Source organism: Lissotriton helveticus, chromosome 10, assembly GCF_964261635.1.
Source record: "Lissotriton helveticus chromosome 10, aLisHel1.1, whole genome shotgun sequence".
Classification (NCBI taxonomy): Eukaryota; Metazoa; Chordata; class Amphibia; order Caudata; family Salamandridae; genus Lissotriton; species Lissotriton helveticus.
The window spans coordinates 299,522,366-299,594,454 of NC_136071.1; positions in this window are offsets into that span (position 1 = coordinate 299,522,366).

The window sequence follows — 72,089 nt, forward strand, 5'->3', positions numbered from 1 at the left end:
TCAGAAAGACACACATTCACTGGATGATGTCATCAGTGATGTCATCAGTGATGTCATTTGAGATGTCATCAGTGATGTCATGAGTGACGTCACTGACCATGTCATGAGTGATGTAAGATGTGACGTCATCAGCAGTGCATTGCGGGGGCGTGAGTTATAGTTAGCTGAACTAACTATAACGGGGGAATTTCAATTGTTTTGTATGAGTGAAATGTCTAGCTAACTAGAACATGTGTGAAACCTATGGTTTTTTCAGTGAATATATATTTATTCTTCTTTCATTTCAAAGCATGTTTTTACGGTGCTTGTACTACACTTGTCTCAGTTTCGTGTGTTATGTGTGCAAGCTACACTTTCAGTTTTTCCTTTCTTAAATAAGTAAATGTGGTGTGTTTTATGATTTTTGAAATCTTGGGTCATCACATTTCTCACGATCTGGAACTCTAGTGCCCTCCAGCGGAGAACTATTGCAAGTTACATATATGACTAAAGCATGAAATTCCACATTTAAGAATCCTGAACCCATATGTCAGGGATTGACCTCTTTAATGCGAATGTGCAGGGAATCCATTATAGAGAATCCAGGATAAGCTTCTCGACGACCATCTTGCTTCGTAAACTGGGACCAGTAACACAACTAGGGCCTAGTAACGTTACTTTACTCTTCACAATCAAGCGATTGACAACCCATTCTTGTATCGCATTTGAATGCTGTTCAGGCATTCCCCACTCACCAGCCATACTATTTTAGGAAGAATGGTTTTGCCATAATTGGGTATGAATGTGGGATATACATATTGTCTTGTTTGAGACAAAAAGACGGCTGTTTTGTTTGGATTAAGCCCTTTGTGATGAAATAGTAGTAGAGTGTGTTTATATGTGTTACTAACATCATAATGTGTGCATTTGTATTCCATATGCCCTGTTAATTTCGAAATCACTAAAGCATTTCTGAGAATCAAAAGGTTTATTTATAACGTGTGGTTTTCTTAAAGTGTTTGTAACTTTCTTTCCAATCATACATTTGGAGATCGTAAAATTGTTGTGAATAATTACGTGTTAAGAAAGTGACTTAACTTATTTCAAGCTACTGAAGTGTGGCCATGTGCTGAAATCTATACATTCGCAGTCTGGTTTTTATCACAGATGAAGCCCTTTAGTCGGCGGATGTTTAAATTAAAGTCATCAACTATAGGATCCCTTTCATGGGTATGTTTTATGAGTCCCATTGTAATTTCTGAAGGATTACAGTTCCCATCTGCTTGCCAGCCCATGTTTAACACCAGGTTTGAAGACTCCCGAATTGTGCACGCGTTTTTAAGGCGTTGTTGCTTAGTAGCAATTTCGCTGTTGTCACATTGCATCCATGTTTGTCTCTTCTCCTGCTCGCCTCACTTCCCTCTTTTGGTCATGGTTTTATTTTTCTAAGCCCATCTCATCTCACCAAGACAGTTATTCCACAGACAGGGTAATACCTTTATGCGCTGTCTCCAACGTGCACTAATACTTCCCCATGACTTTATCGCCACCATTGAAAATAAAATCACAAGATGACAGTACCCATACATCACACAGAGCAACTCACAACAGCAGGCAGCATTCCGACAAAAATAAATTGATAAAATAACACGAAGGTCTTCAGAAGCCTATTTACATGCCTAGCACATATAGGGAGGAGGTTGTTTGAAAAAGTGCCATCTCTATGCAGAACCCCACCTAGAAACATCCTCAGTGCCCCATACACCACCAGAAAACCTCAATCTCTTTTCCTTTTCCCATCGAGTTCCTGCTCTTACTCCACCACACCGACTATGCCATGATCCAAAGCCCACAACTGAACCACTCACAGGCCCGACAGAGACTGACCTCATACCACCACCCACCATCCACAGGATGCCTTCAGACCTGCTCAGGCACCTTCTCAAGCATGGTTACATGGAAGAGGCACTAGCATCAACATCTGCACCAGTATGATGTACACTAGTGCCGCCACATTTCTGATCACCAGTGACCTCATGCACACATACAAGCATGGGAGATATTGTTGGGAAACCCAACACAAGACACACATACTGACAAGATAACAGACACCCAATCTTAGGAGCAACAGCTCATAATGCATTTGCAGCAATAAAACTTTGATGGATAAGACATCCTCTCCAGCATCTGCAGAATCACCTTTTTGGTGTTTGCATTATTTGCCGTACATACTCTCTCAAGTTGCTATGATCATGAGGTTACAGCTGCCTTCGAGTGCAGTCTAAACTCCTCGATATTTTCCTCTATATATCTCACAGCCACTATTTTTGCGACCATCCCTTGACATGAGCAGCTGTTCTTCTTAAAGCAGTGGTCTAGTGGTGGTGTAGCGGTAGCCTTTCACAGGATAGACTGTTCTCCCGAATCTAAATTTTATCAAAAGTATCTAATACAGCACTTTCTCACATGGAAATAACATTGACTCTTTCCACCATGTTGCGCATCGGGATTGCATGCAATCTCAAAAAAGCTTCCACTGTATTCTCATGAAAGTTACCTTGACTAAAAACTTTCAACTGTTGCCTCCTCTTTATTTCAAATGAAGCTCTATTTTTCCATCCTCTGCACGCCTCCTCCCTCTGAGCACAACCTACTCTAAGTCTCATGCAAGTTTGCCTTAATCCCTATTGTTATATTTCTGCTAATCGCCACATCTCATTTAAAAGATCTTAACCTCTACCTTAAAAGTCATACCACTGATACCAAACCATACATTATCTTGAGTAGCTCAATAATTAAATCTGCCAGCCATTTGTATGAATGCACATACTCCCTTCACACACACAAGCACACACAAGCGCATACACACACACACACGCGCACACACACACACACACACACACACACACACACACACACATACACACACACACCCACACACACACACACACCCACACACACACACTCTCTCTCTCTTTACATCAGTCCAGTCTACCTAAACAGCTGTGTGCAGTTCCACCAACCCTCCAGATACTTCAGTTCAGCTGGACTCTTACTAGCACACATCCCACGCATGCACAAAAGCAGATCAGTAAGCCGTGCCTTCTCTTACATCGCTCCAAAAGCACGGAACGATCTCCGACACCACATTAGAGCCTCCTCTTCTTGAGTTTCGAGAGAAGTTGAAGACCTGGTTCTTTGAGTAAATCTCCACGAGACTAGCCTCTTACCTGCAAAGCATCTGTATATCCTCATAGGTGATAGTGCTTTATAAAAATACACACAGCATATAACATATAGCAAGACGTAGAGACACAAACAAAGAAATAAGGGGCACATGCATTAACCTATTTAGGAAGTGCAAACGGTGCGAATCGGTAAATTCGGCCGTTTGCACTTCCTAAATACGTTTTTGGGATGCATCAAACACTTTTTCAGAATTCGCATTTTTTTGCATTTCTTAAAAATGCGAATGCATTTAAGGAATCGCATTTGTGCGATTCCTTAAATGCAATGCATCATTTAAAAAAAAAAAATGCGAATTATGAAATAGGAAGTGCAAATTAACACGAGGTTGACCCTCGTGTTAATTTGCGAAAATCTGTCAAAAAGCAAAAAAATGCATTTTTTAAACTGTCATGTTACAGACACACATGTCCTTAGGACATGTGAGTGTGAAACATGCACTTTCAAATGCATTTCAGGGGTGCAAGGGGGGGGTCCTTTGGACCCCCCCCTGCACCCTTGGAATGCATCAACAAATTGCGAATTTGTAAATGCCTTCCTATTGACTCCTATGGGCCTTTTGGCCCATAGGAATCAATGGGATTTGCGAAAATGCACTTAGGAATTCGCTATTGATTTGGGATTCGGTAAAAATTGCGATTTTTACCGAATCCCAAATCAATAGCCAAAAAAATGATGCATAGCATTTTGCAATTCTTAATTTGCGATTCGGTAATTTTCGCAAATTAAGAATCGCAAAATCTATGAATGATGCATGTGCCCCTAAAAGTGTGGGTAGGTAAAGGGTGGCAAAGATAAGATAACTTATACGGGTAATGTTAATTCACATGAGGTAATGCATGCACATGTGGGGAGACACAACAGCATACACAGACAACTGGACACATAAATAAGCATAAACAAGGAACCATCTGCACTGCTAAAGAGACAGCTGGAGATGCAAGCACACTGCGAGGCACAAAGAAAGATACAGATGAGGAAATGCGAATTTGTGGAAATAATGAAGAGGAGACTACACACACAGACACATCTGGACAAAAACCTTGTCATTCACAGCCATGTCCAAATGATTTCCTTCCTGGATAGATTTATTATGGAAACACACAATGGCTAAATCTTCTTCCAAGATGCCTAGATATACAGAATCTCACTTTTTAGGAAAAGACATCACTAAAGTGGAAAAGAGAGGTGAAGAGTCTTCCCTTGCTGCTCCACTAAAACAATTTGGAATCTGAGGAAACATCAAAATCGGAGTGCTTTGCGGCCTCATCAGGGATCTTACAATACATTCCGAAGATGATTTTGCGGAATAAGCAGGAGACCTGTAAACCACATTTGGTGAAGTTAGGTGAGGCACCAGAAGAGAGCACTTGTAAACTAATCACTAGAGATTCAGAAGGTAAAAGAAGCTAAGCTGGCAAGTGCAGATGGACAGAATCAGATTTTTTTGGGTAGCGGTTGGGGGAGGTACAAGAGTTATTAGAGTTTAGGAAAGACGATGCAGGCAATAAGATCCTAGCATTAACCAGGAAAGAGAAAAGGCTGAGTCCAACTGGCCCCTTGAAGAACCACTTATGAGGCCCATTTGAACATATCCTATACCCTTATTCTATCCTCTATCCTCCACCTATTATCCATCAGAATTTTACTGTGTGTACCACACAATTACATGCAGAAACAGCTGCATTGGCTGTGTCTCTCCTAATGAGAGTGAAAGCAGCATGTCACCCTGACTCACGAAAAATACCCAGAGTCAAAGAGAAAGTTACCAGAAACTGTGGTAAAAAGGAAGTAGATGATCCAGTTACTTATCTCCTGTAAAGCACTTTCTAACTGCAGATTCCTCACCTTGTGAATATTAACCAAATGTCAGGCTAAATCTGGAAACTTTAATGTAGTACTCCAGTACGATGGCAGATTAAGTCGTGCAGCTCTGCAGTGACGTAGTTCTGCTCCAGAAGTGACAAACCGAGCCAACTGTAAGAGTCAACAAAGGCAAAAGGCAGCAGGGTAAATACCAACTGCACCACCTAGGCTAGTCACAAAAAGTACATTTAGCTCGTATTGCCCACCTCAAATGGTCAGCTGCCACATGACCACAAATAGATTCAAGAGAAAAGGCTGTGAGAGGCAACACACAATCAACACATTACAGTGCACACAAAGCAAAGTTAATTCTGAAGGCATTGTGTTTTTGTTGCAAGACTATTTTTCAAAAGTCTTTTTGTAGACATGTGGAAAACAGCCAACGCTTTTCACCCTTCACAAGGGCGTCTTCAGGGCAAAACAAGGTAGCCAGATTCGTGGATCAGTGTATTGACTCCAGCAAAGAGTAATATTGCAAAACGTCCATGTGGCTGGATGTTGACTCCACATGTGAGGCCTAAAGCCTCACTTGTGAAGCGGTACCACCGCTGCTGCTGCAGGACACAGGGTCGTTAAGAACGCCGAAACAGGATTGCTCAAGTACTATTCCTACTTCCCTGGAGGCTTATTAATGCCTTAAGAGTTATTTCTTCGCCGTTTGGAGGCAACGTACGTTTTAATTGGACTGAAGATACAAGGGGACTCATCACAGGCTTTAGGCCTCACTCGCAATAACAGTGTTTCATATTTTATATTACAGATTAGTGTGCAGCAAACTATTTCACTTCATATACCTTATTTATTTATTTATTTAACAGACTTCCTTAGCGCATGGTGATCAAAGGTATCGATGCACTTTACATGTTAACAACAAATATGCCACAAGGTCTTACATAGAACCAATGATTTGTAGCAGTAATAAATGCACCAGTGATTAATATTGATAAGAGGTGGGTAGGAGGAAGGGTAGCGGGGGTGGTACCGTAGACGGGGAGGGAGAAGAGGTGGTTGGCAGTGGTAGTGATCGAAGGTAGGGAAAGGAGGTGATAACGAGGGGGCAGATGAAGGATTTTGTGAATTTCATGTCCAGCAGGTCAGACAGTGAAGTGAGGATCAGATTAATCCTGAAAGGAAGCAGGGACTATTGGGACAGGTACAGTTTGAATGGGTGAACCTTTAGCAAACGTAGAAACAAGGACAGTTGGCAAAGTTCTGATATCTGTACGCAGGTAGTTCCAGAGAGTGGAGGTTGCTCCCCAGAACAAAGAGAGGTGTTTCCAGGAGAAGGTTTTCTCCACTTCCTACAGCTCTTGAGCTGCCAGATGTCTTGAGAAGGTTAGTCATGTACGATGGGGCTTTAGCATGGATTGCGTCATAAGCTAAGCATCACCGCTTGAATTTTATTCTGGTTTCTATAGAGCGTCACTGCAGATCCACGAATATTGGGGAGATGTGGTTGAATTTCTTAGTCGAAGAGAGTAGTTGAGCAGCTGCATGTAAGACTGCTTTTAGAGGAATAAGGCCAGATTAAGATCCTCCTGCTAGGACTGCATTACCAAAGTCTTATCTAGATAATATCAGAGCATGAGCAGACTCTTTTAAGTTGTCTCGCTGTTGTAGTGGTTTTAAATGTTTTGCATTTGAAGTAGGAAAATCGAGATTTTAGCAATTTTATTTATGTTTTGGACTATGGTTAAGGAGGAGTCAATTGTTATGCCGAATGATAGACAGATGGAGCCAAAGTGGGTGTGAAGTCCGGCAGATCAAGGTGCTTGTAGGAAAGTAGGATTGGCTTCTATGGTTACCCCCACTTTTTGCCTTATGCTAAGCTGTATGACTAGTCTGACTGGGTTCCTGCTAATCAGGACCCCAGTCTATCTGCTTTCTCCCTAAACTGTTGTGTTCAGTACTTAGATACATCCCAGAATGGATACTGGGATACCTGTATAAGGCCCTAGTATATGGCATTAAGGTACTCAGGGCATCGGTACCCCAGAGGTCTCCCATGGGCTGAAGCCTCCCATGAGAGATAATTCAAAATGGAACTACAGGCCTGCCATTGCAGCCTGTGTAAGTTAGTGCTATCACCACTTTAGAAAGATGTAGGTTTCCTGTATATAGGATCACTGCACTTAAAACCTATAATTCACCCCTACAGCAGGCCTTTGCAATCCTGAAGGTAGAGTGCTTGGTTCTAAGTTAAAGGGTGCCCCTGCATGAGCAGGACACCCCTGCAGCCTACAAGGTCCATTCTCCCAGGTTGTCAGTTAGTAGCCATATACTCTAGAGGGGCACAGTGTAATTACATAATGACCATCAAACATGGTTGGACCATCAAACATGTTGGAATCATACCCCCACACTGTAAATGATGTGGGAGGTATGATTCCAAGCACTGGAAGAGTCCTCAGTTAGGCTCTCAGTGTTCCTGGTACCAGCCTTCTTGACCCGGACAGCACAAAATGGTTGCTGCTGACCAGAAACACGATTCTGCCCACCTGCTGCTGAGCCAAGCTCGAGCAGGGGAAGGCAGAACAATAGGTATCCTGTCACAGGTAGGTGTGACCACTGCCCAGACAGGATTTAGTGTACTGGGGTGGGGTGGGTGCACTTGTCAGTGCCACTCAGTCTCCATGAGGGGCACATTTGGTGTCCCTGTGCATAGTCCAGTTCAAACCAGTCCTGGGAGCCGTTGGCTCCCACTCTTGTATGAAACTGGACAAAGGACATGGGAGTAACCTCCCCCCTGTATAGACCCTCCCCTGGGAGAGTCCCCTGAAGCTTTCCAACCCTTTACCTAGGGTACTTAAGGGCTTACCTGGGTGTAGGTCCCTAGATTAGTTGTCAGATAAGATTTGGATAAAACACCACTGCTCTTCTACCGTCTGGGCACTCTGGACTTTGCTTGGGCCTGACTTTGTCTCTCTTCCAGTCTGCTGCTGCATCTGTGCATGTGCATCATACAGGAACCTTCCAAGGCCTGTGAAGCATCAAAGATACTTGAAGAAATCTCCCTTGGAGGGAAGGAGTCACTCCCCTGCATTTGCAGGCACTGAAACTAAGTCTACTGGTCTACTGATCCTGAGCTCCTCCAGACTCCGAAAGCTTCTGCAACACAGGTGGTGGTTTTCCACAGCTCCTGAGGCCTGCCCTGCCCTCTCACCAACTTTGAGGCCAGTATCCCTCGTGGGGGTTGCAATACCAAACCCCTGGCACCGCGTCAACTTGCAGTTGCAAAGGCTTGTTGACTTCTTTCCAAGAAGATCTTCAGGCTCCAAGTAGTCCAAACCTCGAGCATCTCCAGTGACATGAATCTTCAGCCACACCACATCATGTGCTTCGTGGCCAGCATCTTTTGGTGAGCTGCTTGAGGTCCTCTCACGACCCCAGTGCCTCCGGCCCGTGGGTCCCCTTGAGGGTAACCATTGTTTCGTTTGGACTCCCTTGATTGCTCGGGCCTGGCCCGACTCTCCTGCTTTTGGTGAGTCCCCTGGACCTTGCTGGTCCCGACGTTGCTCCTTCTTCCATTCCTGCATTGGGTGCGTTTGCCAAGGCTTGTTGGTGTTCCCGCAGGACACCGATTGCTCAGCACTCGATATCCTTCATGGGACAGCTCGTGTGGGGCTCCTGGTCTTCCTCAGCATAGCCTGGTCCTCACAGCTACAGAGTCAAGGTCATTGTCATCCATCCTGCAACACCTGATATCGGAGGGATTCGTCTTCCAAGTCTCCTGGTCACCCCTGAGTGACATAGGATCTGTCCCCTCTGCTTGCTGATAACTCTCATCTAGAATCCATCCTTGGATTCCACTGGACACTTTCTCCTTCTTCAGCAGCAGCACTTTCCTGAAGTCCTCCAATGGGTTCGATGGCTGTTTCCGACACCACTTCACACGCATGCACCCGGCTTCCCTGCTGTAGGTAACCTGGGTACTAGGGTATCGTAAAAAAAAAATTCCCCTTTGGGCAATTATATCACAAAGTACACAATCACAAACACTACATTCACTTCAAAGAGGAGCAAAGAGGGAATTATAAAAATGATAATGACTTCATAAAAAGTATGCAAATTTATTCAGTTATACATTAAAAACACATTACAGAGTACATTTTGATAAAACTCATAATCATACAATAATACACAAAAATATACATCAGTGGGAAACAAAAAGAAAGGAAAATATAGTTCCTATTCGACTGAGGTAGATACAATAATCCAAAAACGCAATCTCGCTCTATCACATGTGATACTATCTTGGTTAGAGTTGTTGCTTCACGGACTTAGCGTATAGCTACTCAAAAATTGCATCAATGCATTTCGGTGGGCATATAATTAAGAAGCCAACACCTTCTTCAGGATAAAATGTATGTATCCCACAATTACACAGAATATCTTTTTACACCAGTGGTTGCTCCCATAGGATGCCTCAGAGAGAACGAGCTGCTCACACATGCGCCGCTCAATAGAGTCCCACAATTTTCTTTCGTGTAAATCTGGCTATAAAATCGATAAGCACAACCAGTGTCCTCCAAACGCCCAAGTATGAGAGCTCTAAGCGCCTCAGTGTAATGACGGGTTACTTTGATGAACCCGTTCACCAAGCTAATGCAAGACCGCCAGCAGCCTGCTAATAAGCCAAATAACGGGTGGTTCGGTCAGACGCCTCGTTCGATCTGCATTAGCTTGGTGAACGGGTTCATCAAAGTAACCCGTCATTACACTGAGGCGCTTAGAGCTCACGGACTCGGGCGTTTGGAGGACACTGGTTGTGCTTATCGATTTTATAGCCAGATTTACACTAAAGAAAATTGTACGTGTGAGCAGCTTGTTCTCTCTGAGGCATCCTATGGGAGTAACCACTGGTGTAAAAAGATATTCTGTGTAATTGTGGGATACATACATTGTATCTACCTCAGTCGAATAGAAACTATATTTTCCTTTCTTTTTGTTTCCCACTGATGTATATTTTTGTGTATTATTGTATGATTATGAGTTTTATCAACATGTACTATGTAATGTGTTTTAATGTATATCTGAATAAATTTGCATACTTTTTATGAAGTCATTATACGTTTTATAATTCCCTCTTTGCTCCTCTTTGAAGTGAATGTAGTGTTTGTGAATGTGTACTTTGTGATATAATTGCCCAAAGGGGAAATTTTGTTTTGACATTTGTTGTTCGGTACCCTACTCCTTTGGGTCTTTGGGTCCCTCTCTTTTACTAGAGGTACTAGGGTATCCACAGGTGAGGTGGCTCTTCAACCTTCTGTCTTCCACGGGGTTTCTTCAGTGTCCAATGGGAAGGGTCCTTAATCTTTAAAAATCCAACCTTGACTAACACGTACAGTTCTATGGAGCAAGGGGTCGTGTTCCCACACTGCACATGCTCTCTGTGGGGTCCCTATCTACTCACCTTGGGTGGTTCCTTGGGTCCCCAGCACTTCTACATCCTCTTGACCTTGTCTTGACCCGAGTCGTGGCTCCTATACCACTTTCTTAGTATATGGTTTGGTCAACCCCCCGAGGCCACTGTGTATTTCGTGCTATTTACTGCGTTTCTTTGCTAAAGTATTGTGTGCATTGTGCATATCTCCGGGTAGGAGATATTTCTATGTGTTAGAGAGTATTATATAACAAATAGATATAATACTTTGTGTAGTTCTTTTTCACTTAATCTAAACTATAAGATTGCATTCTGGCAAAACAAGCTGCTTTACACTCCTTTCAGACTAACCATGAAGGCTGCTCTCTACAGCTACCACTTCGAGAGCTTTTGAAGGTTGTCTAAGACCTCTTAAATCACCATAAGGGTTGTGCGTACTCGTGCAAGGTATCTACTTACATAAGTGTACATTATATACCAGGCCAGCTTCTCACATTGGTGTGCAGCGGTTGGGATTCAAGCCTGCATTGTTTTACCAGATACATCTCTGTGTTGATTATTTGACAAACTATCACTAATACTAGGCACATATAATACAAGCTTAGAATAAGTAAGATCTACTGAACTTAGGGTTGGGTAGTTAAGGGTATAGCACACCCTTTTTCCAACCTCCGAGAGTTTAGTTCCCACTAGGTTAGGTAGGTGCCACACCACACTTAGTATGTCTTCCAAAGGAGATCCCAGTGGCTCTCTGAATACTAGATACTGTGAACATTCATTCCAAGAACTGAAAGCACTGTGTGCCTCTAGTAAGTTGAAGACAGTGAAAGGAGCCAACGCTCAAAGCCTCCTAGAGGGGTTACTGTTAGATGACCTTTGGAAAACCACTGGGTCAGATGAGCAGGAAAGAGTGGATGTGGCAGGGAATGAGGATAGGCCAGGAGAAGAACCCCTCTTTGACCTAGAATCTAACCCTGACCAGGTGGAGCCTGATGACTCCCACCTGGAAACTTCAGACCTTCCAGAGGAGAAAACAGGTGGCTTAGAGGATGCCCCCTTTGATCCTCCTGGGAAGGTGCAGAGTAGACCAAGGAGGCCTAGATCCTCCTCTGTAGACTCCAATGCCTCAGTACAGTCAGCAGGGACCTCCATTTCTAGTAAGAGGGGGAACTCTTTTGATAGGGTATACCAACTTCTTGAGCTTGAGAACGGTAGGCTTAGGCTCAGACAAGAGCAGTTGGCCCTTGACAAAGAGTCCATAGAAGTCCAGAGGGCAAGAACAAAGTTGGGACTAGAGTCCCATAGTGGCAGCAACAGTGTCCCCAAAGCTAAGGAACATTACTTTGATAATAGCAACCTGACCAAGATTGTCCCTCCCTACCATGTTGGGGATGACATCCATAAATGGATAACTGATTTAGGGTGGGCCTGTAGAGTTCAGAGGGTCCCTCAAGAGCAGTGGGCAGCTATCTTGTGGCTCTCCTTTGCTGACAAAGGTAGAGATAAGCTCCTCACTGTTAGAGAAGAGGATGCGGACATTTACTCAGTTTTGAAGAATGCTCTCATTGATCGGTTTGGCTTAACCACTGAACAATACAGGATTAAGTTCAGAGAAACCCAGAAAGCAGAAACCCAGGACTGGGTAGATTTTGTGGCTAGTGCTATTAAGGCTCTTGAAGGTTGGTTGCTTGGCAGCAAAGTGCATGGCTACCAAGGATTGAATAATTTGATTATGAGGGAGCAGATACTTAATAATTGTCAGAACCAGGTTTTGCATCAGTACCTGGAGGACTCAGATCTGACTTCTCACCAGGAATTGGGAAAGAAGGCAGATAAGTGGGTCAGAACCAGGGTTAAGCAGACAAGTCAGTGCAATAGTGGTGACCAGAAGAAACAGGATTCTCCAAAATCCCAGGATAAGGGTGAGGACAAGAGCAAAGACAAGAAAGCGTCTTATCAAGGGCCCCAAAAACTTGATTTGGGAGGGGGGGTCGGGGGGAGGGGGTGTCACAACCATCCAAGAAAGGCAAAAAGAAACCTTGGTGCTATCTCTGTTAACAGAAGACCCATTGGACAAGGGAACTACTACTACCACCGCTCCTAAGGTAACTGCACTCCTAGCTCCAGTACAAGTGGTAGTGCAGCAACCAAGGGATTAGTAATTTAACCTTGGCCTCTGAGGGGGGTTCTGACTTAGTCAGAGCTCCAGCTCAGGCTGTTTTGGTCTGTGATGGAGGGATTGATCTTGCCACCTTACTGGTAAATCCCACTAACTTGGGCAAGTACAGGCAGCAGCATTTGACAAATGAAAAAGATGCCATGGCCTACAGGGACACAGTTGCCAGTGTCCCTATGGTAAAGGGAATCTTGTGTCTCCTGACCAAATCATACTTTTACAAATGTACCAAGTGGCCAAGGCTAACAATGTCAGGACTGACCATTCCTTGGCAGTTGTTAATTGCAGCTGGGGACGGGTAACTGCTTTCAAGCCGGAGGGGGAAGGACTCCAAACCCCAGCATCACTCACTCATAACATCGAGTTGGCGTCACGTATGCGCCCCGAGGTGCCTTTATCAGTGGTTGAGGGCTCCCGTAGCGCAGGCGCGCCCGAGCTAGGGGCGGGCCTGTCTGCGTCCGTCCAAGACCGAGCGAGGCCGGACTGGGTTCACTCCTTTGGTTCTCTGACTTGTTGGCCTTTGCTCTTTGGTCCGTTTGGTGGATACAGACACCCCCGCCGGGGTTAGTTGCCTGTTCACATGCCAGTAGTGCTTGGTGGAGACACTCACCGTGAACACTGGGAATTTGAATACTGCAGGAGTTTTAGCCCTTTTAGCCCCCTTTGTGCCTTTTTTTTTCTTTGAGGGGTTTGCGAAGCAGGGCACAATGGGTAAGAGGAAAGCAGTGCAGGCGTGTCCTCCAACGGGAAGGAAGCATGGGACCATTGACACATTTCTGGCGAAAGCAGTGGGGGCCATTTCAAAAGAAATTGACAGGGGGAGAGGAGACTTCCTTGGACTCGGTTGGCTCTATTGTCCTCCCGTGAGGTGAACCTGCAGGAGGGATTATCTAAAAAATCACCAGAGAGAGGCCCAGTGGCAGCCCTGATGGGTACAGAGACCACTGGCACTAGCTCCAGTAACCCTACTCCTGGATCTAACAGAATGAGCAAGAGGACTTCTGTCTTTGTTCAGAGAGTGGGCCCGGGGAGCCCCAGCACCTAAAAGGTTGCAGCAAATAATTAAGAAGACAGAGACTATCAAGAAAGGTGAAGGAACTTCAAATATTGATCTATGGGGTTTAGAAGAGCTCTGGGCTTTTGTAATGATCTTTTTAAAATCATGATGGAGTCCAGAGATACACTAGTCAGAGTTAAAAATGGCTTGGTTTCTTTTAATTCAATGCCCCCCACTGTTACCTCGCAGCAAGAGATAGTGCAAATGGGAATCCCCGCTTCAGATTACCGGAGTGCCAACCAGCCCCTCGCCTCTAACCGTAGGTCAGTAGGAGCCACAAATAGCGAAACGAGAGTTTGGGTACCCGGCCCAGATCTCTTATCTGCCAGCCACATAGTTTGGCCTCGATCCCGGTGGCTTCATGGATGGTTGAGAACTATCTAAGACTCAATGGGGATAAAACTGAGGTATTTTTCGGAGACAAAAAGGACATCTGGGCGCAGGCTTGGTGGCCTGACACGTTTGGATCTTGCCCTGGCCCTGGCTCCAGTGCCAAAAATCTAAGCATCATAGTGGATTCCTCCCTTTCCCTGGGCCCCCAAATAAATAGAACAGTCTCTTCCTGATTCGGGATTATATGGATCCTTAGGAAGATCTTCCGATTTCTCTCCCTCCCTTTGCGGAAACAGGCAGTGTGGCCCTTGTGCTGTCTAGATTAGACTACTGCAATGCCCTTTACGTAGGGATAAATAAGGGACTCCTACACCGACTTCAACTTGTGCAGAATGCCGGCGCCAGGCAGGTGATGGGACTTTCTAAATTCCACTCTGTTTCGGCTGCCATCAGAAGTCTGCACTGGCTCCCATTGGGGCGAAGAATTGTGTTTAAAGCCCTATGCCTGGTGCACAAGGTCTTTTACAATATGGGGTCAGAAATCATTAAAAAACTGTTTCAGAGATATATCCCCGGCAAGGAGCTAAGATCTGCCAGCAAGAACAGGGTAACAGTTCCTAGGATTAGGAAATCCAGATGGGGGGGGGGCTTTTCGCTGGCTGGAGCCAACCTGTGGAACTCCCTTCCTCCCTCAATTTCGAATGCATTCCTCGTTCCATAAGGCCTTGAGAACATGGCACTTTACCTGTCCGAATCTGTAAGCCCTGCTATCTATGGAAATCTCTGATCTTGATCCCTCTCCGCAGGGCTGTGATGCCCCTGGGCTAAGTTTGTGCTTTATAAAGCTTATATTCATTCATTAATTTATTCATTCATTCGCACAGGGAAGGAGTCATAGAAAGTTTACCTGCCATTAATAGCCGGGATCTGCCAGTAATTTATCTCCCCCAGCGTGCTGTCCATATACTGTGGTTCTGGCAGGGGTCCCAGTTCTTGGTATTCACAGGGACGAATCATCTGTCCAATTGACCAACACTGGCTGTGTAAATATGCAAGTTTTAAAACAGTTGATCATAGGCATATCCTGATGGCCAGGAGGGTAGCGTGGGTGGGACGATCGAGGAAAACATTTGAGGGTGATTGTGTGATAGTTCCACTCAGATTCCCCAATTTAGCACACAATATCTTACGACAGACATCCCAGCCCTTCCATTTTGATTCTGGACTCAAGGCATTACCTCTGGGCTTTTTTTTATAGGCCCTCATACAACACCATAATCAGTAACCATCCTTTAACACAGATGGGAGTTCCCTCATCCGTTGGGGGAATACAGTCAATGCCCAATCCCTATGCGCCCCTGAGGGACCTTAACGACCCAGATTGACTGCATGAATATGAGGGTAATAGTTATGTTACTGTTGTGCCTGGAGAATCATTGTCACAGAGATCGGTAACCAGAGAGCCGCAAGTGGGTGCACATGTAGGCTAGCATGGTACTTTCACGATTAGGTAGGAAATGAGTAGTATGGGGGTTAGTGGTCAAATGTCAGGACCTAATATGCAACTTTCTAAATTTCACCAGTTTGAGGGGGAACATTTAAGCATTTCCTGGAATGGGGCAGGTTTAGCTGTCAAATTTGTGGATGACATATGGCTCCAATTCATTAGTTCTTATAACATTATTTTCCTGCAGGAAACATGGGAGACCGAAAATAATTTTTTTCTTGATGGTTACAAAACATTTTTTGGTCCGACAGAGGGCTCAGGAATGGGAAGTGCAAGGGGTCGCCTAATTATTTTAATTGATCTCAGGATCTGTGGAACTGTGAAGTATTTGAATTGGGACACTTACATTGGACAAGGGCTGATATTAGCGGTTGGCAAATCACTATGTTTCACTTTAATTAATTTTTATAATGCGAAACGAAAGATTAATGGGCCCTCAAGCCTGGCAGAGTTAAGCAGTTGCCTTGAGTCGTCGCAAGTTGAAGGTTTCCCGCAGGGAGATTTAATTTTAGTGGGTGATTTCAATTGTCATCTATGTACAAATTTAGTACTAAATACGAGCAATTGATCACATGTACGATTAGGGGCGGCTTGCACATGGAGCACTCTTTAGAAGGTCAGGAACTGAATACTCTTCTAGATACTTATGGTCTAATATATACCCTAGATTTGGGTGAGATTTGCCCTGATTCCGCTCTGTGTCTGACCTATAAAGGCAGGGCTCCACAACAATTATTGATTGTGTCTTGGGTTCTCTTTCATTGAAGCGGTTGATATTCTCTTTTAATATCCAGCACAGTCCTTTTATTGACAGTGCTCCATAGGGTGAATGTGGGCCCACTTGTGGCAACTAACTTCACTGGGAGTAGGGTACTCTACCGGTTTGTTGTAAACGTATCTAGGACCCGAATTAAATATTCCCGATTCTTGCCCTTATGTGGTTATAACATATAATATCCTTATAAAGGCATAAGAATCACATCCATATTTATTCATAGCCAATGCAGTCCAAATACGGCAAGGCTACTCCCATAGACTCCTAGAAAGTACAACGCGTTCGTTAAACAAACCAAGCCTCCAGCAGCCCGGGAATTCCCCCTGCTTTTGTTTTGATTTGTGCAAGAACTCCTGGAGTCCTGAAAGAACTGTCAGTTCTTAGTGACGTCTAATGTCCAACCTTACGTCAAACTCGGCACCTTCCAGGTATAAATATACCAGCATTTGCCTTAAGCAAACACACGGTGGTTTGGGGCAGAGCGGCTATCTACTTGCCCGAAGCCCAGCTGAGGCAAGTGCTGAAGGAAGCCGACCCTCCCATTTGACGCACTGAGAGAGACGCTGTCTTTTCTCCTGCCGAGAAATCCAGCTCCAGTGTTTCCAGTCACCCTTGCGGGTTTCTGGGAGATCGAGTCCTGAGAATGAGATACAAGACCTCCTTCATTCTATAACCAAGGTACGGAGCTGATTAGATCCTCAGAGAATTCTTGATTCAGATTCTTGGCAAAACTATCTTAACTCACTTACTCCTTCCCACGTATTAGGCTTAGGTCAGGTACACCGGGGTAGTCGTATTTTAGAATCACCAGTTGAGCACGTTTAGTCAACTTTTATCATTGTATGTATTTTATCCGTTTTAAGTATCAAATGGCTCAGAAACCATATAAATGCTTTTACAGTATTATTTCATAATACTCTTTTTACTGTACGCACTTTACTTTATGACAAGTATTGCAATTGTGGCAATTCACTTCGCTTGCACGAGAAAGAGGACTGCCAATAAATAACAACTTTTATTGAAAACGCCTGTCTCTCTATTTCTCTGCACTCTGGTGAAACTAAGCATGCACGATTGACTGAGTGAAATAGCTGTCTATTGTTTTCACATAACTCTGGAGATATACTCCTTGTTCTGGAGGGAGCAAAGTTGTCATGTTAATGTGGTTGTCAGAAGCTAATCCCTTCTTGTATATTCAGGGAAGTTAACTCCTTCCTGTTTACTCGAGAAAGTTTCTTGTGACCTCTGAGCTAGCTGGCATTCATAATTAAGTCTAACATATTCAATAGAGACCTAGTCGACCTCAGTTCTACGTCTAAACTATCGTTTATGTTATTCCAATGCGCAGAGCCTATTGGGAATATAGGAACTACACTACATGGCGCCCAGCGTTTGGTAAAGAGATAATCTAACGCTAGATACTAGAGTAACTCAGTCGTGCTTTTCACACAGACCCCTTTTTCCCGTAAAAACTCCAATAGACGTCTGGAGTGGGTGAAAGGTTAATATCCGCCGAAACTTAGTAGGATGAGAATCCTATGTATTAGTTTTTAGGTCTCGCGCAGCGAGAGACCTATTGTCAGCGTGATGCCTCCCTAGGGAGACAGACCGCGGCACGTGCCGATTGGGGTCTGTGGACGTGCTTCTGAGATGCGTTTGCGCAGACGCACACACAGCCCCTGCTTTCGCTTGGCCCGCATGCACTAACGGCGCACACACACACAGCCAGCCCCCCACCCCCATGCGCGCGTGCGCACACACACACACGCACAAGCGCGCACACACACGCTGCCACCCCCTGCGCACAGACACACACACACACCCACACACACACACACACACACACCGCCTGCGCACCCCCCCAGCCCCACTCACCGCATCACCGCCACTCCTATCTTCTGCAGCGCCACTGCTGCTCTCTGGCACTCCGTGGATGCGGGCTTCACGCAGAAGGCGGAAGTCCCGCCCCACGACCGGCTTCCCGCTCCCGAACTTCCGGTTGCTAGGCTAGGTTACATCCCTTGTGCACGGAATGCCATGATCGTCTTGTTTGTTGACTGTGATGAACTAAGGATGCATCTGACTGAGATGAGAATTGTAATCTTGGGATGGGTAGTAGTCGATACCCCTTATATATGCCTTATATAGTATCAAAAATAATACTGTGTAAATTCGAAGCGCTTTTCCAAATCTGCTACTCAGAAGAGGTTTTCCAAATGTCTTAATTATTTTTTGTGTTGTGAAGATTTTACGAGAAAATGTCGAGTGTTGTGTGTATGTCTTAGCGAGGCAATTCTGAACTAAGCTTTTGAGAAATAATTATTACAGTAGTGCTAAGTTAAAAAAACCGAATCCTTTTACCGTCTTTTTTTGTAAATACCATTCTTATCACTTCACTTTCTATCAGTTGTCAGGAAATATCGAAAGGAAAGGTCAGTTTTTAGTTTTAAAAAAAAGCACGTTTTCAAGTGAAAAAACACGCGTCTTTATCGGTGACTGCATGTGTTCCATAGTTTAGTTCATGGAAATTTTAGTAAGTGGCAACAGTTGTTGCAAACTCAGCCTTGGGCAGCGACTTTGCCCTTGGAATCACTGTACAGAGGCTAATACAATGGCAAGTCCTGAAAACGTTTGCTCAAGCACCGCTGCTCGTGGATTTCAAGGAAACAGCAGCACCTGTGCCTGTACTTTGTGCCAGTAGCTAGACACAATACATATATCAAATCGAATTTGTCCAGAAATAACATCTCTGATTTAGAAACAATACAACTTAAGGAGAATATGAGATAGCTGATCTTATGTTTGAGGAATTTACAGAAGCGCTTGATTATTTTTATGGCCTGTGCTTTGGAAGAACAATACTGACAGCACAGAATTATGCCAACAATATTATTTTTCCGGCTTCTGCTTTTGCCATTTATTTTTCCTGCCACAATTAATCCAGCCTTCATAACATGTTTCGACTCAGGGACATGTGATATGTATGACCTTCTGTTTGAATAATGCATTACTGGTTTGTTCAGTTGTTTTAATTTTGGACAGCTCTCTTAATACAAAGTTTTGCTAGCGACAGATAGCACTAATATCATGGATGAATATGGATATCCCACAATAGTTTCTTCTGGACTGCTTTTTCCTACCTAGTGAGTCTTTCTTCTCATTACAGCATATTGGATTGCTGTTTGCAAGTTTGCCAACCAATCTCGTAAGAACTGTGCATCAAGCCGTAAATATGGCATATAGAGTACTTGCATTCGATATTTCCTTATGTTAATAAGGTAACTAACTTCGAAATCCCTAGCATAGAATTTACTATGCGTTTATGATCCTTCAGTCCCTTTCCATGTTCACTAATCCTATAGTTGCAAGATTTCGTTTTTTTCTTAACTAACTGATAACTGACGGCTGTCTCCCTGTTGTCATTCCACTCTGTTGTGCAGGATTGGTCCCAGTCTTTTTCCTCAATTTTTCAACTGTAATTTCTAGGAAGGGAATAGAAATGTTTATCTTCTGGAAATTTGCAGCTTCTATCTTCAGTCTTTGGTCCACTATTCTCTCTGTCTATGTAGAGAAGTCTTTTTTCTAGTTCCTTGTTTTTCTTTAACACTTCATGCCCAACAGTCGGCTTATTTGAGGAAAATTCATATTTCCGTTCCAGGTTGTTTCTTGTCCTTCTGAATTTCCCCCTAAAATTAAACAAGATTTTCCACACACTTAACACTTAAAAATTCAGCAATTTTTCATCTTGTTATTCCTCCTGGACGTTGGCGTTTGATTTGTCTGACAGCTAACGTCATTTTGTTTCCTCATCTGATATCGAATGTACTTTGGCTAACATCCCTCTCCTATATTCTAATGATCAGCTAAATGGACCCTTTTTTCGACTCTCTTAAAAAGACAAATTTTAAAGAAATTTTCAAGGTATTTGCCAGAATCGAGTTAACATTTTAAAGGTCTTTTCTATTATCCTATCTGTAGGCTGTCTTGGTCTTAATTGGATCTCATTCTAATTCTTTATTTTCTTTGTCATAAATATCAATCACAAAAAAAAGTAACCCACACATTAGCTTGTTATAACTTTTTATATCTTCTCCTTTTACTTAATATTTTTTTCTCCCCAAAACCCCACTCCCCCATTTACAATCATCACTCATCTCTTTAGATGACTTTTCAATGCATTGCGTTTGAAACAGATTTGAATATGGCTCAGTGAGTTAAAAATTTGCCCTAACATGTGCTGTAACCTGCTACGATTCTCCAATTATCCTGTTTGGTGCTTCTGTACTAATTTGTATACATCAAGGGCCAGATGTACGGCCCTTACATTTTGCGACTCGCAAATTGTGTTGCTTTGCGACTTGCAAAATGCAATTTACAACAGTATCTCAGACACTGTTAGCGATTCCTAATGGGGTCAGAAATTGCCTGCCTTATTAATATTTATGAGGCAGGTGCTATTTGCGACCCCATTAGGAATGGCCAGCACTCCCTGGGATGGTGGCATGCTGGGGTCAGCCTACCACCATGTCTGTGACTGCTTTTTTAATAAAACTGTTTTTTAGGTCGAGCTGGTGTAGCAATGCGAAGCATTGCGTCCAGCGAAGTATCTATTGTTGGCCACTTCCTGGGAATCTGAGACAGGGGATGTGCACGCGCAGATTGTTGGCCACTTCCTCGGAAGCTGAGACAGGGGATGTGCACGCGCAGGGGATTCTCCGATGTGAGTGCGCACGTTCACCCACACGCCGTGCACATCTCCTGTCCCACATTGCCAGGAAGTGCATAACACATACACACAAACACACGCGCGCACACACACACAAACAGACACACGCGTGCACTCACACACACACACACAGACACACTCACACACACACACAGACACACACGCACCCACACACAGGCTCAAACACAGACACACGCGCGCGCACACACGTGCACACATCCCCCCACCCACACGCGCACGCACACATCCCCCCCTCTCACTCACCGGGCTCAGCCAGCGGGTCAGGGTCAGTCTCAGCACTCGGTAGCCCCGTGTTGCCTCTGGTGATTTCGGCATTCAGCGTACAGGGTTCTGGACGTTCTCCCGGTGGTTCCTTCCTGTTTCTTTTGCAGGCCCCGCGCACGTCCCAACGAAGGCTGCCTGACTTCCGCTATGTCACCTCAGTTCTTCAGGAACACCATGCTTTCAATGCTCTTGCAGCGCCCGCTTTATGAGCACTGCTCTTTTTATTTTCACTACAAGCCGTTTCAAAAACAACCTCGTCTTCCATTTCAGAGGAGGACTTGTCATATTTTCTCGGTGGCTGTGTCCTGGCGCTGTTCTGGGGACATGAAGACATTGAAGCCGCTTGCACGGCAACAGTTGTCGGAATCCCCTTTACATTAAGGCTCCCGCCCATCCCTACCATCGTCGCATTTTTCAAACGACGGGGCATAAAGACATTGAGGCCACTTGCCTTGCACGGGAAGAGTTGCCGAAATCCCCCATTAGAAAGCCTCCATTCTTTTTTGTCCGAGCTCTGTAGAAACTTATGATAGGTCGAGCAGCGGGTGTTTAAGGTAGTTGGCTGGAATACGAAGCTCAGTGTGGTGATGCTGATGTGTGGCGGTATGAAAGCGATTTCTCCCCCACTCCCTTCCTTATAGTCCATATTGGAGTAGGGATTGGAACATTGTGATTCTAAACTGCATTGCCATGTGAACATGTCTGGGGAAGAGTCTGCTGGGTAGCTTCTTGTTCCTTTATATGTGCTTCTCCCCCACGCCCCGCTGTAGGTAATGTTCCGTGGCTGGTTGTGGTACAAGTTGATTGCAGTAACGTTTCGAGTTTGAGGCGTGACTTTTCTTGAATGAGGGGGGGAAAGTCCTGGAATACAATATAGGTATATATGCCCGGCTGTTGGCTTCCGCATCCCGCGCCCTTCTAGGTGCAGTCATGTCAGACATTGGTATCAGCCAATGTTAAACACCAAAGACAGAAGCTGATGGCGGTGTCTCGTGGCAGTCGCTTCCAGCTCAGTCTGTTTAAAGAGGTTCTTTTCATTTCTGTACAGCGCCCTTCCTGAGGCACTGTAAAGCCAGAAGTCCTAGCCCGAAGGGTTTTTACCAGATGGGGTAACTAGTAGAAAGTGCAAGAACAATAAATAAAAATGTGTTTAATAATCTATTCATACAAAAAACTCTTGGATATTAAATAAAATAAATTATAAAGCAATCTACAAGTGAGCGACGTAGCCTTTCCTGCTGGGTGCCAAGCCCTGTCGCATTTGCTGCACGTGTATGAGCTTACTTGCAAAAATTGTAGTGCCTCTTTTTGATGGGCCTTTCGTATTTGCCACCCGGTAGCCTTTGATGAAGCTGTGAGTTGTGCAAACAATATCTCCTTTCATAGTGTGCTTGTGAACCGGCGCCAAGATTCAAACCAGGCTCCCCACCTCCAAGATCGACAGGTCATGCCGTTACGCGACATCCTCTGTCCTGTCGCTTTACTGTATTTTTTTATCATTTAATCTGAAGCACTCCGAACAAGTGCATGTTTTTGCAGACTGATCCCCCAACATTGCTGCACCCGCCATCCTCTGCCCTGGTCATTACTTTCACCTGCCACCCCACCCTGTTATTGCTTGTTTGTATGTTCTTTTTCATTTTGTACTTTACCACTATGCCACTGTTTCCCCTCCATCCTTGTTTTTTTAGGGGACTTGTTTGCATGTTTGGACGTGGCTGAGTGGGAAACAAATCGTTTCTCTTTTATTGTAGATGCAACCTTTCAAATATCTGTTCCTGCTATCCACGTGAGTTGGCAATTACGTAAAACATGCTATTTCTGTGAGAAGGGCGGTGGTTAGGCTTCGACTCTAGATTTCTTCTCCCTCACTATACCACTCTGCCGCCCTCACTCTACCGCCCTCACTCTACCGCTCTACCATCCTCACTCTGCCACTCTACCGCCCTCACTCTACCGCCCTCACTCTACCACTCTACCGCCCTCACTCTACCACTCTACTACCCTCACTCTACCGCCCTCACTCTACCATTCTACCGCCCTCACGCCCTCACTCTACCACTCTACCGCCCTCACTCTACCGCCCTAACTCTAGCGCCCTCACTCAACCACTCTACAGCCCTCACACCCTCACTCTACCGCCCTCACGCCCTCAGTCTACCTCCCTCACTCTACCACTCTACCGCCCTCAAGCTCTCACTCTACCGCCCTCACTCTACTGCCCTCACGCCCTCACTCTACCGCCCTTACTCGAAAACTCTACTGCCCTCACTCTACCACTCTACCGACCTCACTCTACCACTCTACCGACCTCACTTTACCACTTTACAGCCCTCACTCTACCACTTTACAGCCCTCACTCTACCACTCTACCGCCCTCACTCTACCGCCCTCACGCCCTCACTCTACCGCCCTCACTCTACCACCCTCACACCCTCACTCTACTGCACTCACTCTACCGCCCTCACTCTACTGCCCTCCCTCTATCTATCTATCGCCCTCCCTCTATCTATCGCACCACCACAGCATCACTCAGGGGCACAACAACATCACTATGCGCTAACACAGCATCACTGAACGCCACAGCATCACTCCTCGCCACCACAACATCACTCAGCGCCACCACAGCATCAATCTGTGCAACCATTCAACAACAACTGGTTCAAATATGTTCTCTCAATGTTTCAAGCTTTATTACAAATGTCACAAAAAGATTTTAATATTTCACTTCCGTTTCTTGGATTTTCGTCACAATAAAATACACTGAACATAATCTTCACAACATTTATTTACAAAAGTTTAAGCTATTGCCATTATAAATTACAATAACTTTTATTTAGGTATTAATTATTTTAAAAAAATAAAAGCCATTGTTATTTGTAATATCAATACATCTAAGTCACGTAAATACAACACATATTGCATTACAAATGCTATAGGTGTCACATTTGTGAAAGTTAAAACTATTGGAATTGTAAATGACAAAGCTATTAATTTAGCTATTTTCAAAACCAACACATAAATATAAAGTTTGTCATTTACAATACCAATAGCTCAAACTTTCCTAATGCGAGACCTATTGCATTGCAAATGCTGGTTGGTTTAGTCAACTTTGAAGGATACAGTGTTCCAAAATATTGTGCACCTAATCTTTCTTTCCTTGAAACTTGCTCTGCAAACAAAAACTTTCTTTCAATAAAAATGGGGGAAAGTGAGGATGAAAGGGAGAGAGCTAGAATAGCAGCTCAACTTCTAGCGGATGACACAAGTCTCCAAAATGAAGACCCGAATGCTATAATCATTCCGGTAAACGTAAGAAAAACGATAACTATTAAACTTATAGAAAATGGACTATCATCAAGAGGTGGTACAGTCATATTTATGGTAGAGGCCCATGAATATCGGCAGACAGAGGTATTCTATTCATGGATACATTTTCCTGAAGCAAATCCAATAACACATGATTTCCACTATTACAAAATAGAGGAATCTCCAACGGAATACGCCCCTTTCGAGGACGTTGAAATTCCACTAACATACCAAGAGCACCTGCTCTGGTTTAATGGCGCCCTAAAACATCAAAATCACATCACCAGGCTCGGTCCACTTGGTAGACCAGGAGCCACATGGCCGGTTCTAGCCAGCTATACACCACATCCTGACATTGAAAAAATGTCAGACCGAGAACTTTTAGCTCAGCTAAAACAACTCATTAAAATACATAGACAATTGGTCCAATATGTCATGCGGACTTCAACAGTCCAACCAGCAATAAGAATTCCACAACACACCCCTCAACAGGGGAACACAAATAAAATCACACCACAGAATATACAATCAGCCATTGGCAAAATACCTGCAAAACGGGAACAAATTCCATTCTGGTTAGCTCAAAAAATAACTCAAACAGAGGCAGTATTTCCTGATACTACACCTCATGACAAACACAGAATTCTGACTGTCTTCCAATGGGGATCGCACCACATGTGGAGGACTGTGTCACTTGGGGCACAGTCTTTGCTTCGATTTACACAAAAACACATGGTGTTCCGTCCATGGCGGTTATACCAGACGTACTAAGACAGATTCAAAATGAATACGGTCCAGAACCTGCTTTAACTCTAGGTATGAAATTACTGAAAGACTTTAAGCAGGTCTCAGCTATATTACTAGCCAATATAAAAGGAGAAGCAGCATCTGTGGCGATCCGCCAAAAATTGAAAGAAACAGATATAGCAGAACAACCTTTTGAACTTGCCAGAATCATAGAAAACTCCTATGAAGAATTAGGTAGAGATAGTTTGGGTGGGAAACCACTAAAACCCCAACTAACTGAAAATCCTGAAAAAACATTTATCAAAAATAATCTCAATACTTCAAAAAAGAAGTGGGAAGGTAATAAACAAACCACTCCCAGAGAAAAACAGTTTCAGTCCAGAGGAAGGTCTCCTCAACGGAGAGATAGATCTCCAGTACGAGGAGGTAAGTCTCCCCACAGGGAGCCCTCTGAGAAAAGATACAACCTTAGAGATAGGGATAAATTAAGAAAACCTGACAGATATTAAGATAATGATACTCGTCCCTCTCGATCAAAGTAAAAAATTACAATTTCCAAAAAAGAAGGTAGCTAGTATTAAAATAACACATGCCGAGGATTCTGAGGACACAACTGAAAAACGGAGAATAGTCCCAGACAATGCTAGACAGCACAGCAGAAGTAACTATAGCTCGCAAGATCCTGATGAATCTTCTGGAGATAGTGGACACGAATGAATACATTCAAGTGGAAACTGCAGACACCAGAGTTAGCATACCCCATAAATTATATGAAATAACATTACGTATAGAGGGGGACAAAACTAGGAAAATAAAGGGTCTCTTTTGGGATAACCTTTCAAAAGGCTATGATATCCTTCTAGCAGAGAAAGACTGGCCACCAGAGTTTGTCAGGGAGTGCCCACATGGCGAAGAAATGATTATGCCTGCCTTCTCAAATCAAATTCCAAATCATAAAAAATACACATTTGCAAGAAAATGGGCAGTTGCCCAAGCCCCAGCATTATATAAAAATCATGTAGGATGGGATGAGGATTCTCCTCACGATAAAATTCAGTTAAAAAAATCAACCTACTGCACAAAGGCAGTATCCTGTTAAGCAAGAAGCTAAAAAACAAGTCAGGGAGATCTTAGATCAACTTGAATATCAGGGGGTGATTGGAACATGCACCTCACAAATGAACAATCCTTTGTTTCCTGTCTCCAAGCCAGACGATACATATCATCTAGTTTTGGACTACAGACACCTAAACTCATGTTGCAAAACATTTGCAGTACAAAACTCACACAGTGCAGCACTAATGAATAACAGCGTGCGCAGAAAATATAAAACGGCATTAGATATCTCAAATGGTTTCTTTTGTCAAAACATTGCACCTGAAAGTAGGTATTTGACCACTTTCTCAACAATGGGGGCACAAAAACAATTCTGTCGACTATCACAGGGATTCAAGAACAGCCCAGGATTATTTTCAGCAAGGGTAACAGAGTTACTACAAATGTATGATGATGAGGCATTATCTTATGTCGATAACATCTATCTTACAGACGACGACCTGGAGACACACTTGAAATGAGTGAACACCATCATACTTGGGTTCACATCTGAAGGGTATTAATTCAACTTTAAAAAGTCACGAATTGCCCACCTAACTGTCCTGTTTTTAGGCTATGAATTATCAAGTGAAGGCAAAAGCCTAGCAGACAACTTCTTTGAGAAGTGTGCAGTACTCCAAGCTCCAAAAACGCTGAAAACTTACAATCAATTCTAGGTTTCCTGAATTTCGGCAGAACATACATTCTAAATTATGCAGAGAGGGTTAAACCTCTCCACGAATTAATAAAACCTGATTTCGAACCAATCAATTGGACTTAGAAACACACAGAAATTTTACGAACATTACAAACAGACATGTTAACTAAAACAAAACTTCAAACACGCGCAAACAAACGCAACCTTGTAATCCGAGTCATCCCAGGAAGATGCGAATTCACGTACCTGACCTCTAATGAGGGAGAAACGGTACCAATAGCTTATAAATCACACTTGTACTCACAAGCTGAAATGAAATTCAGTTCTACTGAAAAAATTCTGACTGCGGTTCAAACTGCTGTAGCAAAAGAAAGAGCCCTAGCCCAAGGCAAGAGCATATCTGTTTTAACAGCATTATCAGCCCTTGAGGCAGTAACAAGACCACGCATTCCAAATGCTGTGGCATTAGATCCGAAATGGATAAAATGGGAAAATTCTCTTGCTGCAGAAGACGTGAAACACGCATTTGATCCGAAAATGAAAAAACTAGAAGATCTAGAATACGAACATGAATATCCTCTGCCGATCGAGATTCTGCCTCTAGAACAATACACCTGTGTAATCTACACAGACAGATTTGCACAACACTACGTTGTGGGAAAACAAACTTACAATGCAGCGTGCGCAATTGTTAAAGGTCGCTGGCGCTTAGGTAAATTCAGACCGATGGTCACTAAAACTGAATCACTCAGAAACTGTACAGCTCAGCGAGCTGAAATAAGATCTTTAAAGATGGCGCTTGAAAATGCCGATCGGGAATTCCCCACACTAATAGTGTGCGATTCGCATTATTGCGTCCAGTCTTACAATAATGACATACAGACTTGGGTCAAAAACGGTTACAAAGATGAGGCAGGTGCCACAATAAAGCATAAAAAACTTTGGGAACAAGTAGTTCTTTTGCAGAAAGAACTACAAAAGACTCACGTGATACATACACTGAGTCATCAACGTGATGGCGTTCACGTTGCAGGGAATTCATTGGCTAACAGAGCCACAGCGGCAGCTGTCAAACCAGCTTCCGTATTCACGAAAAAGCGTTCTAAAAAACAGATAGACGGCGAAACGCTTCTAGCAGTAAAAGCCTCAATGGAAGGCAACTATGCGGCGTTACCTCTAAATTATCCACTCGGAAATGCATACATAATTGATGCAAACTCCGTTCCGTTTGCTCGAATCCCTGAAGTGGGGGATAGAGTAATTCCAAACACGAACCGGAGGGCTTACTTGATTCAAGAAGCACACATGGGAATGGGTCTGAGGCACCAAGAGATCTTGAAATCTCTAATAGAATTACAATCGCAATACTGGTGGCCGGGGATGAACGTGCAAATTTACAACTTTGCAATGAATTGTCAGGACTGCAATAGAGATCGCAGTTGTGAACCGGACCAGACACCAGCTCGGACACCTCTATTAGAAAGCATTAGGCTATCTATACGCTAAAATCCAGATGGAAAAAGGCGATCCCATAATTATTAAGACGAGCTTCATTTAGATGTGGCCCCAGCGCTCGGCTGACGCCAGAACTGTTATAAAAGATTTGCGAGTCTTTATCGGCACATACACAATTGGCATGCTACATTCTGTACAGGGTCCTGCGTTTAGCTCTCGGGCTTACAAGGAGGCCATGGCCAGCATGGGCATTGCATTGCGGTACTCTAGTCCATTCCATCCCGAGGGAAATGCGGTAGTGGAGATAGAAAAACGGGACATAAAGCAATCTATAACAGCGAGGGTATTAGGTTTGGGTGACGGGTGGGTCAAACATCTAACAAGTGTCCAACGTAGTCTTAATAATCTGCCAAGAAATTCTCTAGGAGGTATCACTCCATACAAACTTTTGTTTGGTACCAGAACGATCATTCATGACCTTGATCGTCACACTTCAGTGGTGGAACAAAAAACATTTGATATCAAAGATCCTTTGGCTGTTTTACAGGACTTAAATGAAACGAGAAGAAGTCTAAGTAACACAAAGCTAAAGCCAAAAGCCACTGAAGAACAACCACCTGTCCCCGCAAGACCTGTCTGGATTTCAAAGATTGGGGATCTGGTCAGAGAAAAGATCGCGGTGAAGAAGGAATTTGGGCCTTCTTACAGAAAAGCAGTACCTGTCTTAGCTGTCAGCGGAACAAGATCAGTAGTACTACCGCCGCTTGCTGGTAAAAAGGAGAACAGAGTTGTATCAATCGACCTGGTAAAACCACAATCATGTGGCCAATAATAAGTAGTAGGCCCAGTGGACTCCCAAGAAGTAGCAGAAGACCAAACCTTGCTACAATCCAAGAGGTTCAAACTGAGAGACTAATCACTTTTGATAAACCTGCAGTGAATAAAAAAGGACTATGCAACAAAGCCATGGAACTTGTGCCTCTTGAAACCCAAATTGCAACAGTTCGTCAAGAAACACCAGTCTACAATGATGTAGCCTCTGAACATACATATCAAAAGATAAATGAAAATCCGGAAGCAATTCCAACACCTGACAGAACTGCATCTGGCTACTTCGTCAATTTCGATGACTTTTCTAATGATCCAAGTATACATGAAGAAACGCCAGCAACAAAAACTTTTAAACAAAAAATGACTGAACTCTTTCATCAACTCAAAGAAACATATCTAATTTCACCATGGATTGAATTATGGATTGTGTTAGGTGTACTTTTCCTCCTTCTGTGGCTCATCTTAATTTTAAGTTTGGGTAGATTCATTGATGGAAAATATAGTACAATGGACACAGCAAGTCAGAACATCAACTTGGTCCTAAAGCCTCACAGATCTTCTCACATTGAAAAAAGAGAACTATCAGCAGTAAACATCACAGCCATTCCTATACCTGGTGGTGTAGCATGGGACACAACTGATTACGAAATCTATGGCCCGGTTGAACTCTTGAAATATCAACATCAGTTCAAGGTTTCATTGAGTGACTTTTTATCACCAAGTACTTTCTCTGATGATTGGGACTTTGAAAATATTAATAATATGATGTCAGATTTAGAAATGTCAGCAAAATTCACAGAACATGACTATTTGCAGGGTTCATCGAACTATGAAGAAATGTACTGTTTTAACCACTATGGTCATCACTATTTGCATAAATCTGCTAATCCTAGAAATGTTTTTACTGATAATCAATGGGAACATTGTCCAACACCGCCAAAAGGCAGCTCGAAAACATTTTATGAGAAATTCCAATACCTCTCAGGGTTTAATACAACGGATCCAGAAACGTTTTATTTCAAAATGTTAAATAAGACAGGAATGAAAACCATGTTGACAAATACTAAATTGATTTATTCTGAAAAATTTTATGAAAAAATGTCTATATTTGGTTTTGAATTTTGGAAAAACAACATTGAAACAAAAACCATTTGGGGTACAAAAGATTGGCAGGTACAAGGTCTAGAATCATTATTTAGAGCCTGCATGATCCCAGAACAGATAATGTTCCTGAATGACACCATTCAACAAACAACCTGTCTTGGCTTAGCCAAGATAAAAGACTTAAACAAACCGTCTATTCCAAAACCCATACCTAATAGTAATAGCACTACAGATGTGGAGATAGACGTATCCCTTATTTTACACCAAAACAGAACAAATCCTGATTGGAAAAAATGGTTGATCTGGCCCACAGACACTAATAACTGTCAAGATAGATTCCTGAACAAAACACAGGGGTTCAAACAGACCAGGCCAGACCCAAGATATTCCAAGAGACAACATCCAGGGATAGTTACAACATACAGTGTAGGAAAGCTATGCCTCGAATGGCTACAGAGATCCACACTGCAGGAAATGAAGCAACACTTAACTTTACTTAAAGAAGGTGCTGACTTGCGATATTTCATATTGGGACCTCGCAAACAGCGCCAAAAATGTTTCATATACGCCGGTATATACGCAGCTTACAACGAGGCTTGGAAAGTAATACAAATTGAAACTGCTGAAAAAATATGAGAAATTGATCGTATTATTTTGGAAAAATCACTGTCGGTAGTGGACAATGGGTTAACGACTCTGTCCTCCAGAATGTATTCACTGGACAGCATTGTATCATCTGCTATTGATATAATAGAGCAGGATTTGCTAATGTTACAACATGGACAGTCCCAATTATGTTCTATTGTACAGTTAGGCTGGACGTTACAAAATCTGCGTTCAGGTCACGTGCCATGGCGTCTAATCAACATAATGTCATTATTTTCTATCTTTAACCTTACAGATAAACAAATCAGTTTGGCACAAAAAGGAGCAGACTATACGATTCTGAGCATTGAAAAAGTTTGAGAGATTACCATTGACAATGTCAGAGAGACCTGTCATTGAATGGATAATACATGGTACAATTACAATTCCGATAACAACTTTTCAGTTTCAATATTGCCAAAAGTATATACCAGCAGGCCTGTATGAAAGGTTGGGTAAAGGATACATCAAGTCAACCTGGAAATTACCTTACACTCATAGATGTTATAGTGAAAGAAAAAAAGAGGTATTTCTTAGTGGTAACAACTGTAAAAATTCACTAAGCAGTACACTTCTGTGTCAAGGTATTAACTTGCATGGAGCCTGCGAAGGTTCATCAAATAACCTTTCATGTCACCTGCACGGCAACCCTGCAACACAGATAGAGCCTTTTTTCAGACAGCTTTCCAACGGCAGCTACGTTGTAATAAATGAGCGCAGCTGTTGTGGCATGGTGCCAGGATTAGCCTATCTCGTGAGCGTTACTTCCAGGGTCATTTGCTGTATGCAAGTATTGTATCCAAACAGCAAACCAGACATGGAGGAAGCAATATGGCCTTTTCTGAATATCTCTTCTATTCGAATTGATACTTTAAGCAGAATGAAGTCTATTCATTTACAGACAACTGTGCCTTTAACCTCGTCCAAAGAGACGTATGATCTGCAAGTTGCAAGGACAGCGGCAGAGCTACATACACTATTATCGACAAATTACCCCGTGCATTTCGTAGAAATGTTAGGTCAAATCTTAAACATGTCTGATACCAGTGGCATCGCACATGTATTTAAGACAATTTTTTCGGGACTATTAGCACCCTTTGAAGCAGTCCTGAAGATCTTCCCGAATTTAGTGCACTCTGTGTTCGGCGGCCTGCCTCTTCTTTTGGGACTCGTAGCAGGAATTTTATTTTTGTTCCTTCTGCTCCGATATGGCAAGTCAAGTCACAGACAAAACACAGGCAACAATGGAAGAAACGATCCTAGCGATGAGATACCGAGAAAGGATTACTAAGGTCCTCGGCTTGGCGAAGCTAGGAGATCTGAATACTACCTGGTTTCTTTCATTCAGACCAATCTGGCAAGATTGCATCTTACCTGTGCTTCGATGCCTGCTATGCGGAGAAGAATGCGCGTTGGATGTCTGTCTTACACTACCATCAGCAGTACCTATGGATATCGATACTTTGCTTGGTTCGGTAACGGCTCATGCTACGTGTTGTCCCCAGCGGCTACCTATTCTGATGACGGCATTCGTTGAGACTTCACCATTACGATTAGGTGGCGGTGAAGTACGAGATGAAAGCGGCGCACAGGTACAACCTTCAGTGAGCATTGCTGATCCAGACATCGATGATAGCGATGATTCTCACATATGCACTGTTTCAGCTTTTTCGAACTTGGTCGAACTTTCACCTACTGTTGTAGACCAATTCTTTGCAAGCCTGTCTGATTTAATGTTCTCTCCTAGCAACGAGAATAACTTTTGAATAACTTTTGAAAACACCAGCACACAGCGTTCCCTGAACTCTGAATTCGGCCTTCAATTTTGATAAACAGAACTCCTAAAAAACTATTGGAACTATTTTTTGCCCTGAAAGCGAAATTCTTTTCCCGTTCCCAAAATATTTACTTTTTTGGCACATGGTACTCTGTTTAAAGTAGAACTATTCTTAGAGAACAAGATTTCTATTTTGAAACTCTAGAGACAATATTTTGATTCAGCCTCTAGCACATGTACAGTATTGTATAAATATGTGATGAAATGGTCTCGACCTTCTCTTCTGTGATAAGAGCCATTTCATAAATGTAAATTTCGCACTTCATTCAGCCGATATTTATATATGCATTATCTGAATGATACAACTGCTTAAGAAACGTACAGTATTATTACTAATTTTTCATGAATATACCATACACCATTTCAAATGCATTTTATGTGTTTTGGGGTGGGTTGGAAAACACATGCATCACTATATGTTTAGTATTGCTTAGTATTTTAGTAATGATTGACATAATACGTGGAGTGGGTGTGGTAAACGTATCTAGGACCCTAATTAAATATTCCCGATTCATGCCCTTCTGTGGTTATAAAATATAATATCCTTATAAAGGCATAAGAATCACATCCATATTTAGTCATAGCCAATGCTGTCCAAATACAGCAAGGCTACTCCCATAGACTCCTAGAAAGTACAACGCATTCTTTAAACAAACCAAGCCTCCAGCAGCCCGGGAATTCCCCTGCTTTTGTTTTGATTTGTGCAAGAACTCCTGGAGTCCTGAAAGAACTGTCAGTACTTAGTGACGTCTTATGTCCAACCTTACGTCAAACTCGGCACCTTCCAGGTATAAATATACGAGCATTTGCCTTAAGCAAACACACGGTGGTTTGGAGCAGAGCGGCTATCTACTTGCCCGAAGCCCAGCTGATGCGAGTGCTGAAGGAAACCGACCGTCCCATTTGACGCACTGAGAGAGACGCTGTCTTTTCTCCTGCCGAGAAATCCAGCTCCAGTGTTTCCAGTCACCCTTGCAGGTTTCTGGGAGATCGAGTCCTGAGAACGAGCTACAAGACCTCCTTCATTCTATAACCAAGGTACGGAGCTGATTAGATCCTCAGAGAATTCTTGATTCAGATTCTTGGCAAAACTATCTTAACTCACTTACTCCTTCCCACGTATTAGGCTTAGGTCAGGTACACCGGGGTAGGCGTATTTTAGAAACACCAGTTGAGCACGTTTAGTCAACTTTTATCATTGTATGTATTTTATCCGTTTTAAGTATCATATGGCTCAGAAACCATATAAATGCTTTTACAGTATTATTTCATAATACCCCTTTTACTGTACACACTTTACTTTATGACCAGTATTGCAATTGTGGCAATTCACTTCTCTTGCACGAGAAAGAGGACTGCTCAATAAATAACAACTTTTATTGAAAACGCCCGTCTCTCTATTTCTCTGCACTCTGGTGAAACTAAGCATGCACGATTGACTGAGTGAAATAGCTGTCTATTGTTTTCACACGACTCTGGAGATATACTCCTTTTCCTGGAGGGAGCAAAGTTGTCATGTTAATGCGGTTGTCAGAAGCTAATCCCTTCTTGTCTTATCAGGGAAGTTAACTCCTTCCTGTTTACTCGAGAAAGTTTCTAGTGACCTCTGAGCTAGCTGGCATTCATAATTAAGTCTAACATATTCAATAGAGACCTAGTCGACCTCAGTCCTACGTCTAAACTATTGTTTATGTTATTCCAATGCGCAGAGCCTATTGGAAATATAGGAACTACACTACAGGTTCAGCGGGGAAGCACGCATCACATATCTTCACAACAATACAAATAAGGTTGAATTCACTTTCACTTAATTTAAACAGGTGTGCAGACCCTCTCTCACATTGTCAACTAACCAAAGGAGGCATCTGAGGTTGTCACAGCTGGATATCACTGTTTTTAATCGTGCACTTTTTAGTTTGAGGCAACAGGAGATTTTAAAGTGTTTAGACTTAGAAGAAATTATATATGCATTCATTGCAATTGCACAAGCAGTCGCTAGTTTATTAACAATTCCGGTAGGCACTGTTTGAGCTGACTCACCAAGATGGTTTGACAGTGAGTGCTTCCAGGCTTTGCGTCAACTTAAGAAGGCCATGAAACGGATACCACACAACAGAGCCTGGTTGACAACTTGTTGCAGTAATTATAAGGGGACCATCAAGGACCGCAAATGCTTGCTACAGAAACATGCAAAAAGAAGGCCTGTACCCTTTTTTGGAGGATTAACAGTCCCTGTTTTTCAGATCCAGATAAGCAAGGACTAGCTCATGACATTACCACAGATCAGTGGAAGGACCACTTCAAGGGTGTGTATAATTATGGTTATAGTGAGGAACCCACCATGGACTCAAGCCCCCCCCTAGTGCTGGAGCCATCTTATTTAATCTTGATGAAGGGAGGCTAGGCATTGGGGGTTTGTTGCAGAATAAGGCTCATGGCCCCAACAGGATTCCCCCAGACCTTTTCCATGACAATATAGATGTCCGGGCCCCAGTTTTAACTAGGGTTCTAAACACTGCAGTGAGAACAATGATGTCCCCCTCATGGTTGATGGCCATTATTGTTCCGATCTTTAGAAAAAGGGATAACCCTCACTGTTACCGCCCTATATCTCTCATTGATGCCACTGTAAAGTCCTTGGTCGAGTGTTATTAAACAGGCTTTCGGACTGGGCGGGTACCAATTCGAATTCTCTCAGAGGTACAATATGGGTTCCGCAAAGGTAGGTCAACCACAGATCAATGCTTAAACCTTTATCTTTGAATCTCAAAATATAGGATAGCTAAGCCTGGAGCTCTCTTTTTGGGTTTTATGCATCTCACTGCAGCATTCGATCGGGTGAACCGCCGCAATCTATAGTCCCTGCTTGGTGACCTTGGGTTTGATCCTGCTATCATAAATGTTTTAATGACTTTACATTTTAATACTACTGCTGTACTCAGACACACCCAGGATGGGAATATCACTGATCATTTTAAATGTTCTAGAGGGGGGAGACAAGGATGTATATTAGCCCCATTTTAATTTGCGTTCTATATCAATGGACTGAAAGCATCTTTGACCGCTTTACATGCTGATACCCCCTGATTAGGCAGGAGACCGGTCCCAGTCCTGTTGTACGCAGAGGACGCAGTATTGTTAGCACAAACCCCTAGAGGCTTGCAGGTTTTATTGGACAGGTGTGTGGCCTTCATGAGTGGGATGGACCGGTCACCAAATTAGTCCAAATCGTATATTATGTAATTCGGTACGCAGCCCATTAGAAACAATACTTATAAAGTAGGTTCCCATAGTTTAGTGAAGGTTCCGGCCTTTTCGTATTTAGGCATTTTATGTGTTGAAAAACTCAATTTTAAACACTTGCAAGAAGGGAAGACACTTGATATGAAAAAATCAATGGGAGCAATCGCAAACTATGCTCACAGACTAGGCACATGGTAATCTTAAAGTTGTATAATTCTTTCTGTATTTCTAAGGCGCTATATGGAAGTGAGGTGTGGGGTTATTTAGTGGCCAACAAACTTCAAACCATAGAAAATTAATATCTTAGAATAATTTTGAAAGTACCCCGGGGTATCCCTTCGCATTCAGTATACGAAGAACTAGGAATGAACTATAGACTGGATGTGGTGGCTGTTAAACCGTTGTTATGTTGGTTTAAAGATCTAGTCTAGCCAGGAGGCGGCTTTTAATTTACTAGTGATTGAGGACTATCTTTTACTCGATCATGGATTAAAAATCCCATGACTAAGATATGTCAAGGATTCCCTTACGGCTCTAGGCAGAGCAGATAACTTCATGTGATATGATACAGTGAAACCACAGGATAAACACATTGTGAAAGAATTATTTTTTTAACATGCTATGGCCTCTAGGGAGGAAAAGGAGCTTAGGAAACCCATGGTAAGAGGGCATGTCTTAGTGAAATCAGTATTGGACATAGAGTCCTATTAACTGATTTTAACAAATGCTCAAGATAGATTTGTAATTACCCGCTTTAGACTAAACTTATTCCATCATTTACTGGCATCACCTCCCGGCTTTGTCACACATGTAGAAGACAGAGGTCCCTGTGGCAGAGACAATAGGTCTCCACAGGATACCCTACATTTTGTTTTTCTATGTAAATATATTACGTATCCAAGGCAACTGTTTCTTAAATTGCTTTTAAAAGAAATTAGATTTAGGCATGCCCCTGTAGCTTTATTGTATCTGCAGCTCCTCCCTAATGCTTGCATGCTATTTGTGATGTTAACTTTTTAAGAGCTGAACTAAAATCAAGACATTCTAGAGATGACTGAAAAATTTATGGTGATTGGCAATTTTGCACACTTTATGTGATATGCTGGCACAAATGAATTTGCTCTTGGTTTTAATCGTGGGCCCTTTTTTGTCAACGATCACAATACGTTTGTGTACCTTTACTGTATCTGTACTCTCAGTTGATGGAGAGATGTGACTAATGTTTACAAGGTTATCCTGCAATTTAGCACATTCAGGCGACATGCTGCTAACAAATGAACCTCCTGTCGATGTGTTATTCTTTTTTTAATGTTGTCTCTTTTATGGCTGTGATTAATACCGAATGAAGATTATTATTATTATTAGCTAAAAAGATTGTGGTATCTTCAGACCTACCTACCTACCACTACAGGGATACATCATACACCCTACATCCTCTAACCTCCTTACCCAAGAACTGCAGGTCAGAATTCACATCTAGCTCTGCTAACATATAGTCCTCCAATAGACGTCGCAATCTAATACTACACCTTTTTGCCCACACCACTATACCCCTCGGCCCTTCGCCTAACCCTTCCCTTAGCATACTTCTCACGAGACACCAATAGCACATTCTAGGGGATTTTTGATCACCCCTCTTGCCCACCCAAATGACTACCTTACCACCACTACAGTCGACACCTGCCCCCACACCAACCGTCCCCCCTAAGCCCCACCCCAATCATCCCCCCCTTACCCACCTCCCTAAACCCGACCTCACACTGCATATCCCTGACTGCTAACTGAGACCGACTTACATCTTGCGCCCCTGAACACATCACCAACTGTATTGATTATATCATGGAGCACATAGGCTCACACAACTACTCCATCACTTACCTCCCCCAAACTCTCCAAAAAAGCAGCTAAACATTTTAAACACAATCTTATAAAACGCCACCCTGAAACACCCATCGCAGATCCCTACTTCTCATTGCACAACAGACACACTACCAATGACATCATTTTCTACACGAAACGAAGAGCGCAATGGAGGAATGCACTCCTACCCTTATTTACAATCTCTTCCACTAGGAAAACCGCTCATGGCCTAGTTCTCTATATTGCCCCCTCCCAACTTTTCCAAGCGACTGCAACTATCACCATATATAATAATGGAACCATCCTCATGCAAGCCACAGATCGTAATTTAAACCTCCTAGATAACATCTTCCCTATCATCAAAGAGCAAGTGTCCCAACCCCAAATGGCCACTCAGACTACTCTCTTCGCTAATACTCAAAATAGCCCACAGTTCACCCATGCCATCATCAACAACACCCCTTTCCGACCATTACTGGCATATGACCCATATGCCACTCCCCCCCGGCTACCCCCCACATTAACACACTTCAAACCACCTCACCAAACCCACCCGACAATCCCTTATCTCCACTACACACTCCAGTGATCTCAATGGTGACACATTCCATCACCCCTACGCCCGAAATACACATAACTCACCCACCCAACATAGCTACCGCCTCCTATGCACCCCCAGTAAATATTGAACACCCCTTACCTACAACAACAGAGGCCCCTTTGGCTAACACCCTACCTTCCATCAATAACATTCATGCCACCTCAACCTTGCTGAACATCGACACTCATAGGAAACACACTCCCCAACCTAGACCATCACCCGTACTTCAGATGTTAAGACTTAATAAGACACCCCACTACCACATAGAAGAAATGCGGCTCTCCGATAACACCTTGGCCCCAAGTTCTCCTCCTAAACCTACATCCCACCCATCCACCCCCACAGCCCACTTTCCCCCACATCCACAATTCCTCCCACACCTTCCTCAACCCTCATCTCGCCCAAACTTAAATGTATACTCCTAAACTGCAGATCGGCCTCTACACATGCAGCAGATATAGCCGATCTCATCCTCACCCAAGAACCAGACATGATAATGCTAATTGAAACCTGGTTAAAGGAATTCTCCACACCAATCATTGACATTTTAGTACCACCCAATTACAACATCATCAGACTAGACAGAACTGATCAGTCGGGGGTGGTATCGCCTGCATACATCGCAGTAATATTTCAGTAAACAGAGCCATTTCCCCTGCATTCCTATCTTTTGAATACATATGCCTTGACATCACCAGTAATGGCAAACCTATCTGCTCTCTGCACATCATCTATCACCCACCAGGTGGGAACCTCGCTTTCACCGAACACTTCATGGGCATGGTATCCTCGAACACGGGGAGACCAAATACTCAAATATTCCTTGGAGACTCCAATCTCCACTGGGATGATCACAACGATACAATGGTTAACAGTCTCAAGAACGTCTTGACCTAGACCTAACCCAATTCTGCAACTCTTCCACTCACGCCAAAGGTTCGATCCTGGACCTAATATTCTCTAAAAGAGACTCCATTCAACTGGAGTTGATCCAACCGTGTGATTGGTCAGACCATCACATTATCACATTCGCCATTAAGGAAACTATGAAACTAAACTCAGCTCAATCCACAAGACCAAAAGTGAGGAAAAGAGACCTGAAAAAAATCAACCCCAACACCCTGCCATCCTCCTATTACAACCGACTGTTACCCCCTGCCGGATCTTCCTATGTACATGTTCTCACCAATCATTACCTCTCTGCCATGACCTCGATAATAGATGAGGTCGCACCTCTTCAATTAAAAAGACCCTCTATAAAAGATTCCAAACCTTGGTACAACGGAATACTCAATAAGGACAGGCATTCACTCAGAACTTCTGAACGTGCTTGGAGATCGGAGCCATCCGACAATCACCTCAAGATTCTCAGAACAAAGAGAAATGCATATTTCCGTAAGATCAAGCGCACCAAAGCCGACTTTTTCAGCCTACAACTTGACCAGGCAAGAAATCGTCCCAGAAAACTTTTCGAACTTATCAAAACCCAATCCAAGGAGGCACCTCATCGTCCACAAGACATAACGTGCCCACAGCTAAACTGCGAAGAGTTCTCCACCTTCTTCACAGGGAAGACCAACACCATCAAGAACGACCTCCTAATTGATCTAGCCGTGCACGCGAGACCGCACCCACAAACCGCCCCAGCACTCCCTACTGCATCATGCCAACTCATTTCAAAGCCTAACCAAAATAACGATGCAGCCTGGTCTTCATTACCACCAACTCCGAAGAAAACATTGGCAAAATCCTCAGTGCCCTGAACCCGGCCAATCACTTCGCTGACCCGCTTCCTGCAAATGCAGTCACAGACCTAACTCATCTGCTTCTACCTCTCTGGTCCAAGATCATAAACAATTGACTTCAACAAGGTTGCATCCCAGATTGCCTCAAAGTAGGCCAAGTATCACCCATACTAAAGAAGCCCATGGCCGACCCTACGGACCTAAACAACTATCGTCCTATTTCCAATATTCCCACCTTGGCCTAGCTCCTGGAAAAATGTGTGCATCTACAACTAACAAAGCATATCGATCACTTCGACCTCCTTAACAAACACCAATCAGACTTCCGGGCAGGGCATAGCAGCGAATCAGCCATGACACACATAATTGACGACGCACTGCAAATCCTCGATCAAAATGGTTCCTGTTTACTCATCCTTCTATACCTCTCCTCAGCCTTCGATACGGTCAAACATGAGAACCTGTTAAACCTCCTGGAACACAGAATGGGTCTATCAGGGGCAGGACTAAGTTGGTTTACCTCATTTCTCCAAAATAGGACACAACAATTCAAAGTCAATAAATCCCTGTCCAAGCCAGTCTTAGTGACTTTGGGAGTCCCACAAGGTTCCTCACTATCCCCTACACTGTTCAATCTCTGCATGGAACCACTCACCGAAATTCTACAAGTCTCCAACGTGCAATATCACATTACCGCAGACAACACACAACTATACCTTAAGATCCACACCCTAGAGGACATCAAATTGCTTAATACAACCCTCAGAAAAACCCAAGCCTGGCTAGCAGAAAATCATCTCAAACTGAATGCCCTAAAGACTGAATTCCTTCTAATAGCTCCACCTGCCCAAATCCCCAAAATGCAAGATTGGCTCAAACACATTACGGCATTCAACGTTCAACCCACCATTGTGGACTCAGCAAAGTCACTGGGAATAACATTGGACAGCAACCTTAACATGCAAAAACATATCAGCAGTGCTACAGGGGGAGCAAACTTCCAGATACACACACTGAGGAAACTGAAACCCTTCCTACCATACAATGACTTCAAGCAAGCAGTACAAGCTCTAATTATTCCTAGAGTAGAATACGGATGTGTCTCTCTGTGAGGCCTACCCAAAGCTTTGACGGCTCCATTACGAGCCTCAATCAATGCAGCAGCAAGACTCATAACTGGTTCTAAACGAAGCTCCCACATTTCCCCGGATCTACGATCCCTGGACTGGCTACCCTTGGAAGCCAGAATTCATCTGAAAATAGCATGCATGACGCACAAAGCCATGCATCCCAATGCCCCCAGCAACTTGGCACAGAAGCAGAAGCAGACAATCTTGGGTGGGATCAGACCCTCAAGAAATGCTGAAAAACTACTTCTGAAACCACGAAAATTCAATAGGAAAAAAACATATAACCGATCCTTCTCTGGGATGGCACCCAGAATTTGGAATGCCTTACCCACAGAAACCAGACTCAACCCTTCCACTGTCTCATTTAAAAAGGAAGTAAAAGCCATCCTCATGGCCAAATTCACATGAATATGGTACATAGAAATCCTCAACCTGTACGGGAAAAAGACCCTTGTAAGCAATCTTTGCATTTTACCGACACACCGGTCTAACACTACGAGACAGACTGTATATATCTTCTTACTTTTTTTTTTTAGAATACGCCCCTGTACATATGTTTTGATTTGCTCTTCTTTTTTTATGTATAAGTAACATTTATTGATTGTATAGCGCTCTGATATCCGCCAGGATCTTCTTCGCGCTCTATAAAGCTTTCAAAATAAAATAAATACCTCCAGATTGCTTGCTGGGCAATGATTTGGAAACCAGCCTAGGTTGAGTTCAGGACTCATGCAGAAATGTTGGGCATCTCTGCAAGTGTGTTTGGTGTGACTAAGTCACAAGCCAAACAGCTTTCCACTGACCAGGCCCTGCATCCTGGAACAATGGACCATGTGCCTTCAAAAAGAAGAAGCAGAAATGGTAAGGCTGTGTCTTCCCCCCAGACTCAGAATGAGGATCTATCTCTTGAGGAAGACGACCTTAGCAACTGTGAAGGAACTGCCCTAGATGAGCTTGAACCTGATCAGGTTGAGTTCTTGGGGGCAGGTCGTCCTTCCAGAGCAGGTTTCAGCTTGGAGCAGCATACCTGCCCCTCTCTTGAACCCCTTAGACAGCAAGCTGTTGCTGGGAATGTCAGAGGGTCCCATAGGATCTACTGGGATGAAGGTCTTCTGTACTTAGAGGGTAAAGACTAAAAGCCTGGTGCCACCAGAAGGTTGGTTATACCCCAGAAGTTCAGAGGGTTCCTACTCACCCTTGCACATGATATTTCCCTGGCAGGACACCTAGGGCAAAGCAAGACTTGGGACAGGCTTGTCCCTCACTTTCACTAGCCCCACATGTCTGAGGACACAAAGGAGATTTGTTGCTCCTGTGCTACCTGCCAAGCCAGTGACAAGTCAGGTAGCATCACAAATGCCCCCCTAATTCCACTTTGAGAGGGTTGGCATTGGTAATATTGGTCCCATGAACCATCCAACAGCATATGGGCACAGATATATCCTAGTGGTGGTGGACAATGCCACTGGATACCCAGAAGCTATACCTCTTAGGACCACTACAGCTCCTGTGGCGGCAGGGCACTCTTGGGAATTTTTTGCAGAGTGGGCTTCCATAAGGAGGTCGTAACAGATGTACAAACTTCATGTCTAGCTATATAACTTTAATATGGAAAGAGTGTGGAGTGAATTACAAATCACCACACCCTACCATCCTCAATGCAATGGTTTGGGTGAAAGGTTCAACAAAACGCTAAAGGGTATGATCATGGGCCTCCTAGAAAAGCTTAGGCGGAAATGATATGTCCTTCTGCCTTGCCTTCTCTTTGCCTACAGAGAGGTCCCTCAAAAGGGGGTTGGCTACAACCCTTTGAACTTCTATTTGGGCATCCAGATAGGGGTCCCTTGTGTTTTGGGAAGGAGGGATGGGAGTTTCCTCTGAAACCTCCCAAACAGGACGTAGTGGACTATATACGTGGCCTCTACTCCCACATGGCTGAGTATATGAAGAAGACCAGCAAAAACCTTGAGGCGAGCCAACAACTCTAAAAACCTTGGGATGACCAAAAGGCTATCCTGACTGTTTATCAGCCAGGCCAAAAGGTGTGGGTGTTGGAGCCTGTGGCCCCAGCAGATCTTCAGGACAAATGGAGTGGATCCAGCACCGAATTTGACCAAAAGGGTGAGGTCACCTATCTGGTTGACCTTGGCACTCCCAGAAGTCCGCATAGGGTACTTCATGTGAACAGGCTAAAAACATTTGTTGACAGGTCTGACATGGATTTGCTCATGTGAACTGATGAGGGACAGGAGACCCTCTCCCTGATCTCCTCTCACAAAACCCTGATGATGGATCAATTGATGGAATAGCCTTGGCAGGCAGCCTCACTGATCAGCAGCAGATTGATTGCAGGAAGGTCCTCAATCAATATAGGCATATGTTCTCTCTGCCTTCTAGTCCAACCACCTGGTGTACCCATGAAGTGGACACAGATAAAAGTCTATCTGTTAAGAATCAAATCTACAGGCAGCTGACAATGTCAGAGATTGCATCAGGACAGAGGTCTAAAAGATGCTGGAGTTGGGAGTGTTTGAACCTTCAGATAGCCCTTGGGCTAGCCCAGTAGTCCTAGTACCTAAACCCCACACCAAGGGTGGAAAAGAGATGAGGTTTTGTGTATACTGCGGAGGACTCAATGCAGTCACTAGGATTAATGCTCACCCAATTCCTAGGGCAGATGAGTTTATTGATACTTTGGCCTCAGCCAGGTTCTTAAGCACATTTGACCTTACTGCTGGATATTGGCAAATCAGATTAGCTGAGGATGCCAAACCAAAAACAGCATTTTCAACCCCTAGTGGGCATTATCAATGTAGTGTAATGCCCTTTGGCTTGAAGAATGCACCTGCCACATTCCAAAGGTTGGTGCTTAAAGTTCTCACAGGTCTGGAAGCCTATAGTGCAGCATATCTAGATGATATAGCTGTCTTTAGCTCCTCCTGGGAACGTCACCTAAAGAATATTTTAGAGGCTCTGCAGTAAGGAGGCCTCACTATCAATGCTACTAAGTGCCAGATAGGGCAGACCAAGGTTGTGTACTTGGGCCACCTGGTAGGTGGACGGCAAGTTCAACCACTACAGAGCAGAATCCACACCATCATGGAATGGGTTGTTCCAACTACCCAGACTCAGGTCAGAACTTTCTTGGGCCTGACTGGGTATTACAGAAGATTTGTCATAGGATATGGGTCCATTGTGATTTCTTTGAATGATCTTACATCAAAGAAAATAGCCAAGAAAGTTCAGTGGACAGTTAGCTGTCAGAAGGCATTTGATGACCTTAGGCAGGCCATGTACACTGCTCCCATTCTGCAAAGTCCTGATTACTCTAAAACATTCATTGTCCAAACATATGCATCTGAGTTGGGGGTAGGGGCTGTGTTGTCACAACTTAATGTAGAGGGCTAGGATAGACCAGTAGCTTTTATCAGCAGAAGGTTGACCCCTAGAGAGAAACGTTGGTCAGCTATGGAAAGGGAGGCCTTTGCTGTGGTCTGGGCCCTGAAGAAGCTGAGGCCATACTTGTTTGGCACTCACTTCACTGTTCAGACAGACCATAAGCCCCTGTTATGGCTAAAACAGATGAAGGGTGAAAGCACCAAACTTTTGAGATGGTCCATTTCCCTACAGGGGATGGACTATACAGTGGAACATAGACCTAGGAGTAACCATGCCAATACAGATGGACTCTCCAGATATTTCCACTTAGAACATGAAGACTCAACTGGTCAGGGTTAGTTTAATGTCTCTGCGTTTGGGGGGGGGGGGGGTTGTGTAGGAGAGTAGGATCTGCTTACTATGGTTACCCCCACTTTTTGCTGTGTTTCACTGATTTATCAACTTTAGCCTGGCTGGGGCCCTGCTAACCAGGACCCCAGCCTAGCTGCTTCCTCTCTAAACTGATTACATGTACATTAGGTACACTCCAAATTGGTTACTGGGTTACCCTTGTGAGTCCCTAGTATATGGTATCTTAGGTACCAAGGGCATAGGTACCCCAGAGGCCTACCAGGGGCTGAAGCATGTATTATGCCACCCCTGGGAAGCCTTCCAAAATGATATCACAGGTCTGCTACTGCAGCCTAGGTAAGGTGGTGCTTGCACCCCTTACTTAGATATAGTATACCTATAGTATACCTATATCTACCTATATATATATAAACCTATAAGTCACTCCTATGGCAGGCCTTGACAATCCTGAAGGCAGAGTGCTTGGTTTTGTGTGAGAGGGTGCCCAAGCACGAGCTGAGCCTCTCTGCAGCTTTCGGAATCCCTTCCTTATAGCTGTTCTATGATACAGCCATACCATATTTAAGTGCATTATAACCTCTCGGATAATGCCAACTTTGGAATGGCTGCATCAAAACATGTTGTGTTTGGTGTCAAACACTTTGGAATACTACCCCCCCCCCTTCTAGAGGGAAAAGACATGTACACACTGGCAAACCCGGTAGAAGTTAAGCAGAGCCCCAGCATCACCAAATGGATGCTGCTGCCACAGACACGAGTCTGACCTCCAGCTGCTGGACGAAACTCTGGCAGGGGAGGCTTGGACAATAGGTTTCCTGTCCAGGGAGATGCCAGCACCTCCCCAGACAGGCTTTAGTGTATTGGGGTTGGGTGGGTTACATTCAGTGAATGCTTTCCAGACAGTGCCTGGGGCATACACGGTGTCCACGTGCATTTCCCAGTTCAAACCGGTTGCTGGAGCACTCAGCCCCAGCTCTGGCGCGAAAATGGACAAAGGGGAAGGGGTGTACCCACCCCCTCCCCAGGTCCTCCCATAGGTGGTCCTTAGAGTTAGTCCATCCCCTAAACTTAGTATAAGTATAGGACCCCAGTGCCTAGGACTTTAGATTACCATGGACGAAACTCTGAAACATAAATCTTGGACCTTCAACATTCCATTTCGACTGGAAGATGGAAGAAATATCCCTTTGGACCCCCCTAATCAAACAGGCACCAAAGAAGCATCTTGTTGGTCTGCATTTTCGAGGCTCACGCCGGATCCCAAAGAATCTGCCACACAGGACATGGACTTCCAGACATCTCCGAGGCAGACACGAGTCCCTAGTAAAGCTGAGACCTGTAGCCATCACAAGAGACGTGGGAACGGAACTCCTGGACATCCAGTACATTTGCTAGTGTGTCGACTTCCCGAGCTTTCCTGAAGTTGTGCATTGGGCTACTTGCATCTTTTGCACCGAAGTTTGTGGGCCTACACTCCACGAGTGTTCCGTTGGCCCGCTTCCTGCATTTCTGCTTGAGGCATCTTTGCGATCCCTGGTCCGTCGACTAGTGGGTCCCCACGAAGGAATCTTCTTTGTTTCTTGGGCTTCCCTGGTTGCTCCTGATGTGCCCTGACTGTCCTCCAAAGGGTGAGTCCCTTAGGCCTTGCTGGTCTTCACCTTGCATGGGTTGGTGTTGCCAAGGTTTGTTGGATCCAATCCGGATACCGACGCTGCAGCACTCGACATCAGACGTGGTACAGCTCGGATCCAGCTCCTGGTTGTCGTTGAAGCTTCCTGGACCTCGTGGCTGAAGAGTCAAGCTTCACCTACATCACCTGAAATCACCCGACACCGGCTGGCATCTTCTTGTCGCCTTCCTGGTCACTGGCTAGTGACCCAGAATCTGTCCCCTCTGCTTTCAGGTTCTTCAGATCTCTGATCCACCCTTGGATCCATCTGGACACTCTTCTCCTGGACGCCTGCAGCACTTTTTTGCAGCTCTCCATTGGAAACGACGACGAAACCCGACACGAAAAGACACCTATGCACCCGGCTCCCCTGGGTGAGGTAACACAAGTACTTCGGTGCTCCCGTGGGTCTTGACTCTCGAAGTGTCCAGTACTGAAAGGGTTTTACCATAGTCCCCTCCTAAGTGTCCTTATTCATTAAAATTCTAACTGTAACTTCCTCCATAGAAGTCAATGATGATTAGACACTGCACGCGTCCCCCGTGGGTCTCCTGCGTCCCTACCTTGGGTGGTTCCTGGTTGCGTCAGGGGTTCTACAGGTCCTAGGCCTTGCTTCTATCTCTCTTGTGGTTCTTATACCACTTTCTTAGTATATGGTTTGTGAGGGCCCCTAGGGCAAAACATATACTGTGCTAATTTACTGTGTGCTATTTAAGTAATTGTATTGTACTTTTGCCTCTAGCCTCATAAAGAAACTAGAGGGGTGTGTTTAGAATAAATACATATATTTTATATATATACCTGGTGTGGTTCTGCTTTCATTTGGTCATTCAAGAGATTATAGACTGGTAAAACAAGCTGCTTTACATTCCTTCAAGACTTTGCCTGAAGGCTGCTCTCCACAGCTACCACTAGGATAGCTTTCTATAAAGGTTGTCTAAACCTACCATCAATAAAGGTCGTTTGGACTGGTGCAAGGTGCCCACTAGACTAGTGGACATCATATGCCAGGCCAACTTCTCACAGGTACCCCATAGGCTGAAGCACGTATTATGCCACCCATGAGAGACCATTCAAAATGGAACTACCGGCCTACCATTGCAGCCTGTGTAAGTTGGTGCTAGCACCACTTACTAAAGATATAGGTTTCCTATATATAAGGTCACTGCACTTAAAACCTATAAGTCACCCCTACAACAGGCCTTTGCAATACTGAGGGCAGGGTGTTTGGTTCTAAATGAGAGGGCGCCCCTGCATGAGCAGGACACCCCTGCAGCCTACGGGGTCCATTCTCCCGGGTAGTCAGTGAAGCAGCCATATACTATATAGAGTTGTACAGCGTAATTATGCGATGACCATCTAAAAAATGGCTGCAACGAATCCTATCATTAGGCTTTCCTGATTTCAGTTTCTATATTTGGTAAATTCTGGTGCGGTTTTCTCAGTGTTTTCCAGTGACTTCAATACTGTACAAAAACAGTGCTCATCAGGGGTTACACATTTTCGCACCATTAAAAACAACAGAAACAGTGTTTTTCCGGATTTATGGACCGTTTTGCTTTTATTATTGCTTGCCTTCTGCACTGATAGTGCATGGCATATAAAGTGTTTACTAATCAATGAAAGGGAGGAAGAAACAACTTATCCTTATCTCAACACAAAAAATCAAATGGGGAAGGATCACTTGTCCTGCATGAACCAGGGTATGCAGGAGATAAAGCAAAGGTGTCTCCAATAAAAACCCTCATGCACGTGTTGGGAAGCATGGATAGCGGTATATCTTGGTTCTCCGCTCTTCATACACGTGTGTGCATAATCATAGGGTTAGTTTCGGTATGCAGCCTCCACCAGGAGGATCTTACCCTTGGTTAAAAACAGTAGTGACCCAGTGACGTGGACAGTGTTCAAAATATTAAAAAACACCCGGATAACCAGAAATTGAATTTTATTGGGTCTGGGTTCGGGTGAATCCCATGAGGGAATGCTCAAAATCAGTGCGTTCTGTTGAAAAGGATTAGGTTTTCAGGACGCACTAGCATTACTGTGAAATAAAAATGGCCGACATGTTTCAGCCCTATCTGCCGGGATTCGGACTTAAGGGCTTTCTTCAGGACCAATAGTGGTAGGTGAAAGTGGTACTGGTTTACTAAACTTTAGCAAGCAAGTGATAGAAAAAGGGACATTTTCAACCTGTTTTCAACCTGATTTCTTCTTCAATTACCTTGCATGATCATAAGAACACACAATCACTACAGTAATAAAAAATCTTTTTGCATGGTACACGTTTGTGGAGAAAGAGAGAGTTGACACTGCCAGTTACTGGGGGTTATGAAGTATTGACATTTTTAGTTGCATCAAAATTGCGTTGTGTAGTAGTGAATTCACTATGTTATGTGTCTTCCTTACCCTTTTCCCTTGTTGTGTTTGTACATATAATGTCTGTTTCACAGGTACATCGAGACCTCAAAGAAGAAAACAGGTTGAAAATTTCCCTTTTTCTACCACTTGCTTGCTAAAGTTTAGTAAACCAGTACCACTTTCACCTACCACTATTGGTCCTGAAGAAAGCCCTTAAGTCCGAATCCCGGCAGATAGGGCTGAAACATGTCGGCCATTTTTATTTCACAGTAATGCTAGTGCGTCCTGAAAACCTAATCCTTTTCAACAGAACGCACTGATTTTGAGCATTCCCTCATGGGATTCACCCGAACCCAGACCCAATAAAATTCAATTTCTGGTTATCCGGGTGTTTTTTAAAATTTTGAACACTGTCCACGTCACTGGGTCACTACTGTTTTTAACCAAGGGTAAGATCCTCCTGGTGGAGGCTGCATACCGAAACTAACCCTATGATTATGCACACACGTGTATGAAGAGCGGAGAACCAAGATATACCGCTATCCATGCTTCCCAACACATGCATGAGGGTTTTTATTGGAGACACCTTTGCTTTATCTCCTGCATACCCTGGTTCATGCAGGACAGGTGATCCTTCCCCATTTGATTTTTTTATATAAGGTGTTTATGCAGTCCAAATACATTTACTAAAATCAAACGTATTGTATCAGACCATACAATACTTCATTAGTGAGTCTTTGGTCATGTGAACCCGCTCTTTCCTTCCCATGTAAAATTTTATCTGTGAAAAGGCCATCTCAACATTAGACCTTGAGATGGGCAATGCCAAAACAGCCAATACACAATTTGCTAACTCTCGCCACTGACATAGCTTTCCATGCCAATACCGGTGTAACTGAAGATTGTGATTCTCTGGGACAGTTTCTGCAACATATGCGTAGAAAGGGGCGCATATGCCCTCAGAGTTATTGAAGCAGTCAAAAATGAAGCACTACTTTTTAAAGTTCTGAGAACATTCCCCTTTATGGAAGGGATCCATAACTTGTGCAGACTACCACTGAGAGGCTTCATTGTCTTCAAATGCCATGGTTGGTGAAGGGACATTTCTATGCATCATTTCAAGCCATTTCTCATACATTGCAAGTTAAAATTTCTTGAATGGCTTCTCAACATTTCTTTGCTTATCAAGTGGCAAGCATTCTAACATGGAACATGTTGCAGCACTATAGTCGCTAAACGTTTCACCCAACCTACTCTCAAGGAGATGTTTCACATCTGCACCAAATACGGAGAACACTTGGTAGACAGCAGTCATGTTTTCCTGTAAAATCTAAGAATGCCATAGAGTGTACTTTTTTCCCCATCACGATCAATATGCGACAGAAGATCCCCACATTTCATGCCTTTGGCATCATCACTAAGCAAAAATTCTGTAAACGGTCGCCCCATAGATAATATAGAATTCAGGGCTTCTAGGACGGAGAATCACCAGCCAAATGACACAGTTGGGATGACTCTTTCTTTGACGTCACACAAAGCACAAAATGAGAAATATTTGTGTTTCAGTTCCAGCGCATAACAAAACAGTGCACCAGAATGAACTACAAAGTCAGTAGCATTCCTCATTAACTCTGAAGACTGTAAAGATGCTTTCGGCATACCATCTATCAAGTGAGAAAGATCTCTTACGGGGAAGCACTTCAGCTCAGGTGTCTATTCTGACAGGTCATCACACAACCTTTTTATATACGTAGCTGAATCACTGCATATACAAACAATATCACTCTAATCTTTGTTGAACTTAGTAAGACCTTTTTGAGCAGCATTCCAAGAGACACTGTGTTGCAGGTTTCCAATACATCTAGATCTGCCATGATGGTGCGTCAGAACCATCCATTTTTTACATCGCGAAATGTGATTAGCACTATCACTGCTGGGTCAGCACGCTTCTCTGGAGTTTCAGCAATAGTAACAGAGATCCTTACACCACCTTGATTTAACTCTGACATATGTTAAATATCTGAGGAACACCTCTGGTAGGTATTTGCCATACATTTGTGTTGGTTTTGGGCATGTTTGCATGCTGGTGCACGATTGTGGAACAGATTCCCAATCGGTCGATCAGCTTGGTGTACACTGGTTCCAGATTGCACTAGGGCATGTCTCTGTCATTTGTTCACTCGGCTCTGAAGACCACAGAGAAACTAGGGCTACAAGATGAAGTGCACTATATATTTTAGAAACTAGTGTGGGTGCAGGACTGTCTGTGCAGAAAATCGGCCAGTTACTGGGGTCGAAATGTTTCACACTGCGAGCAGCAATGCCAACCCATTACCAAGTTGGAAGCAAAGACTCAGTAATGCTGCAGATGCGATAATGATTGACAGTCTGCATCTGCTAAAACAAGAGTGATGACCATAGGTTGAGAAGGCCCAAATCACAATATATGAAATGTATTCACTTACTGCATAGTAGTCCTCAAAATGAGCTATGGGTGTGGTTGTTAGACACTCTTGTGCTAAGAAATGCTCTACAAGCAATGCTCTAAGGCAAGATAAGTTTTGCTTTTGTTAACATAAAGAAAGCATTTCTAGTCAATATTTAAGAATGCATGTTCATCATAAAATCTGGTTGACAGAAAAAATCCTGGGATTCGAAAATTAAAGGAAGAGGTCTTATACGAATCCAATATAAGCCGAGTGATTGTCAGGCTAAACATCACAAGAAAACTGACAAAAATTCAAAGAAACACACTGGCTTTTGGTTAACCTCTCACAAAAGAAAGTTCCTCAAAAGATAACATTGTTGGGTTTAGCCTGCGGGGTTTGGGGGCCGGGATTTGAAAATCAGAAGAGGCAGAGTCTCTTTACTAACATTTTATACATTATTTTTACATCAGGTGAAATAACATGCTCGTTGAATTTCAGGTTGAATTTCAGGTTTATAAGTGATTACGTCTTCCAGTAACTGACTACAACACAATGCGACAGGTGCCCTTTCTGTAGTGAATGATTTTCAATATCCCCTCGACCCAGTTGTAACTGGAAAACAGTTACTGAGCGATTGAGTGGCAAGTCTTTCCCACCGGTTTTGATGCACATTTCAATATTCCCCTCGCTCTGCAGCCCAATTGGCTTCCAGGAAAGGCCCCTGGCGTCACGGGTCACATTCAGTACCAACGAGGTCTTTCGCAGCATCAGCCCCCCGGTCAAAATGTACATATTTTTTTGTCAGAACGAGGGCTTGTTCTTCTTTACTATAAAAACAAGCATTTACAATGCAACGGTTTCGCCTTTGGAAAAGTTAGAGCTATTGGCAATGTAAATGACAATGCCATTTATTTATCTGTTTTCAAAACCAACACATAAATACAAATTTTGTCATTTACAATGCCAATAGCTCAAACTTTTCCAAAGGCGAAACCGTTGCATTGTAAATGCTTGTTTTTCATGGTAACGTAATAAAATGCATAATGCAAAGCAGAAAAAGAAGGTGTTAAGAGTCATGAAGACTGAAAAAATGAATGATTAGGAGAGTGAACATAATGAGGGTAAAAACAGCATTGCAATTATTGGGGCGAGGATCTCTAATTACAGATGAGAATAATGGTATGAAGGTTTTTATTAAGAGTTGCCCAGCATCATTAAATGCAATATTTATTAGAGCTGATAAGTTTCTCAAATGATCAGGTACAACAGCTATCACCTATTTTATGCTGAACCCTGAAAAATGGACATAATGTAGATTTTGATGTTTTCTAGACTGTAATCTGCATGTTCCAGTTGGTACCGAGCCTTATTCCCCCCATTACAGTCTGGCAGGTTTCACCTGCTGAAAATTAATGCAGGTAGTGGGCTTTATTGCACCCACTACTAGGTGTCATACAGTCCACACAATTTATACTTCTAACTCTTGCACAGATAGGAGTTTCTGCAAGGGTCCAAATCTACCAGTCCATTCGTAATCAAGACCTAAGGAAAAGCATTAAAAGCTATAAGGATTATTGTAGAAAATAAATAAAACTATATGGTAGAGATTGCATGAAGGAATACTTAATACACTGAGAGACATAATCAAGGAGTTTGCATCTCTGCAAACAATCTTGAATTAAAACTTAATTACCATGTTTATCATGATGAACGTTAGATCATACTTCTTACAAGGGAACGAAAATCTCATGCGGTTGTATGTGTGTCATTTTTCATGCCGCATCTGTTTTCCTTTTCTGCAGGGCCCACTGTGGATTCCTGGTACACTCCCTCAGCCCTCCATGGCCATTAATCAGTCACAATTTCCAGGATATCTTTAGCACCATAACTAGTTGGTTAAGATGATGACTTTCTGCAGTCTCCTCGCTCCCCTTCCAAACGTAACATATTACCTACGCCACAGTTGAATTTTCCATTACACTTCTTTAGGTACTACTCCGAGTATGTCTACTGCCGTTGGTCGTCATCACATCCAGCTTCCGTACATCCCAGCCTAGATGACTTTGTGCCTCTTCATGGAAGTCGAACCTTTTTCTTATAGCTCAGAAATGAGAAAATAAATTATTTTGACTTAGATTAGGCAATTGGCAGTGTAACTGGGGAGGGTGGGAGTAATGTTGTGGGCTGGAGCGAATTGGCATGTTAAGCAATGCGAGCATAAAATATTTTTGGGAGGTCATTGCTTCAGCTATGTGCTTTCCCCAAAAATGTTTAATTGAATCAAGCCCAAATTTTGCTAAAGAACCGTTACATGGTCCTTCCTTTATTTAACCATATTGTTTTGAGTTGTGCATAAAAAAAAAAAAAAATCAACAAGAACATTCTTGCGGCGATCGACATACAGTATATGTGCAACAAGTTGAAATATATTTCTTCAATCCATTTACTCCTGGCAAGAATGCAGGTAAAGTATAAGATGGGTCATGCCATTTTTTTTATCCGTGGTCACCATTGAGATGGGAGGTCCAGCAACAGAGACAACTCATGTTTTAAATTGACAAGAGCCTTTCGCTGTGGCACCTGTGTGTGGGCAATTCACGTGTCTTTAGATTCTATACATCATGGTATACACGCCACTAACTGCGGTCATGTATGTATTAAATTCCACAGACCTATCACCCAAATAATACCTTGCTATCTTCCTTATCCATTATGTTCCCGTAATTAGTTGTGTATCAAGGACTTAGCATGCTTGTTTGATGTAGGGAGAGGCGGGGCGGTTTAAGTCATTTCCGGTTAAAGTTTTGTGGGATCAAATATTTACGGACTTTGAAGTGCAAACGGTGCTGTGTAAAGCCAGCAGGTGACATCAAAACAACAACATTCCATGCCTTTGTGGAGTTAACAATTCGACATGAACATAACATAATCATGTGCATCTCATGGTTCCCTTGATGAAAGGCATAGCGTAAGGCGCCGACACGTGCATGTAAATTTGCCAGGAAATGATAAATGTCGCCAGGAGCTTCTCGTGCGGAAGCCAGTAGCGAGGCAGCGCTCGCGCATTACTGCGGCTTCAGAAGCCTGAGTCACCCGAGACAGACACAGGCTGCAGTCCCAGCCGCTGACGCAAGCACTCGAACAGCTTGTTTTCGCGGTGGTCGTCTTTCTGTGCGCTTCGGTTTCTTTTCAATTCTCAAAATGAGTAGGCAATTTTACTGATATGGGACAAAAATATTCACTACTTGAATGTATTCTTGGAGTCAAAAGACATGTCAACAGCGCACAAGAAGTAACAAGAAACAACGGCACAAACAGGGGGGGCAGAGGCTTAACTCATGGCCTCGGTAGACGCTGCTCGGAAAGCACAGCGTCCTGTAGGGATTCGGGGGCGTGCTCTCCCCTTCCCATTGGCTGGAAGGTAAAATTCCAGCCAATGGGAAGAGGAGAGGGCGTGACTTAAAAAAAGACACGGAAACGCCCCCGAATCGCGTCAAGGCGGGCCCTGAACTCAGTGACGCTCTTCTCCTCCAATGGCTGGCCAGCATTTACGAGGCCAGCCAATGGAGAAGAGGGGCGTGTTCAGGCCCCCATACTACTAACAAAAGATTTCGGCTCCGCCCACCCACTGCTTACGCAGTGGGACGGTAGCCGAAACCTAAAAAACCACAAAACTGGTTACGTTGGCATTAGGAATATGAACGAAAAATGCACGCATGGGCAGCTGCGGAAATTGGGAAGAAATTCTCCAAATGGGGTGAGAATCGCTCCAGGCGAAGTCAGACAGTAGCACGTCTCACCCAGCCCCCTCCAGAACTCAGCATGCAAACAGCTCTCGAAGCACCAGCCTGAGTTCCTGCACACAAACAGAGAACATGTGCACCCCAGCCCAGGCTGCCCTGTTTATTGAGCAGTTTACCCTGGGACTGAAATAGGAATTAGCAAGTGGTATGGATCCTTAAGTAAACTAGAAGACAAAAAGAGACTCCCAGTGCACCAGGCATGGTAAGGAAACTTGCACAATGTTGAATAAAGGATCTCTAAAAACACTTTAATAAATTGTTAATCCAGCTGCTATCAAAAGAAATCACCTTTTTTACTGTGCACAGGTTTGTCAAACTGAGGGGGGTTGGGAGGGATGGCAGGAAGAGTACAGCAGGATCCCAGGCGGGCAGATGAGGTGTCCGTTTGGCCAGCTTCACCTCAGTCACACCCTCCCCCCACATGAGCCATTCACACCTCGGCCCCCATGTGTCGGAAAGATCCATCAGCAGTGTTTTCCTCCAGACTCCTCCTCTCCAGGCCACCACATTCAGACCATAGTGGGCGAGGAGGAAGAAATATGCATCAGCCTCACAAGGGGGCCAGGTATTGTCACCTTGGCACCATGTCTTGTAGGCCTTGGGTGTACCTTACTTGGGCATCGCTGTGATGCCACCTCAGAGAGAAAAATAGAGGACTGTTTCCTCTTACGTTCAGAAACAACCCTTCTTTACTTTGGGATCGCAGGTAAACTTTTACGCGGTGCGGTTGAGTTGAGTGTGGGTGCCTCCTCTGAGTGTCTACTCATTGTTCAGAGTGGAAGCGGAGTCCCCCTGGTCACTTCACTTTTTGCACAGTCCAGGCGGGCATCTAGAGCCATATTTCGGGGGGGGGGGGGGCTGAAAAATATTTCGGGGGGGGGGGTAATTCTTCCAACCATAGACAGAGTGACTGAAAGAAGTGGTGAAAACACAACAAAAGCCTAATTTACAAGTAAATGGTCTTTTAAAGGCCTATTAAGTACTCGGGTGTGGATGCAATTAGATGGTCGCCAGCCCACAAAACTGTGTCAGCCCGGGCTGACACACACGACGGTGTGGTGGTATGCACACAGCCCTGCTCTTGTGACAAGTGCTGCACTCTGAAAAGGCTGACTGCACAGGTTGATGTGCTTGCAGCATGTATTCTTGATGGATGGAGAACAGCTGCACCTACGGCTCAAAATCAGAATTCATCCTATGTCCCAACTTTTGCGATATTGGCCTTACAAACTCCCATTTCTGAACTCCAGCAACCAAAAAGAAACTGTAAGGCATGACGGGCTCCCGGAGGTATTGTTTTCCAGTTCCAGCTAGGGCTGCAACCGGTCCGGCTTTCTACCGGCTTGAGTCGCAGCGGTGCCTCAGCATCCTGTGAATTACTTAATCTCCTAAGGTCTTAAATAAAAAATAGATTTCATCTTGTGTAAAGTAATTGGCATGTTTGTAAATCACTCAAATCCCTTAGGGCTCAGATCACGCTGTATACAACTCCACAAAATATCCGGCGTTTGATCATGCTAGGTCCTCCCTAAAGTTGAATGTACTGGTTCACTATCTGGTAGCCTTCTGGGCTGCTCTGCGGATTTTCGGGCAATGGGGTCTCGCAGAGGTAGAGTGGTGAAAAGTGTAGTAAAACAGCTCCCTTGCGGGGCACTGGCGGTCGTTGTCTCATCATTTTCTGCCGTGTGGTGAGGTGTGAGGAGCCATATAGTCCAGACAGCAATTTAAATAGGACCTGACCCCAACCACCAAACTTGCTAAACCAATGTGTCTCCCCTAGTTTAATGGGGGTGCCTTATATTGACTCTAGTTTTCAGTACAGTACCAGTATGTTTGTACTGCTTTGGCTCCCTCAAGTGGCCAAGTGGTGCAACAAATAAGAAAAATCAGTAGCACTCGGTTTAAACCGTGTCTACTGATTTTCAGTCGGTAGGGTACTGTGGGCTACAGTCGGATTTAACCGATTCCCAGACAGACCACCTATCATGTTTGGTATCAAACATGTTAGAATCGTACCCACACACCGGAGGTATGATTCCAAGCATCGGAAGAGCCCTCAGTTAGGCTCTCAGTGTTCCCGGTACCAGCCTTCTTGACCCAGACAGCACAAAAAGGTTGCTGCCGACCAGACTCGATTCTGCCCTCCTGCTGCTGAGCCAAGCTCGAGCAGGGGAAGGCAACGCAATAGGCATCCTATCACAGGGAGGTGTGACCACCTCCCAAACAGGATTTAGTGTATTGAGGTGGGGTGGGTGGGCTTGCCAGTTCCACTCAGTCTGCATGATGGCCACATTTGGTGTCCCAGTGCATAGTTCAATTCAAACTAGTCCTGGGAGGCCTTGGCTCCCGCTCTGGCGTGAAACTGGACAAAGGACATAGGAATAACCTCCCCCTGTGCACACCCTCGCCTGGGAGGGCCCCCTGAATGATCCTAACCCTTTCCCTAGGGTACTTAAAGGATTAGCTGGGTGTGGGTCCCTAGAATCGTCAAAGGGATAAGATTCAGATCAGACACCACTGCTCTGCTACTGTCTGGGCACTTTGGACTTCACTGGACTTCGTTTGGGCCTGACATAGCCTCCCTTCTGCTGCATCGCCCGTGCCTGTGCATCATACAGGAACCTTCCAAGGCCTGTGAAGCATCAAAGACACTTGAAGAAATCTCCCTTGGAGTGAAGGAGTCACTCCCCTGCATTTGCAGGCACCGCAACTAAGTCGACTGGTCTGCTAATCCTAAGCTCCTCCAGCCCGAAAGGTTCTGCAACACAGGTGGTGGGTTTCCACAGCTCCAGAGGCTTGCACCTTTTGGAGAGGTGCTTGAGGTCATGTCGAGACTCCCGTTCTTCCGGCCTGTGGGTCCACTTGAGGGTCACCGTTGTTTCTTTTGGCCTCTCCAGATTTGTTTAGCCTGCCCCGACTTTTGGTGAGTCCCCTGGACCTTGCTGGTCCAGACGTTGCTCCTTCTTCCATTCCTGTGCTGGGTTAATTTGCCAAGGCTTGTTGATGCTCCCGCTGGACACCGACCCCTAAGCACTCGACATCCTTCATGGGACAGCTCGTGCATGGCTCCTGGTCCTCCTCAGCATCTCCTGGTTTTCACAGATACAGAGTCAAGGTCATCGTCATCCAATCTTGAGCATCCGACATTGGAGGGCATTCGTCTTCCAAGTCTCCTGGTCACCCCTGAGTGATAGACTCTGACCCCTCTGCTTGCAGGTACCCTTCATCTAGAATCCATCCTTGGATTACACCAGACACTTTCTCTTTCTTCAGCAGCTGCACTTTCCTGAAGTCCTCCACTTGGTTTGACAGCGGTGTCCGACACCACTTCACACGTATGCACCCGGCTTCCCTCGTGTAGGTAAAGTGGGTATTTCAGGGTCCACTGGGAAGGGTCCTTCATCTTTAAAAATCCAACCGCGACTTACACGTAGAGTTGTACGGAGCACGCGGTCGTGTTCCCACACTGCACACGCTCTCCGTGGGGTCCCTAGCTCTCACCTTTGGTGGTTCCTTATGTCCCCAGCACTACTTCATCCTCTTGACCTCGTCTTGACCAGAGTTGTGGTTCTTATACCACTTTCCTAATATAATGTTCGCCCCCCCCGGGGCCACTGTGTATTTTGTGCTATTTACTGTGTTTGTTTCCTAAAGTATTGTGTGCATTGTGCATATCCCGGGTAGGAGATATTTCTGTGTGTGAAAGAATATTATATAATAAATACATATTTTTATAAATACTTTGTGTGGTTCTTTTTAACTTAATCTATATTATAAGATTGCATTCTGGTAAAACAATCTGCTTTACACTCCTTCTGGACTAAGCCTGAAGGCTGTTCTCCACAGCTACCACTTAGAGAGCTTTCTAAGGTTGGCTAAGACCTCTTAAATCCCAATAAGGGTTTGTCTGGACTGATGCAAGGTGTCCACTTACATAAGTGTACATCATATACCAGGCCAGCTTCTCACAGTGCTGTAGCAGATCTGGGTTGAAAGATTTCTTTGATTTGGAAGTAAAAAATATAAATACTGTCTTTTTAGGTCAGCGAGTGAGAAAATTCTTTTCCATCCACGTTTGGATGTTGAGTAAGATTGTTCTTATGGTGAGGATGTTGTTTATCGTTGAGGGTTTTGGGTACATTTGGGTGTCATCAGCATATTGGTGACTATAAAGTTTCAAATTATGCAGATTTCAGCCAGCAGTTCTGCTTATAGGTTGAAGAGCGCTGCGGATAGGAAGGATCCTTGAAGTACTCCACAGATTACAGGGCCAGAATCAGACACAGTTGCTGATTTTGAAAAATTGAGAGCATTTGGAGAGGGAGGAAAACAATTTGAGTACTGTGGCATTGAAGCCAAAGCAATGTTTAAGTAGGTTAAGTAATCAGGATTGATGGTATCGAAAGCTGAAGTTAGGTCCAGCTAGGACTTCACTAGTAAACAATTGCATCCCGCATGCGTTTGTCAGTACTGGTTCCCGCTTAGTGGCACTAACATAAATGCATCAGCACCGTATTTCTCGGGTTACCAGTTACGAATAACAGCGTTACCTTGCCTAACGATTAGGTAAGGAAAACCAATGACTCGTTATGCCATTACTCAAATTGCCTCACTCTGACTGTTTGGGGACCCGGTGTGACCTTAACAACACTCTCTCCCTATGCTTCATTGTAGCTCCCTGGCTGTGTCCACTAACCGGTCCATGCCTGTTGTCCATTTATCCTGCTAACTTCTAGAAAGGTGAGTCCTGTTAATTTACTTTGAATTATGGTTTTAATGCCTTACTCTTGTTTTAGAGACATACTCGAACCCCTAAATGTTAGGAAAGGTCATCATATTAAGTAATTGACCTTCCTCATTATAGGACATACATTATCTTTGTTACTGTGAACATCTTCGAAAGCCAAGCTGTGGCTTCTCTTTCCAATCGGTAAGTCAGTCGCACAAATATTGCCATCCATTTGCACATTTAAATACTACAGGGGATTAGATTATTAACCTTTCTGGATCCACATTGGTATATTTTAGCTAACAATCCTGGAAACTAGTACCCAGACACTGTGACACTGATTCCACTGTTGGGCTTCTGGATACAATCCTGGTAAGTCTGCTCTATTAACTAGCTGTGCACCCACTTAACACTTTAATAGAGCACTTAACTGAATTATTGTCCTGAAGAGACCCCGTACCACGAGAGGGTCGAAACATCATCGGCTTTTTAGAAAGAGAGAGCCCCCACCAAATCCAATTAACTGACTGTATTATACTCCAACTGGCTCCTCTTCTGTGTACCAATAACCATTTTTGTAAACTTTTCCACTGCACTGTATATACTACAGGAGGTTGGTAATGGTCATCTCACTGGGGCGCATTATTCACTTTCAAATGTATATAATGTAGCTACACTGACGGAAAGTATATTTCTCTTATGCTTTTTTTGTATGTAAACATTTAATTAAATGATAACGGAATAATAAACAACGCTCACTTTGGTTAAAGGGAGTAAAAAATAATTGTCTACTGTGGGTAGTAACATTAAAATTGCCTAATATTGTTGTGCCTTTATTTAACTAGGGCCTTATTCCACTAATGTATAACTCTTATGATTGAATCTAGCAGGATACATTTATTGCTGTTTACAATAGCATCTGAATGATAAATGAGTTCTTTGTGAACAATGTTTCTGCTGCACTAGCAATACCCAGTTCGCAAGGACATTTGGGTCGCTCTTGTGTCAGTAAAACAAGCAGGCACGAATTGCCCTCATTCATATCTCAGTGACTATCATCCAGGATTTTTAAAGAGGCTGTTTCAATCCAGTGACCAGCTCTGAAACCAGACTGGTGGACTGTAAGTTTTCCTTGTTGATGTATTCGTCAAGTTGCAGGGAGATGTGTTTTTTAATGGTTTCCCCAAGCCAGGGAAAGTTAGAGATTGGTCTCTAATTTTCAGGCAGGCTGAGATTTTTGAGTATGGGTGAGACTTGACCACATTTGAGTGTGTGTGGACAGGCCCCCTGGGAGAAGAAAGCATAGGCAATTTTGTCCCAAGCTGGAGTTGTTCAACTTAATGTTAGAAGCAGAGATGGTAATGTTGTAATGTAGGATTGCATTGAGGCGCTTGACAATGTTGAGGAGGTGATTTTGAGGAAAATTCCAAAATGCATTCCAGGTGTTAGTTAGTTTGGCTGTGATTGGTCACTGATAGGCCAAGGGGAATGGTGAGTGTAGTCGAGATATTTTGTCGGAGAAAAAGTTGAAGGTCATGCATAGCTTGGAGGAGGAGTTCGAGATGGTTTTGATAGGTATTAGAGTGGATGAACTGGAAGAGAGTTCTAGAAGGGTTTTGAGAGGTTTGGAACGGTAAGAGAAGTAAAGCTGAATTTGGCTTGCTGAATGAGTTGTCAATAGTTTTCTTAGTGATTTCATCTTTGTGTAGAATACTGGAGAGGTGAATAGTCTCCCCTGTTTTCAACTGCATTTATTTCTATTCATTTGCTGTTCAATTCTGGTGTGAACCAGGGACGAGAGGGTTTGAGTCCTAAAAAGTTTGGTTTCAAGGGGGCCAAATTTACTACAGTATAGAAAATTATGAAACTTGTTAGACCTTCCATTTTGTACTGATTGCCTCCTCTGTTTTTTATATGTTTTGCTGGTTCGATGCTTTGGGCACTGCGCCACTGCTATTCAGTGCCACAGTGCAAGTGCTCCCTATGTTAAATTGATGTATTGATTAGTGACTCCATGATTGGGTTATTTGATTTACTTGTCAGACCCTAGTACAGTGCACCATGTGTGTCCAGGGCTTGTAAATCAAATGCTGCTGGTGAGCTTGCAGCACTGGTTGTGCCACCCACAGAAGCAGCTTGTAAAGTGTGTCTCAGGCCTGCCATAGCAGAGCCCGTGTGCAGTCTGTGACTGACATGTCGACTTGGCAAGTGCACCCACTTGCCAGTCCCTAAACCTTCCCTTTCCTTCATATCAGACACCCCTAAGGTAGGCCCGAGGGCAGGGTACATTGTAAGTATAAGGTAGGACATGCCCTGGTGCATGTTGCATGTCCTAATAGTGAATTACAGACATTTTTGTTTTTCACAAGGCTACCTGATCCCCATAGGCCAGAATGGGCAGTTTGATTAGAACATCTTATAATCCTAACTGACTCAGGGAACATGGTAGAAATTCGAATTTAGTACGCCTGAACTCAGAATGATAAAATACATCTTTTAGTAAAGTTGTTTTTAACATTCTGTGTTTGAAAATACCACTTTTAGAAAGTAGGTATTTTCTTGCCTAACTATCCAAGCCTGCCTCTGCTAGGTTGTGTATTCCTTGTCTGGAGTTTGAGTGACAGGGGCTGGGGGATTTCAGGAGACAGGGTGAGTCAGCACAAGGCTGAATAGAGATCTGCATGCAGATGGGAGGGAGGAGTGGCACTTGGGACGTGAATATGGCTGTGCTTTCCCTCCACAAAGTTGGCTCTACCTCCCGTGGTGTTTCTGATGTCCCTGGCCTACACTGTGAAAGGAAAGGAGGAGTCTTGTCAACAAAGTGCTCCAGGACTGACCAGAACTGGTTTGGACTAGGCAGACTTCAGAGAACAAAGAGATTGGAGTATTATTATGTGGACCCAGACCCCAAGACCTTAGATCACTTCTGGGAACAAGAAAACCTTTTGCCAAGGAGAAGAAACAAGGAATCTGCATGAGTTTGGACTGCCCGCCTGCCGGTGTGCTGTGTTGCATCATCTTACAGAATATTACTCCAAGGGCTTGAACTGGTGCTTGTGCTTGCCTCCTGCTGAAATCTCAGGGACAAAAGACTTCACCACCAGCTCCTCTCTGAATTTCCTTGCTGAGAATTCTGTCTGCAGAAGCCTGCGTGTCGCTGGAAGCGCAACGCATCGAGAGAAGCGCGTCACAATTGCAGCTGTTGCATCGCCGGAGAAGTGTGTCGCCGCCGCATCACCAGAGAAGCGTGCCTTCGTCAAAGCTGTTACCCGAGGCATAACTGGAGAAGTGCGTCGCCACCGCAAGGTCGCCGTCGCATCGCCTGAGAAGCGTGTGCAGGGCCTGTCGCGGCTCCAAAGCTACAGAGTTCGCCGCACGGCCGCCAGGCATGCACGCATCGTCTTCACGTAGTCGCATGAAGGCCACCATCTTATCGCATCGCACCGGATTGTCACATCGCGGCGCCATCTTGCGCATCGCAACCAGGCCGCAGGACAAGAATCTGCGCATCACCTCCGCTCCGGTAGGGATCAAGACACATCCCCTACTCTGCGCAAGCATGGAGGCGCGATGCATCGTCTCTCCCGAATCTCCCACTCTGCAAGCCTTTTCTTTATTTTGCGTCACACATCCAGATACTTTTGTGAGAACTGTGCCGCATTTATCATCAACTTGAACTAAGTAACTTCTATCATCTTTAAGCCAACTTTAAGTACCGTATTGTAAATTTTTGTCGTTTGTGGTCTTGTGTTAAGCCTATATAAAGAATACTTATTTTTATAAAACCTGTGTGGTGTCTATCTGTAGTGTTTTCAATGTATTACTGTGTATATTCACAAATGCTTAACACACTGCCTCTGAGATAAGCCTGTCTGCTCGTGTCAAGCTACCAAGGGGGTGAGCAGAGGTTATCTAGTAGTGTAATCCCCTTTCCCTGACTTAGAAGAAAGTTGGTCAAAGGTGTATACCATTGCCAAATAGAGACCCCCATTTCTAACACAACTGTACCTTGCAAGAACAGCATTGATGTCCATGTTATCAGGAAGAGTGCACAAGTCATGAGAGATTGTCTCATCCGACCAGTTTGGTGAGAAATTGTTGTTATATTGTTTCATAATGGTAAGGGAGCAGGCCTTGTTCAGGACAGTTGCGTGGGGAAGAATGACTGAAAATGGAATACGGAAACGGTCATACCAGTCGATTCTAACTGGATGTTGGTAGTGGACTGTTATGACATTGGTACGGTCAAAGGTCCTACCTTTCTAGTGAGTCGGATCAGCAAAGTGTTGTTTTAGGTCATGACTTTTAATCAAAGAGCTCAGGTAATTCAAGAGGTTGCCTTAGATATTACCTCAAGCGATACTGAAATCTCCAAGTTAAAATGTATTCAGAGAAAGTGAAGAGGCAATATACACATCTATTTGTTGTAGACAGACGGATTTCATGTTGGGAGGGGGTACATGATAAGGTAGTGAGAGTTTAAAGGTGGGTTTTAAGAGCCACAGAGACATTAAAGGTTGTTGAATTGGTTGTTGTAATTTCAGTGCATATGAGGGATTTTTCTGAATGATGGCTAAACCTCCTCCAATTGTTTTTGTCTGTTTTTGCGAATGATTTAGTAATTGATAGGCACAATGGAGTATAGAATAAAATTAAAGAATTTATTTAGCTAATATTCAGAGATGCCTAAGAGGTCAAGGTTGTGTCTTGTGAGGAAGTCGGCCATGTCAGCATGGTGGGTGTCCGCAGAATGTGATTTGTGAAGCATGCATGATAGCATAGAGTGAGTGGTAGAGGTGGAACCTGCAGAGAAGAGTAAGGGAGTCTTTGGATATGAATGGGGTGTGAAGAGAGGCTATTGTTGTGATGAGATGGTTTTGATCTTGTAGTAGTTGGATAATGATTTTTTTTCAGTAAGGCATGAGGGTGAGGCAGGCAGTGAGGTTTCTGAAGAAAGCAGTAAACATGACATGCGTATGAATGGATCCGCTATACAAATTTCAGGAATATGGACACTTCTCATAAGAGATGCCTAAGTAGCTTTCCTATCGGAATAATGAGCTCGGGCACAGGCCGTTATGTAGGGTATTTTCTGTCTGCCTATGGCCAGTTTCAGGGACATTCGTGAAGAGCTGATGCAATCTTCGAATGCCTGATCTCGTTAAGATAGCAGTTTAGATCTCTTTGGCCACCAATAAAGTACGTACAGACCTGCCTGACGCAGAAGTAGAATTTGGAATAACATTTTTAAAAAATATGACAAAAAGTGACTGTTTCATATATAAATGAAATATTTCTTTCGGAAGAAAACTAGAGTGAGAACTATGCTGACTAACAGTTATAGTTGCTTAAAAGTCATCATTTCAGAGGAAAATGTTGAGGTTATATTTAGACGGGCTCAAATTAAGATCCAATAATCTGCAGAGCAAAACAGTTAGTTCTCAAGGCAGCTATAATTTACTGACTGAAGAAAGGAAAATGCTATTTACCAGTATGCATCTGTTCTTGGCATGTACAGCTGCAGATTCTGCATAGATCGGCATCTTGTGTTGGGCCCGGATGTTTGCAGTTTGTTATTGTCTTGGAACAAGTGTTTGGAAGTCACAAGATAGGAGACTCCTCCTTTGCACAATAGTGTGCATGGGCATAGACTCCATCTTCAGATTGTTTTTTCGCCAAGAAGGGAAATAGAGTTTTGTGAGAAACAGAAAGAGATGTCCATGTATGTTGTATCTAATTAAAATAATAGTGGAACAGATAAAGGTAGCCGGGGAGGTGGGTGGGCTTGTGTGAATCTGCAGCTCTACATGCCAAGAACAGATGCATACTGGTAAGTAGCATTTTCAGTTTGAGGCATATGAACTGCAGATCACACACTATGCATAGATTGCAAAGCAGTACTGTCCCTTAGCGGCGACCACCAGTATGTGTTGCAGTAGTTTGAAATAGTGTTTTGAATACAGCCTGGCCCACACTAGCTTGTTGTTTTGCTTGCACATCTACACAATAGTGTTTTGTGAATGGGTGCGGTGTAGACCATGTAGCTGCTTTGCAGATATAAAAGGGAATGTTCCCTAAAAATGCCATGGAAGCCCCTATTTTGCGGGTAGAATGGGCTTTAAGGGGAATAGAAAGTGCACGTTTTGCTTCGTGATAGCATATTTGTATACATTTGACAATCCACCTTGCAATTCCAGACTTTGATATGGGATTGCCTTTATGTGGTGGTGAGAAGGATACAAAAAGCTGTTTTGTTTTGCGAAAAGGTTTTGTTCTGTCAATATAATAAAAAAGTTATCTTTTTACGTCTAGTGTATGAAGAGCTCTTTCTGCTACGGTTTGTGGTTACGAGAAGAACACTCGCAACTCTACAGATTGGGTGAGATGGAAGGGAGAAATAACTTTAGGAAGGAATTTGGGATTTGTTCTGAGAACCACTTTATGATGGCGTTGTAAAAATGGTTCTTGAATAGTTTGTGCCTGTAGCTCACTGACTCTTCTGAGAGATGTGATGGCCACAAGGAAAGCGACTTTCCAGGTAAGAAATTGAAGCTAACATCTATGTAGAGGTTCGACTGGAGGACCCATTAATCTAGTGAGGACGATGTTTAGATTCCACACTGGAGAGGGTGGTACCCTGAAAAGAATTATTCTTTTGAGGCCTTCCATAAATGATTTAATGGCAGGTACCTTGAACAATGGCAAATGTTGTCTATTTTGCAGGTAAGCTGCTATGGCAGCAAGATGTAATCTAATTGATGTATATGCTAGAGTACATCTTTGAAGATGCAGCAGGTAACGTGATGTGCTGAATGGACGCATCTAGAGGATTGATTGTGTTATTGGTACAGTATATCACAAATCTTTTCCACTTGGCTGCATAGCAGGCTCTAGTGGTGGGGCGCCTAGCCTCTCTGATAACGTTCACACAATCAGGTGGAAGATTGAGGTAACCAAATTCTAGGACTTCAGGAGCCAGATCGCTAGGTTGAGCTGTGCTGGATCTGGATGTCTGATCTCTCCATGGTTCTGTGTTAAGAATTGTGGGGAGAGGTGTAGTTTTTGGTGCGGGACTACTGATAGTTCCAGCAATGTTGTGTACCATGGCTGTCTGGCCCATGTTGGAGCAACTAAGATCAGTGTTAGTAACTGTTGTTGCAGCTTGCGTACCACTGATTGAATGAGTGGGAGTGGCGGAAAAGCATACGCAAATCTGCCTGACCAATTCATCCATATCGCATTGCCTTTGGACAATGGGTGTGGATATCTGGCAGCGAAGCTTGGGCATTTTGTGTTTGAATGTGTGGCGAAGAAATCTATCTCTGGATGCCCCCACATTTGTAAAAACGGTTGAAGGACTTGTGGATGAAGTTCCCACTCGTGAATCTGTTGTGTCGGACGACTTAACAGATCTGCCATTTGATTCAGTATTCCTGGAAGATGTTGGGCTAAAAGGAATATGTTTTGAGGAAGGGCCCACCTCCATATACTCTGTGCTAGTTGAGAGAGCTGCATAGGGTGCGTCCCCCTTGTTTTTGTAAATAATACATCGCTGTTATATTGTCCGTCCGGACTAAGACAGCTTTGCCGGATACATGTTTCTGGAATGATTTTAATGCCAAAAAGATTGCCAGTAGCTCCAAATGATTGATGTTGAGTAGCTTTTGCTGAGGTGTCCATGTGCCCTGTAAGGTCTGATGTAGTAGATGAGCTCCCCAGCCGGTTGCGATGCGTCTGCTGTTAGCACGATTTGTGGAACAGGCTCTAGGACTGGCCGCCCTTTGGAAAGGTTTTGGGTGTTCCACCACTGCAGAGAGCTATGTGTGCGGCCGTCCAACAACACCAAATCTGTTATCTGACCTTGAGCTTGGTTCAACTGACGTGTTAAGCATTCCTGTAAGGGGCCCATCTGGAGTCTTGCATGAGGTACTATGAATATACAAGAGGCCATTATCCCTATTAGTTGCATAAACACTCAAGCTGGAAGTGAGTGCTGCGGCTGGAATTTTGTTATAAAGGCTTGCATGCTTGCTATCCTGGCTGGATTAGGATACGCAAGGCTTTTCGAGGTGTCTACTGTGGCACCTAGATATTGTTGGATGTGGGACGGTTGGAGGTGAGACTTTGCGAGGTTTATTGTAAACCCTAAGTCGTGAAGTAGTTGGATTGTGGTGTGTGTGTGCGATTTACACACTAGGTATGCGATTTGGCTTTTATGAGCCAGTCATCCAAGTATGGGAAGACGTGAATTTGTTGTCTTCTCAAGTGGGCTGCTAACACTGCTAGACATTTTGTGAAGACTCTGGGTGCTGTGGTGACTCCGAATGGGAGAACCTTGAACTGGTAATGCTGACCGTCCACTCCAAATCAAAGATATTTCTTGTGAGTAGGGTGAATGGGAATGTGGAAGTAGGCGTCCTTGAAATCTAAGGTGGCAAGGAAATCGCCTTGTTTGAGTAGAGGAAGGACCTGCTGAAGAGTGACCATATGAAAATGGTCTGATTGTATGTATATGTTGTCTGATGTCCAAGATGGGTCTCAGGGTTACATCCTTCTTTGGAATGAGAAAATACAGGGAGTAAACCCCTGTGTTTTGATGATGCAGGGGAATTAGTTCTATTGCATGTTTTTGTAGGAGGGAAAGCACCTCTTGTTTTAGAAGTGTTAAATGCTCTGTTGAGATTGGACGCTGTTTGGGCGGTATGTTTGAGGGAGTTGAAGTGAGCTCCAGGCAATAACCGGATTGGATGGTAGTCTCTCCTTCAAAGCTAAAAAACGCTTTAAACAAAATTTAATTAGGCAACACCCCGAAACACTAATTGTGGACACCTACCACTGCTCAGCGAGAGGGCTGAGAAAAATGGACTTCATTTTCCACACCGCCAGGCCAGACGTATGGGTCACCACCTTTAACTCACTCCTCCCTGTCTCCAAAACCACCTTCACAGAACACAACCGGAAACTAACTATCTCCCCCTGAACCAACAATCCCTGACTGGAGACATCTCCATCACCATCTTTGTGAATGGCACCATTCTAATTCAGGCGAAAGACGAAAACCTAGAGTTCTTCGACTCCCTCTTTCCCGCTCTTAAAACGGCTACGGCTCACTACCCTCAACAGCCGCACACCCCCACCCCTAATGACTCCCGTCAATCTCCTAACCCGCAGAGCATGCTTCCATCACCTCAACTATCCCTTCCCCCCGCGCTTAATCACGTCTCCAGTCATTCGTCCTGTGGAAAAGTAAATTTTGCCATGTTCTGTGTCCCTACGCCTCATCCATCATATGTTATGTGTGCATGACCAATATGCATATGTTATTCCCCATGTCCGATTAAAGACGCAATTCCAGTTGTGTCCACCTCTAGTATGTTAGTTTCCAGTCCTCGTGAATACTACGAATATCAGGCCTAGGTAAAGTTATGTTGCCACGTTTCTTAGTGTGCACGTTATTCCATTATAAAGTCCCCGTTTCCAGGCCTCAAAAGGGCCCGGACATCAGATTCAGTTCCTGTCTCCTGAAAGCCTCGCTGAGGAGCGATACAGCCCCCACCTGTATCCTCGACCCTTCACTTACTTCCTGCCTCGCAGTGCCCGGTGCAGCTTGGCTCTGCCTCTGAGTCTGCCAAGAGTATGTTATGATTCCAGCTATCAGTTCAGTCCTCCTCTTCTGCATTCCTAAGCTACTGAACTGCATCAATAGTTTCCGTCATTGTCTAGCCTATTCGGCTCCACGTTAGAGAAATACTGTATTAATGGTCATTTAGTATTCTTCATCACACACTACATGTAGAATAATGTATGGTCCAGTCTTAGAATCAAGTTAGCTTTTCCCCTCATGACTTCTAGTTTATATCAACATGTTCCCTAAACATCAGATATCAGATAGGGTTTAGGTACATGTCGCTCCGACCCTCCAGACTCTAGTCTCTGCTCCTAGCACAGAGTTCGTAGCCCCCAGCTTCTCCTAGTAACACGTCATTGCCAGTTTTCGCGCACCATTAGGTTAGAGGTCCCGGCTCCTTAGGTAGCCCCCTCCTATGTTTCCGCCCATTTCATGACATATTCTGTTACGTCTGCACCACATGTCTATGTATACTCCCAGTTACACCTCTTTTTACTGTTATCTTTCGCGACTGCTACGCGTCACGCCTTCTGCTCCACCCACTGCTACGCCTACTGCAATGTAATGCTATGTGTTTGCGCTATGTATATAAGTCAATGTATTGTTATTAAAAGTTAGCGCGCTCATCCTAGACCCGGCCCCAGCAGCTGCTGGGCCTCTTTTCCCCTGCTGGGCCCCAGTTGTCCTGCTGGGCCCTGTCACTCTGTTCCTATGCAGGTTGTCCTGATCCTGTCCTTATGCTGTAATAAACCTGCAGAAACTCCTACTACCTCGAATCTTGACTCTTATTTATTGAGCTATCTGTTATTCATTCACTCATTCAAAAATAGATCCGGTATTATTTATTTATATACCACATAATGGCGCCCGAATAGGGACTTGCCCTTTCCCCACGCGTCGGTGAAGCCACGCCGACCCCCTGACCCTCTGCAGTCGTGACGGAACCATACCGTGCACTGGCAGATATTTCTGCTCCAAGTATCCCTCAGGCCCACGGAGGAGACGGAGGAGGCGGTCCAGCATCCAAACGAGACGGTGGAGGAACGCGGCGAGTCCCGACCAGAGCCCAAGCCGAGAGTCCAAGGTCCGAGGTATCCGGAGGCCCACCTGTAACTGAAGTCCGAAGTTCGTCGTCCGTCGTCCAGTCCCGTCCGAGGCCTTCCGTTCCGTGCTGCCCGGTGAGTACCATTGCTGGGGTAGTATCTAGACAGGACCAATCTAAATTGACTCCTGGTCCGTGGGTTGGTGGTGCCCAGACTCACAAACGAAGTGTTCACCTAGGTGGATACGGGTCTTGATGCGTCCCTTTATGGGACCGGTATGTTCCGTACTGTTACAGCAGTGCATCTAGTAACTCTAGTCTGTTCCGTTCTCGAGAAAATCTGTTCTATTTCTGTTCTCAGTATTCCAGGTAATATTCTGTTCGAACTGTTATTTATAATGTTCTTCATGTATTTTACTGTTGTGGTATGAGTGCGATGTGATTTCGTGTTTTTATTGTGTATTGTATTGTGTCCAGATTACAGTTCAGTCATGCCTATATTTTCCAAGTTACGTCAGTTAAAAACTAGAAAGGGTCTGTTAGAGGAAGCGGTTCCTGTCCCGCCTAGGGACAGTCCAGGTCACTTTATGTATCAGAAACATGGCATAAGCGCCATAATGTATCTAGATTTATGGGTAGAATATACCAAACAGTTAGAAGAAAAGTATAGATGGCCCGTATCGGGTACATGGGATGCCGAATGTATCATGCGAGTAGAAGAAGCATTATGGAAAAAGAAAGCCAGACAGTCACAGAAAGATGCCATCGAGTTATGGCGTAAAGAGGCGCATAGAAGAACGGAAAAGGAAGTCAGAAAGTCAGAGTTAAGTAGAGAATCCCAAGAACGAGCCCAAGAAAGAGAATTAATCGAGATAGGTGAACAAGTCAAAGCCGAACAGTCAGACAGACAGAGGCATGCCCTTATTAAGGGTATGTATCCTCTCCTTGCCGAAGGTTTGCCAAAAGCGACCCCAGAGGCATCCAGTAATTTTCCGCCACCATTAATTCCGACCAAGCTACGTCACAAACCGACCGCAGCTGATATTTTTATTTCGTCCTATCTGGACGACACAGTCCCCGAATATGCA